A 64,398-nucleotide genomic window follows, 5' to 3' on the forward strand; every position below is an offset into this window, starting at 1 on the left:
AGTTTCTCCGTCTCTTTGTTCTAAATGCATTTTGCAAAGATGTCATTCATAAGGGTTAGAACAATTGCATTTAAAAAAAAGCTCTGTCCATTGACTACATTTTTTGAAAATATTCAGTAAGTCACTGTCTTGGTAGAAAGTCATTTAACGAACGTAAGTATTTGCTCAAGTATATTTCTTATTTCTATATACTTCATTTTCTGTAAAATTCAGAATTGATGTGTTTTTATCTATGAAATAGTCATATACTGTTCTGTAATAGTAAAATATAATTTGACAACAGATATGGAAATAAGGTTAGTAGTTTTGCCTTATCTTACAATCACGTCTCGGTATGTTAATATGATCGGCATTTGATTGGGTGTAGACTGGGGCTAAATGAAATGCGAATATACCTATGATATCTGGAGTGTGCTGACCCGTGCAGTTCATGTTACAGAAGTCTGAGTGACAGCAGCGTGAACATACTGGCACGTGACGAGTGTCTAGTGTATGCACCTCTCGCTTAGACGAACAAACCTGAAACAAGAAATATCTTTAAAAAAGATGGTCGGCGTGATGTAACTGAAGCACAAGTTATATATGGGCAGAAACCTGTATTTTAAATTTTTTTGGCAATGTTGAAAGGGGCCTCTGTGAAGTTTTGTATAAATGAGGACAGTAGTTCTGAAGAAGACTGTGTTTAGAAATTGTGGAGGGACACACGACGGACACCAAACAATCACAAAAGCTCACTTTGAGCAATTGGTGCTTAAAAGATGGTAACAGTAAGCAAACAATATTGAAATACGTTCTATACTTTATTTCTGGAATTGTTGGAAGCAACATGAACCCTTACCCTACTTCAGCTTATTATCAAATGTGTCTATCATTCAGAATATGTACAGTACTGTTTTCATCGAAAAGATTAATTTAAAATTTAGAGTCTAAAATTTAACAGTATCGGACATGTTGTTGTAGGTTAGTAATGATTTGCACTGGTTAGAAATTGTTGCTGTAATGCAGGGTAAGAGTTAATGACTGTATAAAACAAATAACCTTTTTGTAAAAACAAAACTTAAGGAAAGGAAACTTAACAAAACAGAAATAACTTAACAAGAAAACTTAACAAAACAGAAATATGTCCGGATGAGCAGATGAATATTTGGTTACGCACACCTGTTCAAGTGGTACGCATACAACCCGATGGTGCTGTACTTATAGAGGTTATAGATGACGAACGCGTTGTCATTTCACTCAGTGTCACACATGACTAAGAGTGAAGCATTTTCAGCATTTCCTCCAATCAGCGCCACTCTTACTAAATCTCTCATTATGGCTGAAAATACCGAGAATACCTTACCAAGCAATCCGATTGGTACATTATTCAGGCGGCATAAGGTCATACGAGGTCATAAAATCGTGCTTAATACGGCACGCCGAAAAACATTTTGTTTCGTCATATACAACCATAGTCTAAATTGTAAAGGAATTTACACAACAATTCATGAAGGTAACGAAAGACGTTTGCACATCGGTGTCTCTCTGTCTTATTCCAGTCCGGAAGCTTAACATATACATACAACAATATACATACTCGTTATTATGTCTATGCGGAGAAATTGCTTGAAATGATAGATCAACGCCACACATATAGGGAATGCACGACAACAAGTCAATTGCATACGAACAAATAAATAATTACTTCCAACATTATCAAGTTGCTTAATTTGATCCGCTACGCAATTGAAAGATGATGAGTGAACACTTATTGCTTTGTAAGATATTCTTTATATTAGATCTATATGTACAAAAAGAACACAAATCGCCTTTGATTGCTCAATTGTTACATGTGTACACTGACAGAGACTAGTATATGGAAAAAATGCAATGGTGTTGTGGTTCAATGGCAGGTACATTATTTGCAAATGGACAGACTTTAAAAAGTCCCCAGTAGAAAAAGTAGGGAATTATAGTCACATCAACTTGTCTAGCTATTTTGATCGCGGATGGAGACACCAGGTGCCTACCCGGGCAATGTTTCAGGCATGGGCTAGCACCTTGGTAGGACCAGCGACCTTCCGTAAAGCAGCTTGTTGGCTTCCCCACAACAAAGATGTAACAGTTGCTGACTTGTGCTAATGGATGTGGGATGTTGAAGAGCTGCAATATTATTTATAGCAATGTAAATCGCATGTACGGTGAATGAAATACGTTTACTCACTTGGTTGTTTGCACAGCCGAGGATGTAATGATGCTCACTGCCCCATTCATACTTCTCTATTTTACAAACCTGTAATACAATTCATTTCAATATTTCTTACATGAAGTCTCACAAAATTTAAACTTGTAATTCTTCCTTGCGGGATATAATCAATTATCATTTACTGTCATCACATTTCAAGAACATAACATCTATTTCAGTCTTTACATAATATTGTATTTAGTTGTTTTGCTGGATTTTAAGTACAATCTAGGTCATATGGCAACTTCCCAGTTTGATGATGTTGGAAGACCACAGGTGCCCATACGGGCATATTTTGCAGGCACCGGCGGATAAACGGCTCAAGCCAGCTGAATAGCTTCCCCTCATAACGACCAGAGCAGGGCTCGAGTAACAGAGGTAAGAGGTAAGTGACCTTAACCACACGGCCATAGGGGCCTATGTGCTGCATTTAGAACGTGTGTGGTGCAGGCTATCGGGAGAGCTTTGAAGCACAAATCGTCTTTTTAAATCAAATATTCATATATCATTGACTGTATGTAAGACCTGTTTACCTGGCCGGGTCGACACATTTGCACTGTCTGACAAAATTCGTGTTCCCCTTGATGTCCGCAGTCAAAACAGAAAGGCCCTCTGCTATGAAAGTCTGGCAGACCTTAACAAATAAAGCGTAACACGTATCAGTATTATTTCAAATTAAAAAATTCAGATGTTTAAAATGACTCTTCCGAAAATGTTATAGGAAAGCCTTAGGAGTGATATTATTGAATGATAGGACTCGCAGTTCGTATAATGAGCGTGTAGACATCCTGCCTGGCCTTTTGCACATATATTCACAAACTTTGCCGTAAACAATAAAGCGCAGTACAATTTACGGTAATATGGTTCTGATGTATGTTTTAACAATTTGCTCGAATGTTTGAGTTTGATTTAAATAACTAATATAAAAATACCCATTATTATAATTATTTGTGGTAATTTGGAGGACGTGGAAGTCAATTTCTCAGCTTTTTATCAAGTTCTTACAGTTAATTGTGTAATATACAGCATTTTGTACTGAACAAAATGTACAACTTCACTTCGTGGTATATACTTCGTATAATTTGGACATTTTAAAAGAAATAGTCCAGACATGCCTGCTGTTCGTTTACTAGCAGTGCGATATATAAAAATGAACTATATTTATGTTTTCCCGACAATATGCACAATGTATACTCTTCTTTTTATTAGGGTTAGACTCCATGAAAACTGTAAATAGCGTAACCCTGACAAGAGCGGATCGACGGACATAAAATGCAGCAGCAGTTCGCACCCTCTGCCAAAACAGAAGATGAAGGAGCAAGAAAAGACGCATCTCACAAATAAAATCTACGCTAAACGTGACAAGTATTTAGAAGTGAAACACTCTTACCGTCATCACCGCAACCGGCTACATTGCAGAAATTACCGTTACAGCACTGCTGACAATCGACCTGGTCGTCTCGGCTTTCACATGTCTAAATACATGAAATTCTATAAATAATTCTTTGAGGCTGTTACACAATATAATACTTATAATAATAACTTGTTCGTCCTATCTGTTTGATATCTGCATTTATTGTGGGGATGTGCAAGAAATAATGCTCTGTAAACTACTTGTTCACGGATGGGGAGCTACGCAGGGACACTGACAGTACACGTTTTACAGTTTGTAATGGGATATTTTTGTGGGATCGGATCGTTTTCTTGCTTCCATTAGAAAATATGTGTAAGAAATTTATCTAGTGTCTGTGGGATAATTACAAATATGTCCGTTGTCTATTCTCGCCTGATTCTTTAAAATACCATAGTCAGTTACCAGTCATGACTATACTCACATCCTGATTTCATTTTCTCTTCAATATGTAAGTCTCAGCAAATATGTCAAATAATATGTCAACATCAAGTTCGTTTTAAATAAATGAGAACATGTATATATGTATCATCAGACAGAAAAAATAAATTGTTTTGTGCAGTACGCGAATTAATATATACTGTAACGTTCATGGCTTTAGTACAAGTGAAGTAGACAAATCTAAACAGACAAATATATTATCCATTGCCATACATGACAAAAGTATGTTGATTTGAACTTACGTTTTTCTTCATGCACCCAGACCTGTACAGAACTACATTGTGACTTCGAGTATAGCTTTGAACAGCACATACCTGAAATTTGAAGCTTATTTTACCAAACATTAAGGCATATTGTTTCATCCACGTTTTCCGTATTACGGTATTTTTATAATTTAAAACTAAAACAGTACACCAGCAGGAAGTTGGCAGTTAGCAGTTGCAGCAGTTACAGCAGTTAACTGCTAGAACTGCTGGCAGTTACAGCAGTTAACTGCTACAACTTCCAGCAGTTACAGCAGTTAACTGCTACAACCGCCAGCAGTTACAGCAGTTAAACATTGCGAATGTATGAAATGTCAATAATTACAAAGCTGAAAAATAACAAAGCTTTCAGTAAGAATGTAACATCTATACAATGTATACAGTTTGAAGTAGCATAAACCTACGGATCACCGGAAGTTTGCACTGGAGTAGTACTTGCAGTTTTGCTGCTTTTAGGTTTTAATAGCAACTACGATAACAACATTCTTTATTCTATTACGAGTACAAACATTAAATTAACAGAATCCATGTTACTACTGTATTCCCAATTTTGAGGGGAACCATGTGTAGCTACGTTTATTTTTGAAATAATATCTAGCATAAACATAATTTTAACATAAAAAATATATAAACAATACACAGAGTATAGGGCCTACACCTGCGAAAGAATTCCACGAGTCTTGTCCGAGTGAATTATCCACGCAGCGTGTAACTGACTAGTATTGTTTGGATAATTAAAACATGGTTCCACTGATTATTATTTCGATCGATTGTAATATGTTCTTTTTTATGTAAAAACGTAGATGGAAGAATGGGGAAGCACTAGTTCACGTCTCATTTAAGGCACCAAATATTGTAGGTGGACACGTCACCGTGCAACGTGTATTTGTGCTAACAACGCTGAAAAAACGTAGGAGTGCGTAGAGTTCTATCCTGCGTACCTAGTAATCCATACACTGTGATTAAATTAGCTTTTAAGCGTAAAAAGCCTTTCATATGAAATAGAAGATTAAATGTATATATAGCAGCACTCTTTATTCGTACCTGTTAAATGTAATTTTCATATTAGAATCAAACTATCATTGCACATATCTAGTGCTCTGTCATTATACAGCATTAAAAAGCATTTTTTTCAGAAACATGTTGGTTCATCTTGAAAAAAATGTTACAGTTTTAAATTGTTGCGACATCAACCATTTCTGTCAATTCAGCATACAACGCCAACATCATGTCTTTGGTACTGAATTAATATTTACTTGACGGTACGACGGCACAAGGCAAATGCTTATCAATGTGTTGCATATCTGTTTTAGCGTTTTATTTATTTATATATTATGATTAAAGGTAAAACTTTTTTGAATTGGCAAATTTTAAGTCACATCTTTAATTGGAAAATTGGTCTTAAAAAGTCCGCATTAAATTAAAAAGGCAATTAGAATTAATTCTATGTAATTGCTTTACAAATTGTGTGCCGGTATATTTTTTGACGATATTATAATAAACTGTTCAATAATTGAAACATTTCGCGAAAATTTTGTTATATGTGGGCCTAAAATATTACATACAACCATGGCTTTCGGTGTCGGGGTCCAGTTCCGCAACAGTAGAAGAAACTGGGGTGCCACCGGGTGGTCGTTGTAAAGAGGGTGGACGCCCGACACGCCCGGGTGGTGGCCATCCTGGTTAAGGTCTGGTTTCCGAGCAAGGGTGGACTTTGGTGTTTGGCCGTGAAACGCTCGAAAACGCCTTTTCGCCTCCAGCAGTTGATTGCCTGGCCGTAACCGTAGAAGAAACTGGGGTGCCACCGGGTGGGCGTTGTAGAGGGGGTCCGTGCATGCGGACCCGGCATAGCGGCCATCCCGGTTAAGGTCTGGTTTTTTCGTGAGCGTGCGTCAAAGTCTGGGCAGAACGTAAAATGGCGAGTTTCGGTGTCGGGGTCCAGCCCCGCAACAGTAGAAGAAACTGGGGTGCCACCGGGTGGTCGTTGTAGAGAGGGTGGACGCCCGACACGCCCGGGTGGTGGCCATCCTGGTTAAGGTCTGGTTTCCGAGCAAGGGTGGACTTTGGTGTTTGGCCGGGAACGCTCTCCCCTTTTTTGACTTGCTTATATGCTTATTTCTAATGTTTCTCCAGCAGTGGGATAATCGCCGTGTAGTTTTGACTGAAGACACCTTGTTTTCACTTCGAAGGACAGGTTTTCAGTATAGGAAGCTATACCGGTATCTCGTTGCGTATCTCTCTCTAAATAGCATTCGCCTAGGTTCATATAATACCCCCCCCCCCCCCCCCCCCCCCCCCCACACACACACACACCTCCCCACACACACAAAATAATAATATAAAATAAAATGAGTCTAGGTAAATAGAATGATGACAGATGCGCTTTTCATCACCAAAGTATAATTTCCGTTAGATTTTGTAGTAGTAATGATTTCCTACTGCGTTTCACATGGTCTCCCGTTTTATCTATTTCTTTCACCCTAACTGTGATAAAGATTCACACTTATTCTGTCCACTTCCTTGAAAAAAAAGTAAGATTAAGGTGTTGTCGCGACCCTATAAGAGCTTGAACCTACAACCCCAGGATCGAAAGGCAAACACCTTGACATTGACTCCGTTTAAAGATTTTCTAATCAATCACTAGCCAAAATTAACTCCATGTGATCTCCAGTCGGGACTATCTTTTAATGCCGGGCAAAAGACAAAACCACATTGAACTTAAAAAGTGACTGCAACCAGTGATATTGGAACCTTGACACATTAGTTCCGCGCACACGATACTAGGGGAAAAAGACAACATTGTTCCGACAAGATATTATACGTACTATAACAATGTAATATCATAACAGTTACATTAATGTAACTACAATTTAAACATACTGAGGTCTTTTTCTTTATAAAGGTATTAGACACAATAATTCTATATAGAAATTTTGAAAAGACCGGTTATGTCAGGTTTTAAAAGGCTATAAAAGTATTTTCTATCAAAATGACATTATTTTATAACCTCGTGAAGTATTCTCCATTGTCTGAACATTGGCTGGGTATTTTTTATTTTAAAATTGAATAATTACAAATTGCTTCCATTTTAATTTGAAAATGAAGTAATCGCAATCTTGAGCACGCTTTTAACAGTTTTACTATAGATTTGTATAGGAAATATATTTCAAATATTAAAAACGTATTTCAATCGTTTTTTAACAAAATTTTATAACCTCGTGAAGTAATCTTCATTGTTTGCCCTTTATTTCAATATATTTTTTATCGATGTGATACAAAAACTTATTGCTTCCATTTCTGTTTGAAGTTGATGACTATGGTTTCTATTCAAGGGAGACTACTTTTGCCGAAACTGCTGGTGAATGTATTGGAATGTTGGCCATGCTTTTCTTTATGCTAATATGAAGTTTAGTAACTCTTACTTAATTCTGTAATATCACATGAATTAATTCCCTTTTATTCTGAAAATTTAATTTGTTTGTTTGTTTTGGGTTTTAACGCCGTTTTTCAACAGTATTTCAGTCATGTAACGGCGGGCAGTTAACCTAACCAGTGTTCCTGGATTCTGTACCAGTACAAACCTGTTCTCCGCAAGTAACTGCCAACTTCCCCACATGAATTATCAGAGGTGGAGGACGAATGATTTCAGACACAATGTCTTTTATCAAATCGTCACGTCGACCCCGTGATCCGTAGACCAACGCTCTCCCTACTGAGCTAAGCGGGCGGGCTTGTGAAAATTTAATTACATTTGATTACATTTGTTTCATAGCATATATACAGTTTGTTAGAATTACATATTAATAATTATTCTAAGAGCAATTTTATTTCTCTTTAAAGTGTAAAAGAATTCTGATGATGATATGAATAAAATATTTATTACTTATGAATATATTAATATGCTAATTTCATACCAGTTTAACTGTTACTGAAAGTTTACATAAATACTAATGAAATCAAAGCAACCAGGTCAGCAACTCTGACCCTACGTCTAGCATATTTGTTTGTCACAAATCCGTGGGTTACGGTCAGCCATTTTCTGTCATAACCTAGTGGATCACATAAATTTCTACATCCAAAAGGGTACAGCCAGCCCAATTCTGTCATAACCCTTATAGTATATGGTACATTATGGGTTACGGACGGCCCTCTTCCGTCACAACCCGCAAGTTCAAAGCAAAGCCTCATCTATGAACTGTACCTAGTATTCATGATTTTACTTGTCACATTTTATTTTATGATGTATTAACTTAGCTGTTCGCTATTGTTAAGGGTTTTGTAAATAAATTTGAAAACTGTTATTCAGCTTGGTTTTTACTTGGTCTAACTTTAGAGTAAACTTGATATACCTAGTGTACGAACCTAGGGTAGTAATCACCCTGCTGAAATATCTGCTCTTTGGAGCTATAGCATGGCTGGAAAGTTGCATGCTTAGTGAAACTTGAGTGAACTTGAGGGTTGCTAGTTAAGTGCATCCTACAGGATCAGCTTAAGTTGGCACTATTTTAAGTCTGAGCAGATGGAACGGTTACAATTATAAGGGAAGGCAATTCCGAGGAATTCTTTCTGATTAATTTCCCTTTGATGGACTATAACTTACAACTGGTAATACAAGTACCTGTAAACTGCTGCAACTGCCAGCAGTTGTAGCAGTTAACTGCTGTAACTGCTAGCAGTTGTAGCAGTTAACTGTTGTAACTGCTAGCAGTTCTAGCAGTTAACTGCTGTAACTGCTGCAACTGCTAACTGCTCACTTCACACCGATAAACAGTACGCTGTTGTATTCTGATTACTGTTAATTCACAAGTAGGAGAATACTGACCTAGATATCCCTTTGTATAAGGTTTCTTTATCATTGATATCCGGTCCATAGTTCGTGCTAATTGACCGGTCAATAATCAACACATGTTTAAGCATAAAACTAAAACTTTGATAATTAAGTTCTGATATCATGTAACAAAACTCTTTTTAAATGAACTGCGGGTCAATAGTCAAAACATTTAGGACCCCTGATACTTTTGACTATTGCCCAGCAAGCCATCCAATAAGTGTATATTACATAGTTATCCTAGAAATTATACTTGTAATGTACTGTTATGTTCAGAAAAGGCTAACTCTTAATGAAAGGGTAAACTTGAATCGAAACAAATGATTACTTCATCCTTAGTTTGACATCGTGTTACTCTGTCGCAGTATCGTAGATGAGACATGTCGTCGCACTGGAAGCACCACGTTCCATTTCCTTTTTTTAGATATACAAAGGAATAATATAGATAAAAAAGGCTGTTAAGCCTCATTTTGTCTCTAAATGTAAAAATACATTTATGTTTTAAGTACCACTTGATTTCTGGCCGGTTTGTTGGTTCAATGTCACTGGGGTATGTCGATTCAAGATCATTGTAAATGCAACCAAATGAGAAAAATAATTTTCGTTTAATAATTAGTCTACAAATAGCGAAGCATATTTTTGCAGGAGGTCAGTAATTGACATTATAAGTTTGTAAAGGTCAGGGTCAAACAGATCTAAATGTTTTAACTGACTGTGACGCTAATCCTGTTGAAAATTGTTGTTGTTGGATTGCCCCTACAGGAAGAGAAACATTTAATAAGGCCAAAATAAATTCTTTGTTTCCGGTAACATGCTCAAAAAAATTAGGGTAGGTAGGTCGGAAATTTTTTTTTTGGAATTTTTTTTTTATTAAAGGAGACTTTTCGGAAATTATTTTTGTGTCAAAAATGAATACAAATAAGGGGGTTATGCCTTTAGAGCATCAGTAGGTTGATTTCTGACATCACTGACCATGTTTAAAGCATAAAAAGTGCATTTTTGCAACTTTTTGTTAAAAAGTTGAAAAAAGTATTCTCAAAGGCCATAAAAACATTGATAAAAAACGGAAAGATAACACAAGATCTAAGATACATTTTTAAATAACAACACCATGGGCAGATAAAACTTTATTACTACAGCTAAAATAAAGTATTACATAATGGTTTATGCATTACGCAAGCAAACAAAGCAGTCATATGAAAAACACAACATTATGCATGAATACGTAAAATATACTCAGAACCACATAATGGTATGCAGATTATACAAGCAAACAAAAGCAGTGATAAGAATACACAACATTATGAATGATTATGTAATTATAATATGAACATGTTCAAACCCATGCATAGTAGGGGTAGGTAATGATAAAATAGATGTAAAAATTCCACAAACTATCATTATATTGATTGCCGTTGAACACATGCAGTTACTCATCGGATATTTTCACTTTCTCTAACGCCGTGGAAGCTGCTTGAAATTTAAATTCAATGCCGGGCTGAAGGTAATCGAAAACCGCAAGACTTTTCCAATCACCTATCGCCTTAATGGCCTCCAGGGGCACCCCGCAGGACAATAAGAAACTGCAGCCTCGGCGTCTAAGAGAATGAGAATTGTATTAGTTAGAGTGCAACTTAAAAGGCAAACATTTTTTCAATCTTGCCCTGAAATTGACCTGGCTTAATCTAGTTAAACGGCCATTTATCTGATATGCAAATAAATATTGAGACTCCGTAGGTTTTCCTGCCATACTAATGAACTTTATCATAGCCGATGTAGGGCAAAGCTGGTTTGACTTCATAAATTGCAAAGCAACCAGAAAAATCCTATCTGCATATTGAATTGTCTTAGAAGAACGAATGTTCATCACTCCCCCAAGTCATTACGCTTGCGACTGTGGTACTGAAAGTCAATATAGCAGAGAAACATTGACTTGGGTACCATGTCAATAGTTGGAGTACGTAAATTCAACTTAAGGTTAATCAAAGCTTACCACCACATAACAACATTCCAGGTAAAATTTCTCTGCTAAAACACAATCGCATCATAATTTGTAAACTATATCATACCAGCTAGGTATTCTTGATGGCTTTGGACTCCTCCGCTGGTATGTGTTGACTGAATTCCAGAAGGGGTACTTGTAACATGACCTGTTTCACATTCTACAGAAGGAAGGCGACACAGTTTCATTTGTTTGTTTTGCATTATTATTTTGAGTATTTATTTTTAAAGATAAAAACCATGTTTTCGCAAGCCTATCATATCAGAACGATTAATCTTTCCATAATTATATTAGATAACTTGCTGATAATGAGTAAGACTTATTGACTAAGAAAATTAGTATTAAAACATTATACTGAAATCTATCAATTATGCAAAAATCTTACTCAAAAAGGCTTAAACTGCCTTTTATGTAATTCTGACTGGATTGTTAAGGGATGATTCTTAAAGGAAGTACTGAATCTGTATATTACCAAAAATAAAACGGTTGGTGTTATACCTGGCGTGGAAAGGAGTAGCTGTAATGGATAACCGTATGAGTAGTAGTCTATTGATATAAGTCCATAGATTGAAGCTCCAAATGCCATTCCGTCCTGCTGGCGTAGATCAACAAAGATGCTGTCAGATACATTGATGAATATTACCGTATAGTCTTCCATAGGATGAGTCACCGAAAAGGTTTTCTTGGCAACATTTTCTATTGAGTTTCCGTTGAATAGCAACCTTTTTGTGTCGTTCGTTTGAACAGTTATAGCGATAGTGTTCGTACCACTCACAATTTGTTCTACTGCGATTTTGTATGTATCAGAATACTGCGAAACACCTTGCACAGTTGTCATAAATGGGTTTCCATTAATATTTTCAGTATCAAGGCAATATTGCATAACACTGAGCGGTTTGTTTGATAGAATGACGACAGGTTCCGAACCAAAAACTGCATCCATGTACGTTCCTTCGTCCACAAAGTCGGCGTAATGCTTGGTACTGTTGTAATAATGAATTTCTGTGTTATTTTCTTTTGCAAAAATCCTAACTAGAAAGTAGTTATGAGGATAAATAGGAGGGACGATGTACTTGTTTGTCCAGTATTTTGTAGGAATCATTTGTTCCACAATGTAATTGTAATCGCCAGTGCCGTAAGGTATCTGACTATAACCGGCTCCAGAAATAACAGCAACGGGTTTATTACTTGTTACAACAGCACCACTTACATCGGAGGAAAAAATCTGGTATGTTTCAAATTTTCTGAGGGTTGTATTAACTGACTTTATGCCATCTGGGTATTTAACGCGAATATCGGTATCACTGTAAACGCCTGCTATAAGTAGTTCACTGTTTGAGGCGTAAGGTCTGTATGATGCTGCTACGTATCTTGTAGATAGAGCCGATACAGGTAAAGCCAGAAAACCCTCTGTGTTATGTGGGTATCCCACAAAAATTGAAACGGAAATATTTACGTCAGAGAGAACCTCAATCCCTTTGAAATGCCGCCCTTGTTCAGTCTGAATAAGTGAATTATTCAAGACAAGTCTTGTATAGTTCTGAATCGTAAATGATTTATCGAAGTTTATGTACGGTGCAGTTATTCGAACCCGTGCGACTGTTACCAACAACGGGGTTATATGAACATAAACAGACGTGCTGGCTGCATTACCTGCTACACTTGGTATACCAAAGACGAATTCTGAACCGATGGATGCTGCAGAAAATAAACATAATTTTAAAAATGGATACGTGTTATAATTCATACAGTGTGCGTACACCACAAAATTACCGTTTGGTCCGCATATTTCGTAAAAGCGAACGCCGTGAATATATCCCTGGTACTACAAAGTTACAAATATGAATCATCTACTAACTGCAATTCAGTAAAAAGAGATGTATACACTTCTATGAAAAATAAAAAGTAATGTTAAATATCTGAAGCAATTCTCTTCACTACTTCTATTTCAGAAACGCTGAATACCATCCCTGTACATTTTTAAATGAAAATACATACGTACGTGTTTTTAAATAAGTGCATCCTCACAAAAAAACTATTAAAATTGCCACATAAAAAAGAAATGCACTCGGATCAAGCATCATTAAAATACACTATACAGTGTTTATTTACTTTTGTTTTGCACATACAGTATGACCTATCACGAACTCATATGTATCTCTCAAATCTCTGAAAGGTTCAGACATTTAATAAATCTATAAGAAAATAGCAGACTTCGTTTGATCGTGTCTGCTCATGAGAGATAACGAAAAGTGCAACACCACTTCCGCCCCCTAGCACTTGCTTAAGGCGGAAGTCTATTATAAAGACATATTGAATGGACTCTATGAGTCCCTAAAGACAAGAAAGTTCAGATGTTTGATAGTTAATAAAATCTGTAAAAAGTTCCTTTGGATATATAGAACACAATCGAACAAAATAATAGCAGTCTCAGTTTGTGGCGGCTATAAAAAGTATCCCTATACTTAGACTCGCTGTTGTTATATTTTCTGGTCCTTTGGGACCGTAAAGTACATTCGTTAAGGGCAATTACTCTATCTGATGTAGTGACTTGATAGGTTATCTGACCCTTTATCGTCACCATACAAAATCACATAGTCATTTTTCTGAAACAACTGGGCAGAATTACAGATTTGGTCTGTAGCACAGGCCTCTATATTTTTTTGTTAAAATGGTACCGCTTTAACTGTTTAAGGGGACCACCACAGCTACAACTAGAAACACATTTTAACAACTTCATCTCATGAGCCACTTGATGGATCTCGGCCAAACTTGGTCTGAAGCATCATTGTATGTACATGTATCTTTCATGTGGTCTACAGCAATCTTGACTAAACCTTTATCTAATTTACAAATTATTCTGCTTAGCTGAAGATGGGCTGCCAAAGCTTAAATCTAAAAAAAAAAAGACTTCTTTCTTATGAAATGTAGAAAGGATGTATACCAAACTTGTCAGAATCAAGGTCAAAGGGTTTAGGTCAAATTAGCAAAATAGAGTCTTGATGTTCTCTTATATATTTGCCGTTTTCAATTTTGTGAAGTGAAGCGAGCTCTGAAGAATATATATATTACGCTATTGACCAAGTTTGTAGTGTAAATGTTTTCAACACTTTCGTGTGCAGGAAAGCGTCTAAATGTAACTTTTTTTGAAAGGGGTCTATGCAAGGATGCTACATATGATTTGGGAATATTTGTCTAACGAAATCTTCTAAAAGGATTTCTGTTTTTTAAATAAATTAAAAAAGCAGAAACCCACAGGTCGCCCAACACGAAATAAACGAAAATGTTGCAGGCTCGGTTTGACTGAGCCTGTTCAAGGACGGTAGTGGATGTGCAAGCTACCGTCCACGCCCTCTAGCCCCGGGTTGAGCAGAACTCAACATTTACACATGTTATAAGTACCATAATGTAATTTAGAGACATCCGCAGATGTATTCATACGGCGGTGCACATGGAACCTTCAATGATGCATAATATTTGTTCATGAGAAGCTGTATAAAGGCTTTTTCGGTTTTGAGCTTTGGTGGCCCCTAAAAGGGGCAAAAAGGATCCATGTGAATATCTGAATAAATCTGAGAGAGGAAGATACCTTGATGCTACAGACCAAGTTTGGTGATTATTCATCAAGTGGTTCATGGGAATTTGTCTTTTAAAGGTTTTTGGCTATAGTAGCTCCTTAAAGCACCGTGTCTCAACGTATAGCCAGGGAGCCAAAAGTGCGAAAAGTGCATAGAAACAGGATTTACCTGTCCGGTCATGCTATAGTCAGTTTCTATACATATTATGAAAGTGCAAAGTCTCGAGGATCAGAAAAATTGGGCCTGCAAAACAAAAGCTCTTGCAAAATTTGAGAACATCAAGGGGAGATAACTCTGTATATTTGCAGTTTTTTAAGATTCAAATCGTTTTTTTACTAACAAAACCTGGCATCATGTTTCTAAAATCAGTTCAAATATATATTTCAACATTGCTTTTACGCATAAGGCTTATGATTTAAAACTTTGCAAAATGTACTGATTTTATTACATTTCATTAAAAAATTTGGCACCTAAAATACCAGAGAATAAAATAAAAATATTCAGCCTAAAATTTACAGTATGAAGAAGTAACCTTTAAAATGGTCTTATTTCTCAAAGTAATTTATAGATACCACTGCGAAACAGCCCGTAAGAATAGAAAATCATCTAGATACTCTAGTTCAGGTTTGGCCAAGAAATACGCGAATTCGGGGTATTTTATGTACCCCACCCACTTTATATAATGCAAAAAATGTATAATAAAAATATTCGACCAACAACCAAGAAGATAAATTCTTTTTATCACGTATACAATATAATCTATATTTTTGACCATATAAAGCTGGATGAGGGGTATTTAAAAGATTTTAAACAGAAAAAGTGGGTAGGAAAACCTATGTATTTTACAACCGATAATTAGAATAAACAACCCGTTATTAAATAAGAGCAACACTAATGGAAGTCGAAGAAGCCTTTACTTGCAAACTATTCATTTGGAAAGTAATTTATTTAAATTCTCTATAGTGCAATCTAGTTCAGGTTTGGCAAAAAAATATGCAAATCCGGGGTATTTTATATACCCCACCCACTTTATATAATGCAAAAAAAATGTATAATAAAAATATTTGACCAAAAATCAATGAGATATATTCTTTTTATCACGTAAACAATATAATCTATATTTTTGACCATATAAAGCTGGATGAGATTTGGATGAGATTAAAAGATTTTGAATAGAAAAAGGGGGTAGGAAAACCTATGTATTTTACAACCGATAATTAGAATTAACAACCCGTTATTAAATAAGAGCAACACTAATGGAAGTCGAAGAAACCTCTACTTGCAAACTACTCATTTGGAAAGCAATTTATTTAGATACTCTATAGTGCAATCTAGTTCAGGTTTGGCTGAAAAATACTCAAATCCGGGGTATTTTATGTACCCCACCTACATTATATAATGCAAAAAGTCCATAATAAAAATATTCGACCGAAATAAAGGAGATATATACTTTTTATCACGCATACAATGAAATGCATATTCTTGACAATTTAAAGATGGATGAGGGTATTAAAAAGATTTTAATAGAAAATAGGGGTATGGTAATGATGTGTTTTACAACATGTATAGTTAGATTTAACAACCTTTTTATTTACCATCGGATAAATACGAGCAACACTAATGAAAGGGATGAAACCTTTACTTGCAAACTATTCATCTGAAAAGAAATTCATTTTAATACTTTTCGTGCAATCTAGTTTAGGGTTGGCGACAAAAAGCGCAAATCCGTGGTATTTTATGTACCCACCCACTTTTTATAATGCAAAAAAATGTGTAATAAAAATATTCGACCATCAATCAAGGAGATATATTCTTTTTGTCACGTATACAATTTAATCTATATTTTGACAACTTAAAGATGGATTCGGAGTATTTAAGGATGTACGAGCGAAATTTTTTTAACGCTAAGAATTTTTTCATACTCTGTGAGCTTGAAGAACATTAGTTTCTAAGACAAACAAGAGCAGAAAAAACATAGGTCACCGAACTCGTTTTAATTCTATAGGGTATTTTCTTCACCCACTGTTTACGCATTTCTGAAATTTTGTAAAATTGAAAAAATGTTGGTACTTTATAAAACATATAATATCCTACTAAATCTTATAGGGATTTCATGTCTTTCAGGTTAATATGAATATATGGTGATGTCAGTATTATATAAGCATAAATGTCACTAACAAATCTCTTTAATTTTTACATGTTGACATAATTACCCCACCCACTTTATTTTCAATGGAAAAAACGTATTTAGATCTACAAAAAAATTCTGACGTAAAGATTTTTAAAATATTTTGCAGCATTAATGACACACAAAAATGCTTCAAAATGGAAAGAAAAAAAGTTGGGGTCACCGTGCATCTAAGAGATTTATTAAGAAAAAACTGTTAAAAAGTGGTGAATTTTGATATTTTTTGTTCTTTTTGTTTTAATTTATATTTTCTAGATAATATAAAGTGCTATCTTGAAAACTTTCATTTTATTTATAGCTTAACATTATATGTATCAGTCAGAAAAATATCAAAACCAAACCTGATCTACTTTAATAGATATTTGTTTGTTTGTTTGTTTTGGGTTTAACGCCGTTTTTCAACAGTATTTCAGTCATGTAACGGCGGGCAGTTAACCTAACCAGTGTTCCTGGATTCTGTACCAGTACAAACCTGTTCTCCGCAAGTAACTGCCAACTTCCCCACATGAATTATCAGAGGTGGAGGACTAATGATTTCAGACACAATGTCGTTTATCAAATAGTCACGGAGAACATACGCCCCGCCCGAGGATCGAACTCGCGACCCAGCGGTCCGTAGACCAACGCTCTTACCTACTGAGCTAAGCGGGCGGGCTTTAATAGATATTTGAAATTACCTACCCCTACCCCATTGTAAAACTAAATCATACGTCAATTTTAGGCAAATGCCAGCCAAAAATAAGGGTGAAATTTTTTTTTCGCAAAAAGCATAATATATTTGGTTAGATGGTACATTATTAGCCATATTTTGATTATTTAGCATTAATTTTTGGCAAAACTTTTGTTAGAAAGCAATATTCGAAGAAACATTTTTCAAAATGGCGGATATCCTGAAATAAAACGCTCGTACATCCTTAAGAGATTTTAGATTAAAAACAGTAGCCAATAATTAGAAGTAACAACCTGTTCATAATGATGTGGCAAAATGCAAGCAACGCTACCGAAAAATACTGAAACCTTTACATTCAAACTTTAATTTTTTACTATCTTATTTGAATTAATATTAACTTTCTTTGCAAGTTTGTCAAAACCCAAAAAAAGAAGTAATTGATTTAACCAACCCACCTTGAATAAGGCAAATGATTATACCATAGGGGCAAAAATAATGAAGCGAAAAATGCACGGAAAGCGATATTGCTAGTCCGATGTTAAATGCTGATTTATTTGGAAAATTCGTGACTGCAAAACTTATCCAACTGCTAAATGAAAAGTCAAGGGCAGTTACTCCTCACTAATTTTAAAACACATCTTAGAATTATTATTAAGGTGATTTGCCCAAAATATGAGCCGCGCCATGAGAAAACCAACATAGTGCATTTGCGACCAGCATCGATCCAGACCAGACTGCTGTTCGCTGACGGTTTCTCTAATGCATGGATCCGATCTGTCAATCAAACCAATAATATTGGCCAATAAGATAAAGCGTTTTCCGTCGATCCGTAGACTTTGTTGCTAAGGCGCCATTGTGTCTCACAAGCTTACCGTAACTAAGTACCTACAGACTGTAAAGTTCTAAATAAAAACAGCATTCTTTTACGTTCTCGAGATGCTTTACATATAAAATGAAAATATGACATCTAGAAATAAGAAAAGAAGTGACCACATGTAATAAATAATTGCGAAAACCGATGTAGCATGTTCATTTATCAAGTGTATCATTTCAAGAAATTACAGCTATTTTTTAATTTGTTCTCAGACAGGTGTTACAGGATTTTCATTCGATGTTTCACCCGAGAAAACGAAATTCTTTAAGGCAAATAAAGCATACATGTGAACGGCGATCTCCAAATTTCGTCCACGCTCTACACATTTTGTATAAGAAATTTAATGCTAAATATTTGTGAACTGATTTTTTGCTTCTCTCCTAATGTCAGATGTAATGTCGAATGCATTATCATTATTAGTTTCAGCAACACTCAACAGACTTTGTGTAAGAATTTAAATGCTAGATATTCCGTGAATGGATTTTTTGTTTTTCTCCTTAAGAATATCAGAAGTAATTTTGAATGCGTTATTCAAGTTTCTTGCCTTATTTAATGTTGCAGATGGTGCGTGAACCAACTGAAACGAAGAAAGATTGTTATGAAAATGATGTTGGTTGCGTTACCACAATTAGAAAAAAAAACTTGTAGCCAGTTACAAGAGGAGCCATACAACAATAACGCCTAACTAACATAAATTGATGTTCTGATTATCTATTTTTATAGATATAAATATGTATTTTTTCATGGGAATCAGCATACATTCGGAAGAAGGTGTTTCTGCATCTTTTGTCCAACTTGCTATGTATATATTTCGGAATAATGTCTGAGTGCGTTTGTGCGAGTGCATGAGTGTTTTAATATCGCAATGAGCATAAAATTCCGTAACGAGGTATAGACATATATTTCTTAACTTTCTTGTTTCCAAAATACAAATCTCAATGAATATAGAATTAACATGCGTTAAATGATCGTATGGCTTCTTTATTTAATAACCACTTAGATGTCCATAAATATCATTGTGTACAGCTTGTAAGAATTATGTCAATTTGTAGCAGTGACTGATCAAATAATAAGATAATTTAATTAATGACATGAATAAATGTGTCGCATATTGAAAAACGTTAACACCTGCTGATTTGTTACTTCTTTTCAATATAAACATGTATTATCAATTACAACTAACAGTATCAGTCGAGTCTCCAGGAGATTACAACATATTAAAATAAAATACAATGATTTTAATTCACATTTAAATAATATAGTGGTACTTATTCGCAAATATAGAAATGAAAGAAATTTTGAATCATCATCTATCGGTTGCGTAAAAGCAAACATATCATGCACGAACATATAGAATTTACAACGCGCAGGTATTATTCAGTGAAATCAACAGATTCAACTTTAATTTATTTATAGATATATTCCTCTTTGCAAGGACGCAACTGTATCGTGATTTCTTTTTATTATATGTATTATACTTTATACCAATAGTCTGTGAACATTTTGTGCGGTCCCAAAATAAACAAATTTATCAAATTCTACGACTTTCATATTTATGAAGACCTTATTAGCACCGACATTTAACAGCTACATTTCATCACTTTTCTTAACGGAATTAATGTAACCTAAATTATAATTATTAAATGGTTCATTTAACGCGTGATCCGACAAAGACAGTTGGCGAAAGCCCCGAGAAAAAAGTCCGTAGGCATTTTTAGTACAATATGGTATCATACACCAAAATGTTCGTTGGGGTATATGGAATTCAGCCAGGGTGGATACCAGGCTCAAATATCCCTATTCAAGTTTTCGTGAGGCCCCAAAATGGGTGCACGTGATAAGAAATAATAATGAAAGCAAAATGTTGTTTAAATTACAGGTTAAGGTAAATCTGACTTAAATATATAATAGAGTGGAAAGATTCAATTATATAACATAATTTGAGGTATAAATGTAATTTTCAAGTGAAATTAAAGACTAAGAGGCCCTAAATTGGGGGTTCTCCGTCAGACGGCATTTACATGATGATGTGACGCATCCAATATGTTAAAATTTGCGGTACATTGGTATTAACATGTAATTAAGAAATGAATGTTTATCCTCTATTGTATCCAGTGCATATAAAAATCTAAGACATAATACATTTTCTTTGAAATTTCATATATAGTTCAAGAGGCCCCAAAAGGAGTTACACTCAAAATGAACAATTTTAATCGGACATGCTACATATCATTTTTGCCATCAACGTAACATTCAGTTAAGTGTGTGGATATACTCACGCAGTCTTAAAACATTAACTTGACTAAAACTTATTGTGTAAAGTAATTTTACTGTTTTTATTATTGCAGCATCACTTTATATTGAGGTCTGAGAACACTAAAACCGAGACTTTCGCAAAACACTTTGATACATATAGAATAAGTAACCCTGAGAATTTCAAGAAATTGTAGAGCCAATATATTACATATACATGTTACTTCGCTGCATTTCATTTCCTTATTTTCATTTAATTGTTACTACAATAAGAGTGCGTAAAATATCGGTTTATTGGTACTAACTTTTGAGACACATATAGTCAAATTGCCCAAATATGGAATACTGAACCGATATATACACTCAAAAAAGTAAACACGCAATATCACTTTCTGGCAAGTATTTCATTTTGTTTTTGCAAAATGCAAAATATTGTGTGTAAATATTTGATGTACATTGATACACACATATAAATTGCCAAACTTTTCAAAATTCCAGTGCATTTGAAGAATAGTGAGAGCTATTCTGTTCACTCTGGTGTTGGTGTCGCCTTTGTTGACATCTTCACCTTGGATAAGTTTTGCATGTAAGTCCATATCTTAGATTAAATCTTTACATAAGGCTTTTATGTCATCTAACCTTTTGAAATAAAAATAATCTTGACTGAGTTTAAGGTGGAATGCGCCTAATTTGAAGTTGTTGGGTTCCATTTCGAAATTTTGTTTAATATAAAATTCAGCATATTCCTCATAGAATGCGTATTTTACTTCTTAGATATTTCTGTAACTTTTTTCTCTACAAACCTTCAAACACGACTATTGACGTCCATTTTTGATGAACCGTTATTTCACGTCCGTCAGACTGTTTTCTTTAATCGTTCTGTTCAGTCAACAAGTATCGATTTGCTTGTTTCTCATCATATTTTTATTTAAAAATGTCTTTGAAATGGTGTATATTTGTGGAGATCATTTTAACGTTGAAGTCGATATTTATGTTAAAGTGGCGTCAGAGCGACAAATATGACGTTTAGTTATGAATAAAAAGTTTGCGTTAATCTTGTCTCATGTAAAACCCAAACGATAGACTTTGACAAAAAACTAACATGATCATGAAAACTTTATTTTCTGTCGATTGAAGGAAAACAATTATGGGGTCACCGAAATCATTTTCGCGTAAAATTACGTTACGCTACCCCTACCCCCAAATAACAACAGAGCTTAGTTTGGCTGTTTTTCTGATATATCTCTTTTCAAATCTTCGTATTTTACATTCTGATTCATCAGTTGTTCAAGGAACGTGAGAAAGAGAGCTTTCCTTTCAAAAGAGGTCCTTATAACTGTAAAATTGGCGACTTCATTGAGAAATGGTTTGAATGCAGAATGTATAACATACGCCAATACGACAACTTTGCTAAAAATACTGATCATGTTAATTTTAAAAGTCGCTTTAAATATACTTTCTATATGATAAAGCTTTTTTTTCAAATTTTTCTTACTCAAAGTACCAATAAACACGTTTTCCGTCGTAAAACACTGCTAACATGAAGAATATTTGCATATGCAATTGTGTATATTCTTCGGAGTTTTCACACTTGAAACACAAACAGAAAGATCATTATTGTAATATTGATCAATGATATACAACAGATTCAAATATTTTAAAGGTTGTGATTTCCCTAGTAACATCTGATCATAAGATAAGTTGCCATGGGCTTGCCCGGTTAATTACCCGCTCCACGCATACGTTCGCATAATTTGATGGCGGAATTTGGTTTTACGGGTCAGAGTTAATTTTTCATTATTTTGAAATTTTATACCACAGACGCTATTTGAAATAAATCATAACTTCTACAAGCTCAGTATTCGTGATATAAGAGAAGTTTCGTTGAGTTACAGCGAGTGTCAGTCACAACCGCTGCTTTCTTTCTTTCTTTTACCCCATCCGCTTAGCTCAGTAGGAGCGCAGATCTATGGATCGCGAGTTCGGTCACCGGGTAGGGCATGCCGATTTGATAGAAGGCACGTGTCCAAAATCATTCGTCCTCCACCTCTGATTTATGTGGTAAAGATAGAAGTTATTTGTTGAGAATACAGAATCCAGGAACACTGCTTAGGTTAACTGCCCGCAGTAACGTAGAAAAACAGAGCTAAACCAAAAAACATAAAAAAAAACTAAAAAAAAAAAAAACCATAAAAAAAAAAAAAAAAAAACAAAAACAAAAAAAAATCTTTCTTTTTTATGTCATGGAATGTTTTCTTTACTCGTATTTCTTATGTTTCTAATATTAGGAAACAGTATTATGTATGGAATATGTTTCTATTATGTGTCTATGAATACAAGGATAACATTTGCTGCTAAATAAATATTTATGGCATATATTTATAATGTAGGCCTATATTTGGTTTGCCTCATTTCTATTAGCTGCATGTGATAGAATTATATACTGGTACTTGTTAAAATTAAAAGGCTGTGATAATTCAAATAAAGGATTTTCACTATATTCTGTCGGTTTTTTTTAAAATTTATTTTTGTAAATGTTAACAATGTAATGTGCATCGACAGAGTTTTCATGTATTATTATTAACTTGCGAGATAAATAATTTCACTTGTAACGTTGAATGAAATCATTAATAGTTGTAAAGGCCTCTTTTGATTAAATTCTACTTAAATAGGTTAAAGATGAGTTTGTCTTGATCACGAGAATCAGAAAATCCATTGAATTACGCATTTTTTTTTTATCTGGGGTAGGAGTAGAGTAATGTAATTCAGCGCAAAAGGTAACGGGGTGTTGATTTTGTCGCATTCTCATATATCAAATATAATCTAAACATTAAATCTGAGTTCTACACAGATATTATTTCGCTATTGTAACAGAGTTTTAAAGACTATTTTGATTTAATTTTACTAGGAAAAATAAAATAGTAGAGTTTATCCTAAAAGGAGGAGATACATGAAAAAATACTCAATTGCGCTATCTTGTGATTTGGGGGGTAGGGGTAACGTAACGTAATTTTACGCGAGAACGAATTCGGTGACCCCATAATTTTATTCCTTCAATCGACAGAAAATAAAGTTTTCATGATCATGTTATTTTTTTATCAAATTCTATCGTTTGGGTTTTACATAAGACAAGATTAACGCAAACTTTTTATTCAAAACTAAACGTCATATTTGTCGCTCTGACGTCACTTTAACGTAAATATCGACTTCAACGTTAAAATGATCACCACAAATTATACACCATTTCAAAGACATTTTTAAATAAAAATATGATGAGAAACAAGCAAATCGATACTTGTTGACTGAACAGAACGATTTAAGAAAACAGTCTGACGGACGTGAACAAATGGTTCAACAGAAATGGACGTCAATAGTCGTGTTTGAAGGTTTGTAGAGAAAAAAGTTACAGAAATATCAAAAAAGTAAAATACGCATTCTATGAGGAATATGCTGAATTTTATATTAAACAAAATTTCGAAACGGAACCCAACAACTTCAAATTAGGCGCATTCCACCTTAATACAAAAGATGATTCGTTTTCAACCAAGAATATTTTGTAAAAGTTTAGCATGTACCTAAAAGACAAGGTGTATTTCAGAAACTATATGCATTTGATTAAAATTTCACATAGTGCTCCCAGTCATCAAACCTCGGAAAGTAACCAATATATGGTTTTGTAAGTCTTGCCCAGTCATGGTCCTTGTTAAACTTAGAAGTTGTTGAATAGTCGAGCGCAAGGCTTTTGGGCAGCTATTGTTATTAAAATCGTTATCGGACTTTATCCATGGCCAGAACAGGCATTTTTCAAAAATATTTTGTTGAAGCAGTGGTATGCCATAAGACCAATTGACATTCAGTTGTTATGAAATGGTAGAGTCACCAGATGTAATAATACTACTACAATATAGAAAACCTCGTGTGACATTACACGTAAATGTTTGTAATCGCGTCTACATCACACAAAAGTGTTTTGCAAGGTAAAAACTTAAAACTTATCAAACTTAAACTCTTGGTCAATTTATTAGTCATTTAACAGTATCAAGACTTTTACGGATATTTGGTATGTCATTCCTTACTGATGATCGAATTTCTGTATATCGAAATATAATTTATATGGGTTTCTAAGGTGGTAGTGAAATGAATTACAACACTGGCGCCATATGCTCATGTAACACAAGTCATGCTTAGAATGTCCTAAAGAATGGATGTTGCATTTTTACTTTTGAGAGTATTTTCAAAGCACAAGGCTAGACAAAAAAATTGCAAGGACAAATATTCATTAAGAGAAACTACGTTCGAAGAAAGAACCTACCCCCTCAAACAAAAACTCCATATCAGTGATTGTATGGATGTGTACATTCTTGTACAACTTTACACTTAAAATACATGAACAAAGTAAATTATATAGACAACGAGAAAGATACGGACACACAAAGGAACAAAAAGGAGCACAGATTTGGATCTGTCAGTTGCAAAAACACAACTTGGAAATCAAATCAGTAAAAGCGAAGTAAACCTTTCTCCTAATCCTTCCAACTTTTCAGAGTTGCGTAACAGTGTAAATAAAAGACGTAATGGCAAAGTACATACAATACGAAATGTTTCTGTAAATTTAAATACAAAGTAAGCCTAACAACTATTAAGACAATTACTCAGTTTTTTTAACCTGAGCAAAATAGGCTTCTAGAGCATAACAAGCCCAAAACTGAAAAAATGACCATTAACAATTTTTTAATGTTGAGCTGAAACTACCTGGAGGGCCCTCAGGTTGGAATCTAGCCCTGACCATCACTAAGGTGCCAGGAAAATCGTTTCATGCAGTCATTTGTACATAAATGAAAATTTTCTTTAATTTCCTTTTAAATTGAGAAAAAACTCATTGTCCCCTTTTGGGGCCTCACAAAAAAAATAAAAATGGATATTTGAGCCTGGTATCCACCCTGGTTGAATAGGAGAAAGAATAACGAACGTTTTAAGGTATGACACCATATTGTACTAAAATATGCCTACGGATTTGTTAACCAGGCCTCTTTTCCCAGTTAGCCAACTGTCTAACAGGTTTTTGATCTTTTTACAGTAATGAGTAGAAGATTTAGATACTTTATAAAAGAGAATCCGTCATCGCGGTATCATGTGTATCCGCCATTTTGGAGAAAGCTTGTGAGACATAGCCAAGGGAGGGGGCGTTTCTTATCAGAAAAATCGGATCTATCCATTGTAATAGGCTTTGAAAGCGAACAGCATGGGTCCTGACCAGACTGCGCGGATGCGCAGGCTGGTCTGGATCGATGGGGGTCACAAATACACTATGTTTGTTTTCTCATGGTGCGGCTCATATAACGATGCAACCTATCTGAAGTTATATAAAATATGATGAAGAAAAAATTTCGTGGAAGTATAGATGAACATAGAGCTCATGTATTTGCCCTTAACGAAAGGAGACCTTAGATGTCTTCAACAAACAGAAGATTCCATTAGACTTCATATTTTACGAGCGACATCAGATATCCGTTTACAAGTCTGCATATGTATCGAGTTTCATATTACCCGACCAAACACAACTTAGACGTCATCTATGCAGTTGCCAGTTTGTCTTAACAATGATGATAACTTTCAAAGCCAGACTTTATTCTGTAAAGGCACGAAAGGAAAGTGCTTAAGAAACTGTATCTGCACCAAATCTAATATAAAATTCACTGTATCCTGCTTGTGCAATGCAATGCCTGAAAAGTGTCGCAGAATAAAACACAGTCAAATTAGATTAATTTGATTAATAATAGTGTATAAGTTGCGAAAAAGACATATTGAACTGTTGCAATCTAAAATCACATATTTAAAGTTAAAACAATATAACGTATTACCATTTACACTGGCAGTGCAAGTTATATTTATTCAGTGCGAGATAAAATCATTTTTTTTTTGGTGTAGTCGTAAAGTTTAAATTGATACAAGTATTTCTATATACAGATCGGAAAAAAATAGTTACGCATGATATTATAAAGTATTGTGTTAATGTCTACTTAAATTGCATGTACAGATGTAACTAGTTGTCGTTAGTACTGCAGGAATGTGTAACTAAAATTGTGCTCCAGATGGACCGCATATAAATAAAATTGAAATCACTATTTTAGCCTTTAATTAGTGCCAAACCAGTAAATGTTATCTAAAATGATACGACTCTTTGTATAAATACTTGGTCCATGGCTCTTTAATTGTTGTTCAATTCGTGAAAAATACAACAAATGTTTAATTCTAATATCATGTAATGAAACACTAATTGAAGGGCTTGCTTATCAATAATCAAAATTATTTGTTGTTTGTCATCCAGACATAGAGCAATATATAATACTAGGTAATTTATCAGTAATGACAAACAAGCCATTCAATAAGTTTATAATTTAGATTACTAGTATCTAAGACTTATGCTAGCATTTTCTGAGAAAAGAGGGTCATGCTGACCCTATATCGTTCACCTGATAAACTTGGCCTAGTTTCATAAAGATAAGGTGATAAATATGACCTCGAGAGTGTTAACAGGCTTTTCGTTTGATTTCAGCGGGTGACCTAGTTTTTAATCCCATATGACCCAGTTTCAAACTTGGCATAGGAATCATCAAGACAAACATTCTGACCAAATTTCATGAAGATAGCATCATTAATGTGGCCTCTACGGTGTTATCAAGCTTTTCCTTTGATTTGACCTAGTAACCTAGTTTTTGACCCCACATAATCCAGTTTCAAACTTGGCCTAAAGATTATCAAGTTTGCAAGTTTGTGTCAGATCAAAGCATATATGAAACCTCTTTATGGCTGAAAGGTCAATCAAACCGGTTTTCGAACTGAACCGAGATCGTATTGTAACTTAAGTTGTAAGTGTGGTTAAAGTCAAACGTAAAATGTCATTTCTAGCGTGTTCATAATGTAACAATTAACAAATTTTGGCACTTTCAGGGTTCAAATAGGGGCCGTTATTATGGAACCTATGATTTGATCTGATGAAGTCATCACGGAATGTAAGATCTATTGCTGTTAAAGATATTTTGCAAGTTTGTTTCAAATCAAACTATAAGTGAAGTGTCTGTGTGGCTACAAAAGCCAACATGGCAAATTTTGGCCCTTTAAGGGGCCACCACTCTAGAACACATCATGGGATCTCGCCAGTTTTCGACAGGAACCGAGATATTATGCCAATAGAATTTTTTGTGCAAGTTTGATTAAAATCAATTGCAAAATGTGGTCTCTACCCTGTTCACAAGCCAAAACAGAAACTTTTGGCTCTTTAAGGGGCCCTAACTCTGGAACCCATTATGAGATTTGGCCAGTTTTCAAAGGGAGATTTTATGCCAATACAAGTTGCTATGTTGTTTTTCATCAGTGTTAGGATTCCTTCCTTACTCCTACCCAACCTGTCACAACAGAAGCACTGGTAGCCTCTAACCTTGAAGGATTTGTCCTTGTTAAGGTGAGTCTTTTGATGCAGCAGACCTGAATGTCCTTATCAAACAATATGTTCTCTAAGTCCATTTTCTTATTGAGGAGTCCTTCTGCATTCCAATGCATAACCTTGAAAGGTTGTATTGACTTCTTTTTTGTTCCCGTGTGGCCAGTAGATCTCCTCCCTCGTCTCCTAGCTCTTATACAAGTTATGTGCAAGTTTGATTAAAATCAATAGTAAAATACGGTCTCTATCGTGTTCACAAGTAATTGTGGACGGACTTACGGACGGACGAAGGCGATTACAAAAGCTTACATTGTGTCACTACGTGACAGGTGAGCTAATAACACTGATATAATCTATTTGAATTAAATATGTTTGGGGGGATATAATTACTACTGTTTTTGTACAATTTGTAATTATTTTTAAAATTACAATCATTTATTCTTCTGAATAGTAAAGATTATTCAAAATGTCTCATTTTATAAGCATTAAAGTTACACATTATGTCAAAAAGAAAGGTAAAAACAGATGTGTGCAACACTGAAGCGAGCATTTATACTTTGTTAATTTGTGAAAGCTGTATGGATCGATCAATCACATTTTATACATAGTTTTACATGGGTGGGATAATGTCCATACCCCTACATTTTCTCGATTTTGACAAAATTGCACAAAAGAGTATCTAAATAATTTACTTTCAAATGAATAGTTTGCAAGTAAAGATTTCGTCGCCTCTTACTATTTTTGCTTGTATTTATTAAATGATAAAAAACGGGTTGTTTGTTTTAATTATCGGTCGTAAAGTACATAGGTTTTCCTACCCCATTTTTCTATTTAAAATCTTTTAAATACCCCTCATCCATCTTTAAATTGTCATAAATATAAATTATATTGTATATGTGATAAAAAGAATATATCTCATTGATTTTTGGTCGAATATTTTTATTATACATTTTTTGCATTATATAAAGTGGGTAGGGTACATAAAATACCCCGGATTTGCGTATTTCTTGGCCAAACCTGAACTAGAGTATCTAGATGATCTTCTGTTCTTACAGACTGTTTCGCAGCGGTATTAATAAATGACTTCGAGAAATAAGACCATTTTATAAAGGTTGCTTCTTCATACTGTAAATTTTAGGTTAAATATTTTCATTTTATTCTCTGGTATTTTTGGTGCCAAATCTTATAATAAAATGTACATAAAATGAGTACATTTTGCGTATTATTCAACCATAAGCCTTATGCGTAAAAGCAATGTTGAAATATATATATTTGAACTGATTTTACGATTTGAATCTTAAAAAACTGCAAATATACAGAGTTATCTCCCCTTGATATTCTCAAATTTTGCAAGAGCTTTTGTTTTGCAGGCCCGATTTTTGGTTGCGGGTTTATCCTGCTACCAAAGTTAAGTGTATTTTTGACAATCATATAGCATCTTTATTTGATTCCAAATTACATCCAAAGGATGTTCATGTGCTACACAAAGTAGTCCTATTCGTGGACATTGCGGATGAATTATCAATGATCAAGCAGTTCTTATTCAGCTTCTATTCATTCACACTGACCATTTAGATTATACAATATCTATCAAAGATAAGGTGTTCCAGCTCACTGTTACATCACTGACTTCCAGCTGTCAATTTAGAGAAGTTCATGTATGGTCAGGCAGAGTTAATTTTAGACATTAGGCACATTTGTATTTGATTCTTATACATGTATATTTATAGACTGGCATTTAAACAGAAAATAAATCTAGCAAAACCCGCAACCATCAGACATATCAAGGCTTTGATTCTGATCCGTGAGACTTTGCACTTTCATAATATGTATAGAAACTGACTATAGCATGACCGGACAGGTAAATCCATTTTTTGATGCCTTGGCTCCCCGGCTAGTAAGCGTTGACCGGTGGCATAATACGTGCGAGCAGGGCGCCTTTTTGCGGCTGTTTTTAGCAGTCAAGGTAATGCTTTCCTTCGCAGTTTTCTATTCATTTTTAAAGCTTTGTTATTGGGAATTGGCCGAGGATAATCTACAATAAACACGCTTTGATTTGGATGTATCAAAATTTTCATAACATTTTTATTTTTTTCTAACATTCAGGAAATATTCACTAAAAACACGCATTTGCCAACCGCCCCTTAATTTTCTCGTTGTAAATGGATAAATTAATGTCGAAATATCTCGCATTTTCGTCATACCTGTGCGATATATCCACTTTAAGAGATCGGTCACCGTTGTATGCAGTTTCAAAAATACTTAGCCCGGCAAAACCCGGCCGTCGGCGAAGGTTTTGTCTTACGTTCGAGTCGGTGGCAAAAACTGCGAAGGAAAACCGTTATGCCTGATAAAAACAGCTGCAAAAAGCGCCCTGCTCGCATGTATTATGCCGCCCGTCAACGCTTACGTTGAGACTCGGTGATATTGAATGCATAAAATTTATCATAAACACTGGCAATACACAATTCTTTCGAATAGAATATAAACGGAGAGTTTTTGCTGCTTTGATCAAACATACTGAAAACTTCATTAGTTGTTAACAAAGCATTTATGTACTAGTATAATAAAATGAGCAATGAAATGCACTTACATGCAACTTCCGGACACTGGCTGGAACCTGCGCACATTTTCCATAAAAAGACTATCAAAAGCTAAAACACACAAAAAAGAAACATTTTCCCGATGATCGATACAAAACCGACTGAAACAACAAATTAAAGTACAACATTTTGGACCTAATGTAATGTATTCTGCCAAGTATCTAACGTAAGAAATTTATAAATAACACTGACGCCATTTTCACAAACGAAACTTATTTTTGCTGATGTTATAAACATGTGTGTTGTGCGTGAATTTTGTATAATTAATTCATTCAGACCACAGGCACCAGTATCGGACATGGGACAAAGAATATGGCCTTGTTTTTCATCCTAAATGAGTTCAAAATGAAAAATATGTAATGAAATATGAGCCCCCTACAAAAGATACATATGTCTACTGAAGGCCAGAATCTCGAGAATCGAGCCTGCGAGCAATGGGTTCACTTCCCGGGCCGTTGTAAAATAAATTCTCTAGACATTTGAACAAACTACCTATCACTATTTCACATGTACATTTAGCTACAAAATGAGACCGACCCCAAGTCTCTAGCCCTCCCCGTTCATGAAATATCTATCAGAAAACGAGTGACTTTCTGCTGCAAGTTCCAGGTAGATAGAATGTGGCACAACGAAACGGTACGAAATCAAGGACTAAAAGATGTTTGTCAGCCTAGCAAGGGTCAAATTCATTTGCCATTAATAACAAGTATTACTAAATATGTAAATCATGGCCACTCACCACCGTCAGTAGCATCTACTATACGTGATATTTACTTTTTTATTTTTCCGTCGGTCTTTCAATTGTATTCACCGCCATTGAAACCGATACGATAATATCCGAGTAATTTTGTACGAAACGTTGCGATTCTGTCGGAGGTGTGTCGCTATTGGCCAATCAGAAATTGCGTTTAAAAATACCTAATGAATTCTGTTCTGAATGGCGTAGCATTCAATTGAAAGACCGTGGAAAAATTTGAAACGCCAATATCGCGTGTTTGAGATGCAACTGACGATTGTGAGTGGACTTAGTTTATGTATTTATTTATACTATTTAGTATTTTTATTGAATTTGAGCCGTTCTCGGCGTACAACCATACTTTAGTCTATGTTTACGTACCGATTCTTTGTGCCGCATTTTTATCTACCAGGGACTTTCAGCAGGAAATCACTCGTTTCCTGATAGATATTTCATGAACGGGAAGGGCTAGAGACTTGGGGTCGGTCTCATTTTGTAGCTACATGTATACGGGAAAAAGTGATGATAGGTAGTTTGTTTAATTGTCTAAAGAATTTATTTCACAACGGCCCGGGAAGTGAACCCATTGCTCGCAGGCTCGATTCTCGAGATTCTGGCCTTCAGTAGACATGTAACATATACGTATCTTTTGAAGGGGGCTCATATTTCATCACATATTTTTCATTTTGAACTCGTTTAGGATGAAAACAAGGCCATATTCTTTGTCCCAGGTCCGATAATGGTGCCTGTGATTCAGATATGTTTATCTATAAAATGCATAAATTGATATTTGGCTTGTTGCTATTTAAACAAGAGCTCGTAAAACACGAAATGCTCCCTCGATGCATTCAGTAATTGCACAAAGAACATAAATTATTTAGCCACTGTGCACAAAAGTTTTACTGTTCTTGGTCAAAGTGACCCTGACCTTTGATCTATTGACCTCAAAATCAATAGGTGTCATCTTCTGGTCATGATCAACATCCCTATTAAGTTTCATGATCCTAGGCCCAAGCATTCTTAAGTTATCTTCCGGACACATTTTAACTGTTACAGGTCACTGTGACCTTGACTAGGCACGTAAGAAGGCCTAAAGAAAGTGGATTCACCAATTTAGGGTAATGGGGATCGCTTAGGGCCCCCATCGGGTCCAGGGCAGAGCCCTGTAGGGGTGGGGGGGGGGGGGGCAGAAAAAATGTTTTCAGAAATTATATGACATTCTAACACGACCAGCAAATAACCTATATACATGTAGAGCAAAATCTATATCAGGTTATTCTGCAATAAACCATTCGCGTGCAATGACGTCATCCGATCCAGTTGCGTAGCACGGTCGTAAAAAGTAGTTACCATTTTTTCTAACACTGTTGATACTAGTATGTCGTGTTAGAATCTAAATAACAAGTTCCCACGTGTGATTTATCGTAGAATAACCGTAGTTTTTCGTTCTTATGCGAAACAATATACGGCCTTCGTGATATATTCTTACGTATAAGAACTCAAACACGGGTTATTCTACGATAAACCACACTTGGGAACTTATTATTTCTTAATTTCAAGATCTTATTGTTGATATTATCGATTAAAAACTACAATATAATGGTAATTGAAGAAACATTATAAACCAGTACAAATTTTAAGCCATATACAGGCCAATCTAAGACCATATTTTCAAAATAAGAATACAACAGTTACTGCTTGCACCCACTTTACATTTCGGCAAAAATGGTCACCGGTTTTTACTTTATTACTTTTCACTATAATTTTACAACAGAATCTTAAAGATATTTTGGCACAAATAAAAGTCAGAAATCTGAGTCTTTGTGTTGTCGTTTGTCGGCTAAGGCCGACACTGATTATATCAAATTTTACCAGTTTTATCGAATTTTACTCAATTTTAACATAAACCTAAATCTAAATAATACGAATAGAATCTAGAAATGGCATCAAAATAACTTTATAAAGGACACAATTAAGAACATAACGAAATAAACATAAAAAGTTAGGCCAGCATTCTTTGATGTAAGTGTTAGGGACCAATGGTGGCATAACGCGCACGGTCCGAGACACCAGGTATATGAAATGGCCACCATAGGAAAGTCCAGTAGTGATGATGAACACAGCGCGTAATTTAGGCGTTACGTACACAAAAACGCGCGTTGTGCATTCATTATTTATTCTAACACGACCAGCAAATAACCTGCATACATGTATAGCAAAATCTATCTCGGGTTATTCTGCAACAAACCACTCACGTGCAATGACGTCATCCGATCCAAGTGCGTAGCACGGTCGTAAAATGTAGTTACCATTTTTTTCTAATACTTTTGATATTAGCATGTCGTGTTAGAATCGAAATAATAAGTTCCCAAGTATGATTTATCGTAGAATAACCCGAATTTTTCGCATAAGATACATCACTCAGGCCTACGGCCTTCGTGATATATTCTTACGCATAAGAACTCAACTCCCTATTCTACGAAAAACCACGTTTGGGAACTTATTATTTCTTAAATATTATCAACTGAAACTTTCAGCACCGATAGAAAATAAACATAGCTCGAACTCTATTTAATTTTGATAAGATAATAGCAGAATGTTAAGCAAAAATATATAGAAACAACGGATTTAAAAAAAAAATACCGTAAAATTTCATACAGCGCGATCGTCAATAGCTATTTCGTTTTTATCATTATATAAACGTAAAACACTAAGGGCATAAAATTCAGACTTTTGGCCAGAAGATATCATAAACAGAATATAAAAATCTTTAAAAACTAAAAACGGCAGCATTTTAAGGTTTAGGAGTATATCACCAAAACACAGAAATGTTTGATAAACGAACAACATCGTTACCAATATTTTACCTGACCAGTACATGTTCTGCCGTACTGTCCCGTACTTAAAATATTCTGAAAAAGTTGCCCCCTTTGAAAATGAATGCCATTTGTAAAGAAATAAAAATAAACAATTGCTGAAAATTGTGTTCCACCTATTTATGTGAAATTTCAACACTCGCACGCTATTGCAAATGCATCAAAACAAACATGTGTAATAGTTCTTTGAAAATGGTGAGTTTTTTAAAGGCGCTTGACTGTCCAGAAGTGGGGCCCCTTTAGGCAGTCCTTTTCCGGAATTCAATGTTTATATCAGTATACTGACACTTGTTTTGTAGTTTTTGTAATGATAGCGTGTATATTACTCTACAAAACAAGTGTCAGTATACTGATATAAACATTGAATTCCGGAAAAGGACTGCCTAAAGGGGCCGCACTTCCGGACAGTCAAACACCTTTAAAAACCCACCATTTTCAAGGAACTGTTACACATATTCGTTTTGATGCATTTGCAATAGCGTGCGAGTGTTGAAATTTCACATAAATAGGTGGAGCACAGTTTTCAGCAATTGTTTATTTTTATTTCTTTACAAATGGCATTCATTTTCAAAGGGGGACAACTTTTTCAGAATATTTTAAGTACGGGACAGTACGGCAGAACATGTAATGGTCAGGTAAAATATTGGTAACGATGTTGTTCGTTTATAAAATATTTCTGTGTTTTGTTGATATACTCCTAAACCTTAAAAACATAGAGTAAACAGTGTTGTAAATTACATATAGCTGCATTGTACTTATAGAACGAAGCGTGCAAAGTTTATAGCGGATTTTAATAAGTTTTAAATAAATCTTTCTTCTTAATTTTATGATGTTGTTTATAGTAAAAAAAAAGCCTATAGACAGTCATGGCCGCGGCAGTTGTCCCCTTTGATGTTGTGTGTGTAAGTCCGGAAGGGAAACCGCGGGTATCCTTACGGATGAATTCGTAAATTAATAACTTGCAGTAAACTGTGTTTGCATTATTTTTGTAACGTCAATTTGAAATTTGGAACTTTTGACAAATTTGATCGATAACACCACCACCAATACCCAGACATGTTCTAAAACTAACACCCAGACTTTGGATTAAGGCCCCTTTTATCATATATAGTTCTCTAATTACGAACACATCCATTCTAGATCTAGGATAAAGATTTAAAAAAAATGGCAAAATTATGTGGATTCACGGGCGTACTGGCGTATAGGTAGCTACGCGCTTGTTGACGTTTGACCTACTGACCTCACCCTTACGGAAATATTATAGTTTGCAGCGAACACTTGCTGCGATCATGCCGTGAATATCCGGCGAACATGCCGCGAACACTTTTGATACAATTGGTATATATAATTGTTCGCGGGATGTTCGTTTGGTGTTCACTTTTCACATGCAAATTAGTTTTGCCGCGAACAAGTTGCCGCGAACTTCCAGCGAACAAGTAGCTGTGAACTTCTCGCGAACAAGTTGCTGCGATCATCCCGCGAACTAAATGCTGCGAACATCCCGCGAATTAGTTGCTGCGAACATGCTGCGAACTAGCTGAAAACCATCACTACAGAAATTGTGTACAAAAAAGCATGTACAGAAAAAGTGCAAAAACAAATAAATTAATAGGAATCAGGGATATAGATTTACTGAATAAACTTGAACACTGAGGTTGTAACAAATTCAAATTGTCAATGTCTGAACTTTTTCATATCTTATTTGGAGCATTTTAAACAAAGTTTTAATGATAAAATATGTTTGAATTTTAACTGTTACTTGTCATTTCAATAACAGTGTCTGAGTGCATGACATGTATTCATTTCATCCAAATGTTTTTTCTTCACACTGCTTATAAGTTATATGTATCACTACAAATCTGTCATAGTTTAAATTTACATGTTAATTATCAGACTTATGAAGCTTAGAAATTGTCAAAATAAGGTAGTTTTATATTTCTTTTTAGATAATCTGATACAGTTCTGCAAAAGGTTAAGCATATCTATTTCATTTTCAAAATTCCTTACGTTTATTGAGATACATGTATATGAGTATAGATATTAAACATAAATTTTCTGACTTACCATAAATAGTATATATTCCTATCAGCCTCTAAGAATCACTTATGAAAACTGTCTGTAATGCACACAGATTTCCTTCTAAACATGTCCAGAATATCTGGTTGTGATTAACTTATCAGACTCATACTGTGACCTTACAGATAATGTTACAAATTAATTGATCTACAATTACCTGCTCCTATAAAAGCTCTTCAGTAACAGTTTACCAAAGGATTATAATCTTCTAAGTTCTTCTCGCGAACATGCCGCGATCATTGGTCTTCCTGTGAATATCCCGCGAACTAGTATCAAACCAATCGCGGCATGATCGCGGTAGCAGCGAATATCCCTCGAATACTTCCTGCGAATAGGTATGTTCGCGGCATGTTCGCAGCTTTTTGACCATTTCGTAAGGGCAAAATCAATAGTGGTCATCTGCTGGTCATGATCAACTTCCCATATAAAGTTTTGTGATCCTAGACCCAAGCGTTCTTAAATTATCGTCTGGAAACGGTTTTACTGTTCCTGATCACTGTGTCCTTGACCTTTGGCCTACTGACCTCAAAATCATTAGGGGTCCCTATCAACTTTCATGATCCTAGGCCCAAGCGTTCTCGAGTTATCATCCGTAAACTACTTAAATGTTCTGGGTCATTGTGTGCTTGACCTTTGGCCTACTGAACTCAAAATCAATATGGGTCATCTGCTGGTCATGACCAACCTCCCTTTCAATTTTCATGATCCTAGACCCAAGCGTTCTCGGGTTATCATCCGAAAACCATTTAACTGTTATGGGTCACTGTGACCTTGACCTTTGACCTACTGATCTCAAAATCAATAGGAGTCATATGCTGGTCATGACCAACCTCCCTATCAACTCTCACGTTCCTAGCACAGGCACCAGTATCGGACCTGGGACAAAGATTATGGCCTTGTTTTCATCCTAAACGAGTTCAAAATGAAAAATATGTGATGAAATATGAGCCCCCTTCAAAAGATACGTATATTTAACATGTCTACTGAAGGCCAGAATCTCGAGAATCGAGCCTGCGAGCAATGGGTTCACTTCCCGGGCCGTTGTGAAATAAATTCTTTAGACAATTAAACAAACTACCTATCACTTTTTCCCGTATACATGTAGCTACAAAATGAGACCGACCCCAAGTATCTAGCCCTTCCCGTTCATGAAATATCTATCAGGAAACGAGTGATTTCCTGCTGAAAGTCCCTGGTAGATAAAAATGCGGCACAAAGAATCGGTACGTAAACATAGACTAAAGTATGGTTGTCCGCCGAGAACGGCTCAAATTCAATAAAAAATACTAAAAAGTATAAATAAATACATAAACTAAGTCCACTCACAATCGTCAGTTGCATCTCAAACACGCGATATTGGCGTTTCAAATTTTTCCACGGTCTTGCAATTGAATGCTACGCCATTGAACAGAATTCATTAGGTATTTTTAAACGCAATTTCTGATTGGCCAATAGCGACACACCTCCGACAGAATCGCAACGTTTCGTACAAAATTACTCGGATATTATCGTATAGGTTTCAATGGCGGTGAATACAATTGAAAGACCGACGGAAAAATAAAAAAGTAAATATCACGTATAGTAGATGCTACTGACGGTGGTGAGTGGCCATGATTTACATATTTAGTAATACTTGTTATTAATGGCAAATGAATTTGACCCTTGCTAGGCTGACAAACATCTTTTAGTCCTTGATTTCGTACCGTTTCGCTGTGCCACATTTCTATCTACCTGGAACTTGCAGCAGAAAGTCACTCGTTTTCTGATAGATATTTCATGAACGGGGAGGGCTAGAGACTTGGGTTGGTCTCATTTTGTAGCTAAATGTACATGTGAAATAGTGATAGGTAGTTTGTTCAAATGTCTAGAGAATTGATTTCACAACGGCCCGGGAAGTGAACCCATTGCTCGCAGGCTCGATTCTCGAGATTCTGGCCTTCAGTAGACATATGTATCTTTTGTAGGGGGCTCATATTTCTTTACATATTTTTCATTTTGAACTCATTTAGGATGAAAAACAAGGCCATATTCTTTGTCCCAGGTCCGATACTGGTGCCTGTGGTTCCTAGGCCCAAGCGTTCTCGAGTTATCATCCGGAAACTGTTTAACTGTTCTGGGTCACTGTGACATTGACCTTTGACTTACTGATCTCTAAATCAATAGGGGTCATCTGCTGGTTATGAACAACCATCTTATGAACTTTCATGATCCTAGGCCCAAGCGTCCGGAAACGGATTGGTCTACATACCGACCGACCGACCGACACCTGCAAAACAATATACACCTCCTTCTTTGAAGGGGGCATAATAGAGCAAAGACAGTTTCTTTTTTAAACGCGATAGAACAGTGAGGACAGCAGTGCAAAGTATTTCGTGTGTGTGGTTACAGACTTTTGGTTGAGTGTGAGGTTTTGCACTGTAGTCCGAGAGACTCTTTTAAAGCTGTTTACTGCTACTTTAAGAGCGAATCTGAAAATTTGTAAGTTCTTCCGAGTGAATTATGAAGGAATATGAGTGTAAGAGTTAATATCGACACAAGTTATCAGTTTTAAAGAGGAATAATCAAGGGGATATAACCGCGATTCAGACATTCCAGTCAGTTTTACAGAGTTTTCCGAGCAGGAAATTATGATAGATATGTCTGTTTTAATACCATTGTGCTGAAACAGATGCTAACAGTGACATTAAAGTCGCAACCAAGGCACTTAAATACAAATTCATTGATGTCTATTAATTCAGTAAGCTTTATAAAATACTGACTCGGACTATAGACCAGACTCTGTCGGCAGTACGTCCTCTGAATCAGTATTTAGCCGATCGTTTCTGTTAAGAATTTATATACATTTTGCATACCAGTCATGGCACAGGTCTTTAACAAATTATACAGTTTTTTGTCTGAAATAAATAGGTTTTGAAATGTTCGATATATCCGATATAAAATGACTTCGTCTTAAGTTTCAGTAGGAAAAAGTGTGTTTATAAACATATTGTTACAAACTGTGATCATAAAAATAACCAATGTATTTTTATTAAACATATGATTTGTAAGAATAACTAATATCTAACTACATCAGTGTTTCTCTGCATATGATTAAAGAAATTCATTCATAAACTTATATATCAAAACCGACTTACAAGTACGGAGAATAGTTCCTTGCAGTTCATGTTATTTTCTTCCGTATACTGCGTTAAATCGCCTTACTGTGTCGTCTTTTATCAGATTGATAAGAGTGCACTTATTCATCCTAAGTATTTCGCAATTATCGTGAATTGTTAAAATTTTAGAAAGTAGCTTAAAGGCTCCGAACGCTTTTTTGTTTTAAGTGCATGCCACATTTTTTATTATGGACATAAAATGTACTGATTTCTGGTTAGGACCTTATTTCGATAATTGGCTTCTCTAATATTTGTTAAAGGTTTGAATATTGATTAACACAATATGAAGTTTTTATTAACTCATTGTTTTTATTACCTCCCTTTATAATTCTAACGGAATTAGTTCATGTGCAGTAATGATAGTAGCGTTAATTTAACCATGTAATTATGCATAACATCTATTTGGACAGCTGTTTCATCTGATTTTAGTTTAAAGATTTAAGCGGCTTATGGAACTTTGACTTCCTTCCAATGTAATTATTTCAGCAGCGATCTGCACGGGAAAAGCTAAATACAACTAAAATGAGATTAGACATTTTAATGAAAAACACAAAAGATATAATAATGAGGAAATTTGCTAAGACAGTCTTCAACATAAAGAAGAATATAAGGATCTTTCACGCCTGCTTGTGTAATTCAGGGTTTTTCCAAACCCGAGGGACAGCCGACCGCTAGTGACTGTTTTATTACCCGATGTCCCGAGGGTTGAGAAAAACACCTGTCTTAATCAGGAAGATATATTAGATTATTTTTCTTGCCTACCGTTTAAATGATTACAATATTTTCAAAAATATTCTACACTAAAAAATGCTGATACACTATGGCGTCAAATAATGACGTCGGAAAAGGTAAGGATCCTATTACCATCCTCAAATACCTTCAGAATGATGCATAGTTTATATCCGGGTGTAGTGAAAATAAGGCCACAGTTCACGAATTACCTCGTTACAGATTAGGTGGATCGAACAGACTCAGTAGACAATAAATTATAACAAATAAAATATATAAACGTAGGGGCCTTTTATTCGAGCTGGACATATATAATAAACGTAGTAGTTTGTGATTAAACGAGACTTTGATCTCATACAAGTTTGACATTTGTTATCAGGCAAGGTGTAAGTACAAATTAATGGAACACGCTATATTAGGATTTCTATGAAATTGTATCTTAGATAAGAAAACGACATTGTAACAGTTGTAGACAAGATCGAGTCCCAGTTCAGTGACATACCATGTAATAGGATAGTTATTTGGAACAATACATATTTAAATCATACGGTTCATATAGATACCAATATATGTTACACGTTATATTGTTAATAACATTTAGGTACTCAATGTCATTGTATTTTAGTGAGCTGCTCTAATAATTATGTACTGTTGTACTAACTTCATTTCCTCTTTTATGAAGATTTTGACAAACGAAAACTAAATCTAAAAATAAGTTAAACGCACATACAGTTTTGTAAAAAAAGAATACCTAGTAAATTGAAATATGATATTGCACAGGATATTAGTTCAATCATCTACATATGAGTTCTGGTGAATATCATCTACATATGAGTTCTGGTGAATATTAGTAGTATAGGGGCCACTTTACTTGTAAACAAACGGGCGCCATCTTGGATGACCTAGTTACTATTTATAGTAACTCATTTGCATATAAGAAATGAATTCAGTACGCATGTGCGGCGGCCATTTTGAATTCTATTTTTAGAGTGACATCATCTTTCTATTTTAAGAATGACCTCACTCTGCTATTTATATCTCCATGAAGTATATAGAGCTGACTTATATATCAATCTAGGGCGTGGTTGCGCAAATTGAGGGTCAGGTGCTCAGCCCTAGACGGGGAGATAAATAAACTATTACAAGAAAATCAAACAGAATATGAATTATGCTTAAACATATAAATTCATCTCAGATCTAAATGAACAAATACATTTCTTTTAAATTTAAACAGATTATATTAAAAGCAAAGAACGTTACTAATCTAAAGTAAAATATGTATCACTTTTTAAATTAAAAACATAAAGCTTTATTTAAGATAGCTACGTTAGAAGTAACGTTAACTGAAAATAAAAGGCTACTTTTTTTGCTTACGATGTTTCCTCCTAGGCGTCCACTAAGTAAATGACCATGTATCTGTTTTAACAAGAGGTCATTCAAATGAACTTCCCACCTCGGTGCGATGGTCATTAATCAAACGAGTCTTTGATGGTTGAGCTTTGGTATTCATGAGTAAATTTATACCGGATGAAAAAGTCATTAACTTCTCCATTTGGCTCTCACGCGTGAAAGTGCACTTCCTGCATCTCTGAGTCCATGTGGTAAACTCATTATCTTTTCCGGAATAGCGCTGAAGCGTGATAGGGCACTTTCTGCATCTCTGAATACATGTGGAAAACTCACTAAGTTTCCTGACTTGGAATTCACGCGTGACAAAGTACTCGATGCCTATCGGAGCAAGTATGGGGAAAACACATTAAATTTCCTGACTGGGAACTCGAGTATTAGTGCCTCTTTCATACCATCAATAATATGATGTTAAAGAAGATTTTGATAGTTTTCTAAAATATTTGTCAACATTTTCAATGACCATCTAGAGTTTTAGAACCGGTTAGGTACTTTTTTAGAAGGCTGCTTAAAAATCATCATCAAAAAAAAAAAAAGACGTTTAAGGGTCCATTTTTACATTTTGGGTATCAGACATTTTTGAAAAGCCTATAGGGTGAACATTACCGAAACCTAGGTGCCAACCGGAAATGAAGTCATTAAATTTCAAAGTCATCGTACAGGCTCGGGACCGGTATCGTTAGAAAGATCTTTTCAAGTAGGTTCTGAAAATATGTACTATTATGGGTCTATCTCTATCCGTTTTCCAGATATTGAGGTTAAAACCGGAATCATTCATCCGAAAACACCCGGCTTCACGCCTTTATTATTAAATATAACTTAAGCATGTTGGGTATCTAACCGAAGGTCGACGAGTACTATAAGTTGGTACACTCAAACCGGAAGTGAAATCAATCACGCGTAAAATTCACATTTTCTGCGCGTTCCTAGACTCGAACCTGGTCAAGTGAGGTATCATAGGAAAGGTCTTTACAAGAGGATTCGTAAAATGCATACTTTGATTATTGTATTTCCAAAAGGAACCGAATAATAAGCCAAAATTACTCAAGCGTTAAAACCCTGCTAACTCCTTCCTTATTGAACAAAAGCTAGGCATGTAGGGTATCTAACCAAAGGTCTCGATAAGTACTATAAGGCAATAAACTTAAACCGGAAGTCAAATCACTCATGCGAGAAATACGTCAAAGTAAGCTTACCTGATCCTTACACTTTGAGATCAAAAATGACAATGAACGAATTCACAGGGAGAAATATAATTAATAGAGCCTATCTTAGATATAGTGGAATATAGCAATAACGACGCTGTTCCAGGTTCGATACCTTTTTAATAATGACGTTACATACAAAACATTGCAAGGATGTGACGTTGACGTTTACGTTACGTTAAAGCGCGCCAATTCCCGACATACTCGGGGCCACGAAATGATACTTTACACATTAAAGAAAATTACTTAATCACAATAAATCGCGTGTATCAGAATTAATACTTAAAAGTGCATGAATATTGCTATCACATATGAAAGGTCATTAGTTTATAGTTCACACATCGTCAGTGATGTCGTCTGTGGTGGGTACACTTCCTACTTCTAGTGGGTATAGCTTCACGATTGGTCGTGACGTCACACCTGTAGTAGTTCTAAGTTTGACTGCTCGTGTTAACCCGTCCATACCAGTGAGTAACTCGTCTACCAGGCCAAGTTTCCATCGTATTCTCGGAGAGTCGTCATGGATTAGTACAACGTCACCCACTTTTATCGTTTGGGCGTTACATCCTGTCTTCTGGTGGTGTTCACGAAGAGCCGTCAGGTACTCGGACATCCGTCTGCGCCGAAAGTGGTCTATTAGCGTCTGCTGCATCCGGGCTCGCTTGGTAAGTGATGTGTGATCTGACGTTACATCACAGTTAGTGGCATCAATGTCGTTGGAATATGGTAATGATGTCGTCTGGCGGCCATACAACAGGTGTGCTGGGGTCAGTGGTCTAGGATCATCTGGACTGGATGGAACGTGCGTCAGCGGTCGATTGTTAATCATGCACTCTGCCTCTGTAGTGATGGCTTGAAGGGTTTCCAGGGTAACGTACGCTCGTCCAATAATCTTCTTAAGGGTCACCTTCGTCAGGCCAATGAGTCTTTCCCAGAATCCTCCGTACCAGGGAGCTCTCTTAGGTATAAATCGCCATTTTGTACCCATTTCACTCAGTGATGTTCTAATAGATGCAGACTGGAACAGTTTTCTGAGACTGGTAGCAGCAGACTGGTATGTCGTAGCGTTGTCTGATATCATGACTTTAGGAAGGGACTTTCTGCTGACAAACCTTCTAAACGCTTGCATAAATGTAGATTCTGATAGGTCGGTGACAACTTCTAAATGTATGGCTCGTGTAGCTGCGCATGTGAAGAGACATATGTATGCCTTTGATTTGGTTCCTGTATTGTTCTTAGTTTGGATGGCTCCGGTAAAGTCAACACCTGTGACTGTGAATGGAGGTGCATTTTCAACTCGTATCTTTGGCAACGTTGGTGGATCAGGGACACTGTAGGGTCTCCCGGTGACTCGTCTGCATGTCACGCACTTACGGGTTATGGCGTTCACACACTGTCTAATGGCCGGTATCCAATACTTCTGACGAATGTTGGTTACTGTAGCGTTCGTTCCGGCATGCAGGTATTTCTCATGGGCGTTCTGTACAATTAGGCGGGTAAGTAGGTGTTTCTTAGGCAATAAGTAAGGAAACGTCGTTGATTCAGCAACAGGGGCATTCTGGATTCTCCCGCCACATCGAAGTAGGCAATTACCGTCTTGAAACAACTGTAGTTGATTCACAAGCGTTGGACGAGGTATGCGGGACGTAGGGGACTTCAGGTAGGTAACTTCATCTGGATAAGCGGTTTCCTGGCAATCTCGCAATAACATTTGCTCAGCATCTTGTAGTTCTTGTGTAGACAGAACACCTAACATTCTATGTTGAGTAGTTCGACAATTGTATACGAATCGTCGTACGTAGGCCGTAACACGAAGGAGCTTGCTGTATTTGCTGAATCTGGTTATGTCAATCAACTGGAGTATGCTAATGTCTTGGCTAGATGTCGTCTGCTGGTTGGCGAGTATGTTAGAATTATCAACTAATGTCGTCTGCTCTTCACTGGTCGTCTGCATTAATGCCTGACAGTGTGTAGAATCCCAAGTAGGCCACGTACTAGTGTCACATAACCAGGAGGGACCGGTACTCCATAGACTGCTACTCAGGAACTTATCTGCAGTGATGCCTCGGGTAAGTAGATCCGCTGGGTTACTATCTGTTGGGCAATATCTCCATGACGACCCTGGGGTTAAGTTAGATATCTCGGATACCCGGTTGGTAATAAATCTCTTGGTAGGTTTCGATGACTTCAACCAGTGTAGGACGATCTGGCTGTCGGACCAATATGTAATGTCTGTGACCATGAGCGACTTCTGTAGATGGGAACCTAGTCTTGCACCAATCAAGGCAGCCATCAATTCTAGTTGTGGTAGTGTGAGTTTCTTGAGGGGTGCCACTCGATTCTTCGCCATGACAAGTCGTGCGTCGGTGCTATTGCAGATGTACGCTGCGGCTCCATATGATGCCATACTGGCGTCTACAAAACACGTGTAACTGCCCTGAGGTCTTGTCAACTCCTGAACTAGCGGTAGACAGCTGGGGAAGGTCATGGTCTGTGCGGAATTCAAATCGAGGCTAAGGGTATGCCATATGTGCTGTATATCTTCTGGTCACGGGACATCCCAGTCATAACTCTTCTTCCATAGATCTTGTAGTAGAATCTTGGTTCTGATGGTTACAGGGCTAAGCAGGCCTAGTGGATCATAAATTCTGGATGTATACTTCAAGACTGCTCTTTTTGTCACTTTGTGAAGTTGGGGAATAACTCTTGGAGGAAATGACAGCATGTCACTAGTGGGATTCCAACGTAAGCCTAGGACCTTGGTAAACTCATCACTATCGAGTACGCCGACGGTACTTGCGGTATGACGTAAATTGTCGCTGTTAGAGGTCCAGGAACGTAGATTCATGCCGGCGTTGTACATCAGTGTTCTGGATTCCCAGAAGTAGTTCAAGAGGTCTAATTCATTTGTAAAGCTGGATACTACGTTGTCTACGTAGAGGTCTCGCTCTATAATGGTAGCTGCTTTGAGGCTCGGGTTCAAACGTAGGTGCTTGAGGAGGGTCGCATTCAGCATGAATGGCGAACATGTAGCGCCGAATAGCACAACTTTAAAGCGATAGGTAATCAAGGGACTACAGGGATCGTTAGTGTTCTGTAGCCATAGGAATCTCGTAACATCTCTGTCACTCTCGTGCAGGCCCACGTGAAGAAAAGCCTTTTCAATGTCTGTGGTAACTGCGTATCTGTTGTACCGGAATCGGGTTAGAAGGGAAGTCAAATCGTTCAGGATGGGCGGGGTTGATTCTAGGCAATCATTCAGGGACGGCTCATCACGGGATTTTCGGCAGCTGCAATCATACACAATTCTAATGGGGGTGGTAGAGGAATCCTTTTTCACTGGGTGATGGGGTATGTAGTGCACTCTTGTTGTCTGGGAATCTTCGTCAACTTTCTCTATAAAGCCTCTTCTTTCCTGTTCTGCGATGATCTCGCCATACTTCTGCAGTATCTCTGGCTCTGCGCTTAGTCGCCTGATAGTGTTCTCGGTTCTGCGTTTGGTAATCTGGTAGTTTGTGGGAAGTGGAGGATGGTCTTGTTTCCATGGTAACTGGGCAGTGTATCTTCCATTACTATACTGAATGGCATTCTGCTGATAATTCTCAAGGTAGTCTGTGATCTTCTCGTCATCGGTACTATCGGCGATCCCCATACCCTCTAGCTTCCAGAATTTCTCTAGGCTATGGACTTCATCTGCACAGGAAGTGATAACGTTCAGTGCATGTTGGGTAGAATCTCTGGAGGTCGAATCAGGTAAGCGTCCGGATAATAGGTAGCCAATCTTGGACTTTACTGCCGTGGGACCATCTCCACGTCGTACCTCATCTTCAACAATATCCCAGTAGAAATCGGCGCCGATGAGTAGGGATATGTTAAAACAACTGTCACTGCTCACTGGATGGGCTAACTTAAGACCACGTAAGTATGGTAAATTAACACTGGAATCTTTCAGGTGAATAGTAATGGGATTTGCTATGGTCGGGACAATAATAGTTTTGATAGGGATCTTTTGCTTAGAATCTGTCATCAGGTAGACCGTAGTGGTATCAAGGTGCTGAACTCCGTCACTCCTCCCTCCAAATGCCGACAAACAAATTGTCTCGGTTGTCTCCCTTTGCAGTTGTAATTCTTGCGCTAACGACTGTGTTATGTACGATCGTTGTGATCCTTCATCAAATAGGATAGTAGCGTCTAAAGAATGGTTTTCTCTGGAACATATAGGGGCGATGGCTGTCTTCAGTAAAACTCCGGATAGGGATTTTTGGGTTGATGATGCGTGCATCGTAACTTCCGGTTGGGGATAGGACGCTTGAGCTGGTGCCTTTGGGTCACTGTGAGTCTGTGTAGGTCTAGTAGGTTGCGGGGCGTTTTCTGGCTGGCAAATACTTGTGTGATGCTTCTTGTGATACTTCTGACATGTACGACGTGACTTGCATCTGGACATCATGTGTGAACCAAGGCAGTTGAAGCATAGTCGATTCTTTTTTACGACGGCTAGTCTGGATGCGACGTCAGGGTACTTGGTACAATCTATGGAACTGTGTGATTCCTGACAGAAGGCACACTTTACTGGGTTTCTGTGTGATCTTTTAGGGGGAATCATGGGGTTGGAAGAAACTGGCACAGTTCGTTTCGTCTTTGTACCAGTATAAAACGAAGCTGTTGACCCATACATGTCTACTTCCGGCTGATGACTTATAGGACCGCCTGCATCTAATATGTTTATTTCCCTGGATATTGCCTTGCGTAGATCTAGTAACTGTCAGTCACCGTCGCCGTGCTCTCGGGCTAGGTTACGTCGTACTTCTCCTGGTAACTTATCTAATATTATGGGAACTAGTAAGTTGCCGTACGTGTCCTGATACTGACCATTGGACTCTAGACTACGGATATACGATTCCATCTTATCGTAGAAACTGCGCAAGCTATGGATACTATTTGTCGAGGCTGGAAGCTGAAGAAGGGCTTGCATAGTGGCGTGGGTCATTTTTTGTCGGCGACCATACCTTTCTTTCAGTAAATCTATCGCTCGAGCATAATTGGCATTGGTCTGCGTAAAACCTTCAATAGTATTGGCTGCTTCAGATTCAAGCTGAGATTGCAAGTAGCTGAACTTTTGCACATCAGTTAGATTATAATTTAGATGTATGGTGGATTCGAATGAGTCCCAGAACGTTTGCCAACGTAAAATATCCCCGTCGAAAGTAGGGAGCGTAAGTTTCGGCAGTCTATGGAAAATGGACGAGTTTGTAGAATTAATAGAAGCATTACTTACAGGTTGGCATGTATATTGTACTCTGTCTGTGGCTATACTCTGTGACTGGGCGCTTGCGTTGCTGAATGGTTCTCCAGGGCAGACGTCAGTGGGATACAACTCTGTAGACCGGATACCCTCCGCAGACTGGACACGGAACTCTGAAGGATGGAAACTGGACCCTGTAGGTTGGATACTGGACCTGGTAGGCTGAACATCACTACTGGCGGTAGTTGCGGCTTGGATAGATGGTGTGGAAGATTTGCGGTTGCTCTTAAAAGCTTGAAGACTTCTGATCTGAATTTTTACGCTCAGCATGTAATCATCGGTCTCCGTCATCTCAGTTAGTAAATCTTCGCCATCAGTTTGCGCTAGTATCTTTTCATTAGTACCTTCAAGTGACTTGAACTTGGCCTCTACTGCCTCAAGAATCGTGTCGAATTCCACCATGTCGACATCGCTACTTTTTACATCTTCAATCTTTTTCAGCTGGGCAGTAATGACGGCTTTCTGTGCCTCTCGTATCTGGAGTAGTTTCTGCTTCATTTCTGTTGATTTTCTTTGGACACGGCACCAATATCTTAGATATAGTGGAATACAGCAATAACGACGCTGTTCCAGGTTCGATACCTTTTTAATAATGACGTTACATACAAAACATTGCAAGGATGTGACGTTGACGTTTACGTTACGTTAAAGCGCGCCAATTCCCGACAGAGCCAAAGCAACGTTCTGATTAGTCAGTATAACTTATAGCAATGCTCTGATTGGCTAGCGATATGACGCATTCTGATTGGTTTAATTCTCAAAGGAAGGCTAGCTTACATGTTAAAACTTGTCATTTGTGCGATAGTTTGGTTCAAAGCTGTTCCAAACTAGAATTTCTATTTTTAACTAGCCAATCAAAATTAATAGGAATGACCACTGTTACTAAAAATACCTCGAATGAAAAGTATATAATAGCGCTTTCATCAGACAAAATCATTCAGAAGTCAAATCATGGAAAAAAGCTCGGGAGTATTCGAGAATATGATGAATTCCTTCGCTGCTGACCTAAAGGAAGTGTGTCCAGTACATCACAAAGTATGGATTAATGAAGTGCATTACAGTAAAGTACATTTTGGGTTTTCCGAAGACATTTGGGTAGAATTATTGACAAGCTATATAAGAAACAGGACGAATTTGAATGTAGACCTCCATCATCCACACTGGTGATCCGTATACGGACATGGGGATTAATTTGCCTGGCGGTCATTATTTGGTAGACATAGAGTGTGCTTTACGTGACTCTCTGGAAGCGAAGGGGTGTCTCTATGTTAAGTACAAGGACATAACAAAAACGAGAATTGATTTCGATATGAATTACTCCACATGGATGTACATGCTCCGAAACTACATGAGCAAATATCATCCGAAAATAGAACTCAAGTGGTGCGAACATAGCTTGCAACCAAATTCCTATTGCCCCTGTAACATCAGTACGGAACCTGAAGGACCCGAAAATATCTACATAGATGTACTTACTATGCTCTGTGATCATCATGCAAACAGAAATTGGTAGATTTAAAAGCGTGTCAGACTTGAATTCGTTGCTGATTTGTGTTGATCAAAATGTGTATGAAGGACAGGCTAAAGAGACAGTTTTATAACGAATAAATGATGGATGTGTTATCATCGGATCTCTGTAGAAAAATATTTTCCGACTGTGTAGAAAGACCCTACATACCGTTATATTACATGTTGGACTATGAGCCGTATAGAATGGTTCTTAGTAAAATAACAGCACAAAAGTTTCCCCAAGAAGGCACAAAACAGTGGTTAAAGCAAAAGAGCACTTTTATATCTTTTAAAGACACTTTGATCGACATGATTCGTTTTCATAAGATGAATTTAAGTATTGAGGCGATCAGTGAAAGTAACTGGATGACTTATATTCCTGAGAACGAGGAAATAGCGCTTTATGTCAACGATGCGATACGAGGTGGCGGCCAAGAATTTCAATACGGTTGGTTTCCAGTCCAAGAGAAGAATAATAAACATAATCTTATTTTACTTACGAAATCTGTAGATATTATTGATGCAATTCTTCATTTAGAACTGCTAGAGACGCTTATTGCGAAGCATGATATCAATTTGTGAATCGATGTTGAAGAAATAAAATACAATAAAGGAATATGTTGCATACCCAGAAATCTAAGCCAATTTGCTGGCTTATTGGCGAAATTGTCTCCCTTGAAAACAGGTTATGGGGTGTATCGATTAGCCATTATCGGTCAATTTACGCCTATTGAAATATAGAAGGAAAAAATCTTTAACACATCAAATGACATCAAAAGCATCATCTGACAATATTTATTAAGTTATTGAAGTAATCTGCAATATTTGCACATTCTTTCAATATAATTTTTAATAAAATAAAATATGATCTTCTTGCTTCCCTAAGCGTTTGAAATAAGTAACTAATTTTGATCCCGAGTCCCATTGATTTCTGTAGGAAATGACAGATTTTAAGCTTTACATGGTCTTTTAGAATGATTTATTCTTATATTTATAATCATCTCACAACATTTATTAAGTTATTGAAGTAAACTAGAAAAGTTATTCTTTCTTTCAATGAGTTTATTTTTAAATTATTTTTATGTCTTCTTGCTTCCCTAAACGTTTGAATATCACTGATTTTACTAATTTGGAAAATTTTGCCCATCACAGTACACGTGTACTGATGACACCGGATAAACTGAATTAGATAGACATGTGTGTCAATCTAATTCCGTGTTTAATGTCATTACTTTGTCAGATTAAATAAAAATAAAGTTATTTTAAATTACATGTTTAAATAAAAATATTCCTTTTTTTAATTCATTTAATACCATTTTCACTACTAGAATTATTTATTGCATTAAAACGTAACATAACATAAAGTTGATTAACATATAGAACTACATGTTCATATTTAAACTTGAATATTGTACATGTAAATATAACAAGTCCATTGGGTCGGGTGTAAATTTCATGTTTCTTGTTTGTAAGTATTATAATATTGTTGTTAAAAATTTCTTATTTTATCTTTTTGTAATGATTATATATGTATGATAAAGTCAAATAACGTGTTTGACAATAAGTTAACCGAATGCTGACATATTTCTGTTTATTACCGTTACTAATTGGATTAGTATCTGTTTGTCTGACATGCCCCGCGGCCTAAAGGGACAATTATTACGGCTCTTGCATAAACACTTTAAAGTTAAAATCTACATTATGGATATGGAAAATTTTGATAATTTGTCTTACCGTTCAAAATACAAATTCACATTATTGTAAAGTAAAATGCATTTATAGGTCACGGATCCATAATATTTAAAAACTTTTTTAAATTGAAAAGACACATTTTCAAGGAGACCCGAAATACATAATATATTTCGCCCTCATAAAAATATTTTAAAAATTAAAGGGACTATCCTCCAGATCGTTCGACAACAAGAAAAAATACTTTTATAGATATCTGGAAATAAATGCTATATTTCTTAAGAAGGCTTTAAAACTTAATTACTGAAAAAGTTTAACTATATATTACGGAAATACTTGAGAATTTGCTGTTTTTCTATATGATGAAAATCGAAAAGCGATTGTAACGCTTTACTCAAGGTAAACTGTCTCGATTATAAAAAAAAATCTATATTTTGAAGTCATAATTCACTTATTCCGCTATAGCGCTGTTGGTTTCGACGAAATATTTTAGACACAAAAACACATCTTCTAGTATTAACAAACTTCAATTTGAGAGAAAGATTATTTTTAGCCAAATCTGGAGGTCATTAAATACATATTTTAAAAATACGTTGAGTAATGGGAATTATATGCTTCCTGACAATTTTTAAACAAATTCCAGATTATCATTCAAAATCACCAATTTGAAGAAATAAGAATGTTATGTATATCAGGTAATAAACATGACGTCGATCTAATTCCGTCTTTGTCAATTAGGTTAAAACTGTTATTTCAAATTACATGTTTGAATAAAAATATTTAAATTTCAAAAATTATTTTTTAATTAATTAACTTTTAATTTATGATTCACATATATTTTGCCCTTAAAAGATATAATCAAAAGTTTAAATATATATCTAAAATGCGAATATCCTTCCCGGCTCTCAATTTTGAAACAAAAACCCGATTTTCATTCAAAATCACCAATTGGAGGAATACACTGCAAATTGCCTCGGGCAAGGTATAAACTCCGCTTGTGTAAAAAGTTTCACAATGTTGTCGCAATACCCCTAATTAACAAAACCAGTGTAAGGTCAAGATTATCAAGATAAGAGAGATTAACAAAAGTCGATACTCGCGTTAAGATGGTATAAAGGGAAACAACCAAATTTAACCGATCTGGCTTAATAATCAAGGGACAATACTCTTCAAAACACGGTCTCATTTCTGGACATGTTTTATTTGTGTACACCACCACACCTACCGACGCTTCATCTTTTCTTTCAAATCAAATTCAAACGTATGGGTTATAAATAACAAAGACATATTGTTCTTTCAATCTTTTATTGCCAAAGCTTGTATCACTAATACAGGTTATATGTATCAATTAAAATAAGACAAAATAAAGTCATCATTCAACTTCTTGCAATACACATCAAACGGTTTTACAATGTCCTTCATTTTTCGTCCAGAACATCGGTTCATAATGTAATATACGCAATACAGCCCACATATGTTTGAATCTGTATCCTGTATTTGACTGAAGTTCATCCAGTAACGCTTCTTTAACACTTGCTCAAAATGAACTTTGTAGTGCTCTGGTCTATTACCTAGTGAATCGAAAAATTCGTCGGGTCCCCTTTTAGGAAAATAAAAGGCCACCCAATGTTTTCCTGATCCCTGGCTCGTGTCTGTATTTGAGATGACGTATTGTCCCCTACGTATCTGAAGTTGATCCGCAGCACATATTGTCACAGGGTACTCTTTTAACATTTCCTCGAATTCATAGTTATTCATTTTAAAATGTATAGGTGTTCCAATCCAAAGTATCTTGGGTCATATTTTCGCGATATTTCTTACGTCGTGGGCTGTCTAAATCACGACTCATAGTTGTGTCCAATGTATCCCCATGTCGCTTTAGATCACTATGCTTTCGTGACCGTCTTATTTCCGACCTAGCAATATCAACCGCTTGGGCTACGGGTGTCACAAGTTTTACTGCGGGGAGATCTTCCCCTTTTTGTTCTTGTTTCATTGCTTCTCTTTTAATTCAGCCATTTTTCTTCGATGTGCACCGCTTCCTACAAAGTAACGTCCATATAATCAGGCCGTACGTATCCGTCCGTCAGGTCTTTGAAGTGTTGTATCCCTTTTTCCGGGTCCGGTTTATCCGGTATCCATTTTTCTTGTTTCTTAGTTTGTTAGCCGACTGTAGAATCTGCTGCTGAGTAGGGTCGTTTTGTAGCTCATAAAAGTCAATTAGAAATCGGGCATAATTTTGTCTCAGTCTCTTTCTTAATTGAGGCAATTCGTCATTAGCTGTGCGATGGAAAGCTTCTTTAAAAGAGAGCCCTTGTTCTGTATAGTTGTTAACTTTAGCTTTGAATTGTTCTTTAATAGATTGTCTGAGAGGATCTCCTGAAAACGCTTATCCCATATCTCACGGCGTGATCGCTCTTCTATAATCTCAACTTTTCTACGTTTACCGGGAGGTCCCTTGATCAAAGATCGTTTCTTTACAAAAGTATCATTATTTTCTGTTTCATCATCACTATCATCATGGTCATCAGAATCCTCCTCCTCATCTTCATCCTTGTCATCAATTTTGTCAGATAAGTATCCTTCTCCATTGAAATAGTCTTCTTGTTTATATTCATTATCTGTTCGTTTTCTCTTTTCTGGTATGTTCGCCTCGAAAATGTTATCACGTAAACGGTGTTGTTCTGGGGTGCTCGATTTTAAGTCTATTACCAAATAACCGTGCGGTCTTGATGTCGCTCGTTCAAACCGTTTCATAAAGATGTTACTAGACGAAGGATATATTCTTCTTGCCAATGTAGCTACTTGCTGTCTATCAATAGGATTATTAAATAGCACCAGATACTGCGTATTCAAAGCGATATCTCTGCAGGCTTTACCTTGAGGAAATAAATTTTGGGCGAGATATACGACAGATATGTTCCTGTGGTGACTGCCCTTCGTAAAGAGATCAGCAATTCTTTGATCGCATTTAGCTTCAGTCATCAAGTCGTCAAAGACCAGCAGGTTCCTTTGACTAACATTTATATATTGGGAATCATTCAAGTAGTCTGGAATACCGTGTACAAATTCGACCCCGGGGATTTCACGCTGAAGTTCATCATACAATGGTTGCCATTGTCCAAAACACCATATGATACGCTGAGGCTGAGGTCTTACAAGATTTGATGATAGCAGTTTTCTTGTCCATTCAGTTTTTCCACTACCACTTGGTCCTGAAACGACCATAGAAAATGGATGTTGAAACGTCGTCTCTCTTGAGATGTCCCATGTTTGTAATGGCGGTGAAAAACTGTCAGTGGCTTCGTCATTTCCGTGGACATAACGTTGATGTCTCCGCATGTTGTCAATCCGAGAGAAAGACTGATGGCAAACAGGACACTGATGCATTTGTGAAACTGATGTAAGTACTTTTTATCAAAAAGTCACTGCTTTATTCTGTTAGCCATTCTTACGCTTTCTTGGGGCAGAGGAGTAGTGGAGGAGGAGGAAGGGGAGGAGGAGGAGTTGAGGAGGAGGAGGAGGGGACGAGGAGGAAGAGAGGAGGAGGAGGGGAGGAAGTGGAGGAGGATGAGGAGTGGAGGAGGAGCAGGAGGGGAGGAGGAGGAGCAGGAAAAGGAGGAGGGGAGGAGAAGTGGAGGAGGAGGAGGAGGAGGTGCGGAGGAGGAGTGGAGGAGAAGGTAGTGAAGGAGGAGTTGTTTGTATATACAGTAACTCGTAACACCTTCAGTCATGGTTAAGGTTTAGGAGTATATCACCAAAACACAGAAATATTTTATAAACGAACAACATCGTTACCAATATTTTACCTGACCATTACATGTTCTGCCGTACTGTCCCGTACTGAAAATATTCTGAAAAAGTTGTCCCCCTTTGAAAATGAATGCCATTTGTAAAGAAATAAAAATAAACAATCGCTGAAAACTGTGTTCCACCAAGTTATGTGAAATTTCAATACTCGCACGCTATTACAAATGCATCAAAACAAACATGTGTAACAGTTCCCTGAAAATGGTGAGTTTTTAAAAGCGCTTGACTGTCTGGAAGTGGGGCCTGTTTAAACAGTTCTTTTTTCGGAATTAAATGCTTATATCAGTATACTGACACTTGTTTTGTAGAGTAATATAAGTAATATACACGCTATCATTACAAAAACAACACAACAAGTGTCAGTATACTAAAATAAACATTGAATTCCGAAAAAAAGACTTCCTAAATGGGACCCACTTCCGGGCAGTCAAACGCCTTCAAAAACTCACCATTTTCAAAGAACTGTTACACATGTTAGTTTTGATTCATTTGCAATCGCATGCGAGTGTTGAAATTTTACATAATTAAGTGCAACACAGTTTTCAGCAATTGTTTATTTTTATTTCTTTACAAATGGCATTCATTTTCAAAGGGGGACAACTTTTCAGAATATTTTCAGTACGGGACAGTACGGCAGAACATGTAATGGTTAAGTAAAATATTGGTAACGATGTTATTCCTTTATAAAATATTTCTGTGTTTTGGTGATATACTCCTAAACCTTAAATTTACTTTTGACTTATACGACTTATATATGACTTGTGCGTGTGATCCCTGAGTGATCAATCAGAATGCGTCATATCACTAGCCAATCAGAGCATTGCTATTATCTTTACTGACTAATCAGTACGTTACTCTGACTCTATTTATTTTACTTTACCCTGTGAATTCGTTCATTGTCATTTTTGATCTCAAAGTGTAAGGATCAGATAAGCTTACTTTGACGTATTTCTCGCATGAGTGATTTGACTTCCGGTTTAAGTTTATTGCCTTATAGTACTTATCGAGACCTTTGGTTAGATACCCTACATGCCTAGCTTTTGTTCAATAATGAAGGAGTTAGCAGGGTTTTAACGCTTGAGTAATTTTGGCTTATTATTCGGTTCCTTTTGGAAACACAATGACCAAAGTATGCATTTTATGAATCCTCTTGTAAAGACCTTTCCTATGATACCTCACTTGACCAGGTTCGAGTCTAGGAACGCGCAGAAAATGTGAATTTTACGCGTGATTGATTTCACTTCCTGTTTGAGTGTACCAACTTATAGTACTCGTCGACCTTCGGTTAGATACCCAACATGCTTAGGTTATCTTTAATAATAAAGGCGTGAAGCCGGGTGTTTCCGGATGAATGATTCCGGTTTTAACCTCAATATCTGGAAAACGGATAGAGATAGACCCATAATAGTACATATTTCGGAACCTACTCGAAAAGATTTTTCTAACGGTACCTGTCCCGAGCCTGTACGATGACGTTGAAATTTAATGACTTCATTTCCGGTTGGCACCTAGGTTACGGTAAAGTGCACCCTATAGGCTTTTCAAAAATGTCTGATACCCAGAATGTAAAAATGGACCCTAAAACGTCTTTTTTTTTTTGGTGATTTTTAAGCAGCCTTCTCAAAAAGTACCTAACCGGTTCTAAAACTCTAGATGGTCATTGAAAATGTTGGCAAATATTTTAGAAAACTATCAAAATCTTCTTTAACATCATATTATTGATGGTATGAAAGAGGCACTAATACTCGAGTTCCCAGTCAGGAAATTTAATGTGTTTTCCCCATACTTGCTCCGATAGGCATCGAGTACTTTGTCACGCGTGAATTCAAAGTCAGGAAACTTAATGAGTTTGCCACATGTATTCAGAGATGCAGAAAGTGCCCTATCACGCTTCAGCGCTATTCCGAAAAAGATAATGAGTTTACCACATGGACTCAGAGATGCAGAAGTGCACTTTCACGCGTGAGAGCCAAATGGAGAAGTTAATGACTTTTTCATCCGGTATAAATTTACTCATGAATACCAGAGCTCAACCATCAAAGACTCGTTTGATTAATGACCATCGCATGAATGACCTCTTGTTAAAACAGATACATGGTCATTTACTTAGTGGACGCCTAGGAGGAAACATCGTAAGCAAAAAAGTAGCCTTTTATTTTCAGTTAACGTTACTTCTAACGTAGCTATCTTAAATAAAGCTTTATGTTTTTAATTTAAAAAGTGATACATATTTTACTTTAGATTAGTAACGTTCTTTGCTTTTAATATAATCTGTTTAAATTTAAAAGAAATGTATTTGTTCATTTAGATCTGAGATGAATTTATATGTTTAAGCATAATTCATATTCTGTTTGATTTTCTTGTAATAGTTTATTTTCATGTTATCTCCCCGTCTAGGGCTGAGCACCTGACCCTCAATGTGCGCGACCACGCCCTAGATTGGTATATAAGTCAGCTCTGGAGATATAAATAGCAGAGTGAGGTCATTCTTAAAATAGAAAGATGATGTCACTCTAAAAATAGAATTCAAAATGGCCGCCACGCATGCGTACTGAATTCATTTCTTATATGCAAATGAGTTACTATAAATAGTAACTAGGTCATCCAAGATGGCGCCCGTTTGTTTACATGTAAAGAGGCCCCTATACTACTAATATTATCTAAATATGAGTTCTGGTGAATAACATCTACATACGAGTTCTGGTGAATATCATCTACATACGAGTTCTGGTGAATATCATCTATATATGAGTTCTGGTGAATATCATCTACATAATTATGAGTTCTGGTGAATATCATCTACATACGAGCTCTATGAATATCATCTAAATATGAGTTCTGGTGATTATCATCTACATATGAGTTCTATGAATATCATCTACATAATTATGAGTTCTGGTGAATATCATCTACATATGAGTTCTGGTGAATATCATCAACATACGAGTTCTGGTGAATATCATCTAAATATGAGTTCTGGTGAATATCATATCATCTAAATACGAGTTCTGGTGAATATCATATCGTCTAAATACGAGTTCTGGTGAATATCATCTACATAATTATGAGTTCTGGTGAATATCATCTACATACGAGTTCTGGTGAATATCATCTGCATATGAGTCTTTTTGCATATGATCTATCGGAGAATGATTTAGAGTAAACAAAATCAACTAACATGTTATCAAAGATTTCTTAATCCTAGCTGGCTTGTGAAACAGAGGTTAATGGCCAATGCACACAAATTTTGACTGCAGTGGTAAATCAGTCTAGTACCCATTGTGTTCAAATTTAATCAGCACAACTGACGGTAAAATTAACATAATGGGAATAGAGTATCGAGATGTGTTTATGTTGAATATTTCAAGGTGATGCTTTTTGTAGTAAAAATATATGTATTTAGTAAGTTTTAGATACATCTTGTCCGTTCATTTTTGCTGAGCAAGGGAAACATACAGGCACAATGTAACGCGACATTTTTAAGTATTCTCGTGCATATAGGACTCTAGATGAAGTGGATATACATGTATTAACGATACTGTTGATTAATTGTACTTTTTTTCATCTTTTTTAAATTAGATATTTTTTAAACTCATTTTTATCATGAATTAAACTTAAATGAATCACAGAAACTTTAAAAATATGAAAAAAAACTTTTTTTACTTAACGCGCCAAAAACCCACGTGCTATATTCATTTCCTGTTGTAAACAACGAGAAACGAGTCAACAATTATACTTTCTAAATCCAACAAAGTTATCATTAGAGAAATTGAAATCAAAGGAAGTTTCACATAAAAGTCCTGATTTAGAAGAAAACTTCGATATCGACGCTTAATTATAGCTTCTAGAAGAAAACCATTATGAAAAATAAGTCGTTTACACGTTGGAAACCCGACGTTGAATCGACGTCGGGTGTCGACGTCTAAAAAACTTACATTTTCAACCAAAACACAACGTCGAATCGACGTCCGTATCCGACGTCGAATGCCCACTGGGAATGCACTAAAGACGCACATACTGAATCCAAACTACTTTCAGAAACCACAGTAGATCTATATACTTTTTTGAACATTGACAAGAACACTCGTTAATTTACATTCATTTGGGGTAGGTGCGGGAGGTGTCCCTCGCAGAGAAAGTTTTGATTCTGGGGTTCAAAAAATGCATTTTTACTACTTCTGATATGAAAAAGTAGGAGTAATAGGTTTTATAGAAAAGTAGGAAAAAATAGCACTTTCAAAAAAGTAGGGAAAAGTAGGACCCTTACAGAAGCAAGCCTCTGTGGCGTACATGCTGCGTATTTGCTGTGTATATGCCGCGAACACAGTAGTACGCCAGAGGAGTACATTTTACATACACCGCATGCCGCGTACATGCCGTGTACTATTTCGACGAGTACACAGCATGTACGCAGGAGGTCACTAGTACACTTCAAGTACGCAGCACAGACTCTGAAAATTTAAGGAGTACACTGCATGTACGCAGGAGGGACTTGTACAAGAAAATAGTACACTGCATGTACACCGCAGATACTTTGAAATTTGTGCAGTACACTTCATATACGCGGGAAAGACTTGTACAATTTCTTTTGGCATTTATACTTAGTTTTTTTTTATAAGTTAAAGTCTGAAGTAAACTTCATATACGCGGGAGGGACTTCATGCAGGAAGGATTTGTACATTTTTTTTTTTTTGGAAGCAAGAACTTGATTTCCGAGTAACTTTTATCTTAATAGCATAGAATAGTTCAGATTACCGGTATTCTGAACAATAAAATTTGCCAAACTATTTGCAATGTTCATTTGTGAAGCTTACATCTTAGTGATTTCTGAGCTGCACCTTGCATGCAGTGTAAAAATATATTCTTTTTCGTTTTGAATTAATCCTGGAGTTTTCTAACTTGGATAATTGAAAAGCCTTATTTGAACTTTGTTGCATTACATTTTGTAATACATGAAATAATTACCAAGATAATGCCTCAACAGCGCCCGAATGAGAAGAATTAATAGCTCTCACTTTTATTTGAATACTCTTAAGCAAAACACCATTCTATCATGTTTTATAAAGGCTTTAATGCTCATTATGTTAACTCATTAAGGCCTCACGCACACATCGTCTATAATAAATCATAACACTTATATTTAGTTGCATTAAAGTTGTTTCCCCTTGATGCAGTTACGCCATTTTCTTCAAATGTTTACCAAATTACATGCTACAAAAACTGATTTATTTCATTGAAAAGTGGATGGAGAAAAGCATACTAATTTATTTGATAACATCAATCTACATTATTTTGGTAAGGGTAAATACTTATTGATGCATGTCACTTATCTTTTTTCTGTTTTTTTCTGTCCAAATGATCAGCATTTGCATACGAAAGTTGGTGGGGTAAGGAATTTACATTATCACAGCAGTTTCGCCACAAGAGTACACAGCATGTATGCAGCAGGAGTACACAGCATGTACGCCGCAGGACTCGGGCCAGGAGTACACAGCATGTACGCCGCAGGAGTACACAGCATGTACACCGCAGGAGTACACAGCATGTACGCCGCAGGGGTAGTACACCGCAGGCTCATTTGCATGTGAAAAGTGTATGTGCCGCGTACATGCTGCGTACTATTTCTCACATACTAAATTCCTCCAGCGTACATCCTGTGTACTATGTAGTCCACAGCATGTACGCAGCAAGTAGTACGCGGCAGAGCTCATTTGCATGTCAAAAGTGTACTACAAACGTACTATCGGTGTATGTGCGGTGTATATCCTGCGTACTATTGATTTCAGTACACATCATGTACGCATCATATACGCTGTATGTACACAGCAAGAGTACGCAGCAGGCCTTTTTCTTCTGTAAGGGGAACGCTGGAAATCCTGCACTAACTGTCAATTATTAAAAAAAAAGCTTCCATTTTTTTTACTGTAGCACACACTTATACTAAGTTTAGCTATTATGTATTGTGTATTACTTGAAATTGGTAATACATATAAATTTGTTAATTTTATGTTTACATAAACTATATGTAGTAAATGTTCATATTTTCAAATACGAAAATTGCATAAAGTATACCTTTAAAAAACAATGATAAACAGAAACAAATTCATTCAGACAGGAAGAAGTTATACATCTCACAGAGTAATTTCAAATTGTGCAGCATACAACCAATTTGGAGTGTTTGAATTAACTAAAACATGCTTCTGCTATAAATTATTCCATTCTAATTTAACAAGCCTTGTATATATAAAATACTAGATCAAATCTTGTAAACCCATTTCTTGGCCCCTATAATATAAGCAGGTAGATGTTGCATAATCATTACCTTGATTTATTTAAAGATGAACATGATTTATGGTTTAATAAATAATGGTTTATAATTCACATCTGTACTAACAATGTACATTCACTTATTTTTCAATTTCGGACTTAAAATCCCAAAAAGGATGTGTCTCTCCAGCACTAAAATGTCTATACATTGTAATCTAAAAAATAACAAACAAAATAAGACTTTTTTTATTTCAAACAAATGAGTACAAATTTCCATTGAGGTACATATTTCATCTGAGAAAACATTCAATGTAGAAAGTAACTTGATGTAAAACAAATTAAAATTTGAGATAACACAACTATTAAAACATTTGGACCTATGTCTCAACAGTAAATTTAATAATAGTACATACACTAATGACACGTACATGTTTCATTGTATTTACATAATTACAATAGGCTAAGAAGGAAACTAGAAGATCTACTGCAAACATGGGTACATTAATTCAGTCAGAGAGCTGTAACACAAGCAGTTTAATCACCAGTCAGTTTTGACCTAACATATATCTACAAATGTTTGTTTCATTCGAATTTGAAATTTCCCACCTCATGTTAACAAAACATTTACATTCTACCCAGTTTGATAATGGAACTTTACTTCTAATTTATATCTAAATTGCATGTTTGAAATTTAATGTTAAGTTAATGACAATTTTCAAATGCCTATTCAGTATTGATGGTCAGTCTCATTTGGAATGTAAACTTGACATTCTAGTAAAACTTGCTATCAAAAATTCTATCTCAAATTCAGCCGAGACCAAAAAAAGTTTTGAGAATATAGGGGCTGGCTTTGACAGTAGTTAATATCAGATAAAACTACAATGCAGATTCTCGGAGTATACCAACCTAAAATTGAAAGCTCAGGCCCTCAGTTAGCCAGAATAAATATAGTCAAATCTGTCAAACTTCTCTTGTAGATTTATGTGACTCTCCAGTATTTGAAGTAACAAGAGCTGTCTCCGTAGGATGACACATGCCCCCGATGGCACTTTGAATGAATAGTTATGGCCGATGTTAGAGTTTAGGACCTTTGACCTACGGAGCTGGGTCTTGCGCGAGACACATCGTCTTACTGTGTCACACATTCATGCATAGTTATTTTAAAATCCATGCATGAATGACAAAGATATGGACCGGACATGCCCATCAATGCACTATCATGAAAAATGATCTTTAACGTCTAAGTGTGACCTTGACCTTTGAGCTACGGACCTGGGTCTTGCGCACTGCACGTCGTCTTACTGTGGTACACATTTATGCCAAGTTATTTGAAAATCCATCCATCGATGACAAAGATATGGACCGGACACGCCCATCAATGCACTATCCTTTAACGTCTAAGTGTGACCTTGACCTTTGAGCTACGGACCTGGGTCTTGCACACTGCACGTCGTCTTACTGTGGTACACATTCATGCCAAGTTATTTGAAAATCCATCCATCGATGACAAAGATATGGACCGGACACGCCCATCAATGCACTATCCTTTAACGTCTAAGTGTGACCTTGACCTTTGAGCTACGGACCTGGGTCTTGCGCACTGCACGTCGTCTTACTGTGGTACACATTCATGCCAAGTTATTTGAAAATCCATCCATCGATGACAAAGATATGGACCGGACACGCCCATCAATGCACTATCCTTTAACGTCTAAGTGTGACCTTGACCTTTGAGCTACGGACCTGGGTCTTGCGCACTGCACGTCGTCTTACTGTGGTACAATTTCATGCCAAGTTATTTGAAAATCCATCCATCGATGACAAAGATATGGACCGGACACGAAAATTGCGGACAGACCGACAGACTGACAGACAGACAGACGGTTCAACTATATGCCTCCCTACGGGGGCATAAAAACTATGTCCTCTAAAACTGTGCTTTTGTAATTATACAAATTCACAAGGGATTTTTTCAAAATCATCTCTGTATCATACAAACTGTTTTTGAAAAGGGAATAAACACTTGACTTCGAGCGATCCATCAATTGCTTGATTCTGATATTATTTATGCATGACTGGCCTGTTAAGGCACTACTACTATTGTCCAAAATGGAGAGGTTTTGTTTCAGCTTGCATTTAAACAATGTCTAAAAATCCAAAAATTTACTGTGAAATCATAAATATTTGTGGGGGCACATATTTTAGTGGATATATTTCACAACTGAGTCAATCCCTGACAACCAATCCCGAAAAAGGAGTAAAATCTTTATGTTTGAAAGTTGAAAATCTACAAGTTTTTATCCACATGAAATAACTTAGCTTAAACCACATTTCTTGTCCACGAATTTAAATTGTTTCACAGTAATTTCTTTAAGACACGAAAACAGTGACTAGTAATGATTACAAGAATGTATCTACTCACATTTAACAGATCAGTTCTTTTATTTATGGCTACAATCATTGCCTTACAGTACAGTTAGACTAGCTCCTAGACTATGACATATTATTTTTTTGAATTTGTACTTTCGATATTGTGAATATAGCCAGTCTATATCCCATGTCCAATATGATATTACAATCAGTTCTCTGAGAAAATAGACTGGCATTTGTCACTATTTTGTAAAATAAAAGAAAACTTACAAAAGTTGAAATTTTTGTGACAAATTCTTTATTATCAGTCTAATGGCTAGTCTACCTAATATAGTGTCACTGATACCAGGATTTATTGATCTTGAAAAAGTATTATTAGTGAAAGGTGTCTATTGACCAAACCTGGCAACTATCTACCTTTCTTCCAATTTCTGTTGTACCCCTTGCGAGACATAGACTGTGTGATGGCATGTCAATAAAATCTGTAAAAA

The 64,398-nt window shown here is 36.2% G+C and overlaps 4 protein-coding genes across 4 annotated transcripts; all 4 read right to left on the reverse strand.

Annotated features, from left to right (window-relative positions):
• Nucleotides 1-395: 395 nt before the first annotated feature.
• Nucleotides 396-39,655, reverse strand: LOC128553733 (IgGFc-binding protein-like; the record flags this gene model as incomplete). The annotated part of the gene is made up of 10 exons (XM_053534909.1): nucleotides 39,599-39,655; nucleotides 30,767-30,827; nucleotides 11,668-12,867; nucleotides 11,237-11,329; nucleotides 9,496-9,581; nucleotides 4,319-4,390; nucleotides 3,615-3,699; nucleotides 2,758-2,858; nucleotides 2,204-2,272; nucleotides 396-519 (listed from the first exon to the last, which is right to left on the reverse strand). Coding segments are annotated over exons 1-10 (1,921 nt in total), but the record flags the coding sequence as incomplete, so codon positions are not given.
• A 3,639-nt stretch (nucleotides 39,656-43,294) lies between these two features.
• Nucleotides 43,295-45,448, reverse strand: LOC128553734 (uncharacterized). Its single transcript, XM_053534910.1, has one exon. It carries the CDS (start codon nucleotides 45,446-45,448, stop codon nucleotides 43,295-43,297), a length of 2,154 nt encoding a protein of 717 aa, XP_053390885.1.
• A 60-nt stretch (nucleotides 45,449-45,508) lies between these two features.
• On the reverse strand, nucleotides 45,509-47,635 carry LOC128553735 (uncharacterized). The gene has a single exon (XM_053534911.1). It carries the CDS (start codon nucleotides 47,633-47,635, stop codon nucleotides 45,509-45,511), a length of 2,127 nt encoding a protein of 708 aa, XP_053390886.1.
• An 87-nt stretch (nucleotides 47,636-47,722) lies between these two features.
• LOC128553736 (uncharacterized) lies at nucleotides 47,723-48,760 on the reverse strand. The gene has a single exon (XM_053534912.1). It carries the CDS (start codon nucleotides 48,758-48,760, stop codon nucleotides 47,723-47,725), a length of 1,038 nt encoding a protein of 345 aa, XP_053390887.1.
• Nucleotides 48,761-64,398: the final 15,638 nt, after the last annotated feature.

The sequence above is a fragment of the Mercenaria mercenaria genome, unplaced genomic scaffold, assembly GCF_021730395.1.
Source record: "Mercenaria mercenaria strain notata unplaced genomic scaffold, MADL_Memer_1 contig_4259, whole genome shotgun sequence".
Taxonomy (NCBI): Eukaryota; Metazoa; Mollusca; class Bivalvia; order Venerida; family Veneridae; genus Mercenaria; species Mercenaria mercenaria.

What these genes read in the sequence shown, in the direction of transcription:
- LOC128553735 (XM_053534911.1), bottom strand. Translation starts at nt 47,635, where the DNA reads ATGTATGGGTCAACAGCTTCGTTTTATACTGGTACAAAGACGAAACGA.
- LOC128553736 (XM_053534912.1), bottom strand. Translation starts at nt 48,760, where the DNA reads ATGAAGCAGAAACTACTCCAGATACGAGAGGCACAGAAAGCCGTCATT.
- LOC128553734 (XM_053534910.1), bottom strand. Translation starts at nt 45,448, where the DNA reads ATGACCTTCCCCAGCTGTCTACCGCTAGTTCAGGAGTTGACAAGACCT.